Source organism: Phaseolus vulgaris, chromosome 8 (genome assembly GCF_051622355.1).
Source record: "Phaseolus vulgaris cultivar YP4 chromosome 8, ASM5162235v1, whole genome shotgun sequence".
Taxonomy (NCBI): domain Eukaryota; kingdom Viridiplantae; phylum Streptophyta; class Magnoliopsida; order Fabales; family Fabaceae; genus Phaseolus; species Phaseolus vulgaris.
The window spans coordinates 10,052,501-10,110,442 of NC_143505.1; the positions used below are offsets into that span (position 1 = coordinate 10,052,501).

The window sequence follows — 57,942 nt, forward strand, 5'->3', positions numbered from 1 at the left end:
AGGCTTCACACTATCAACAAGTAAAGACAAATACTTGCAAACGAGCATCCCTCCATTATGAAGCCAAGAAAGAAAAAACCAAATTCAAAAAACTCAAAATAAGGTTAGCCAAATCCCTAATCTAAGGACACAAATTTCTCAATTTTAGAAGGAACCGAAATTGAGTATCCGAAACAGCAACAAAAATTTAAGTTGATCATCAAATTCCACAGACCGTAATGAAATGCAATGCAACTAGCCTACCAATAATTCATTTGAAATGATACAAATTGAACACAATTCCACCACAAATTCCCAAATCCCACAAAAAAAAAAAAAAAAAACTCTTGCAACCTTGTAGGGGTCGGTGGTTTTGGCTTCCAATTTCATGCTCGCAAGGAAACAGAGAGAGGCGATGATGATGACCCGCGTGGAGGCTAAACGGGTCCTCATATCGGAATCGGAATACTTCGCCGGGGAAATTTGAAATCGAAAACGGTAACTTCATGAATAACTGAGATAACAGTGACGGTAACGGAATGAGGCCTTTATTTATAAGAAACAGAGCTCGCGGGAGAGAAAATCTAGACGCTTCGAGGTTAGAAGGAAGTTAAGAACACGTGTCATTGCGATGTGACACCACGCATGTTGGCCAATGAGAATTCAGATTTTCTACTTTGAATGTCATAGACATGTTGGCCAATTACTTATAATCTATACATGATTTTGCAATTACTTTTGTGTATTCGTCAATCTTTTAGTTTTTATTATAAAAATTTATCTCTAAAAGTTACAAATATTATATAATTATAGCAATTAATAGTTAAAATATTTTATAACTATTTTTATAGATATTTTGTTATAATTTTAAATTATTATTTTTAGTTTACATTTTTAATATCAATTTCTCTTAGTTCTATTATTTTATTCTAAAATAATTAATAATATATAACCATAAATTCCAACAAATATTTAAAATATTATAATAATTTTTATTATATATATATTATTATTATTACATTACATTATATTATATCACATTGCATTGTATTGTATTATATAGAAGCTTTAATAATATAAAATTAACCTATTTTTAGAAATAATAAGTGATTTTTATACTTAATATTTAATAAATATGTTTGTCATTTCATTTTCCAACATTATTTTTAAAAGAAATTACAATATTTTAATCATTTTAGTTTATATTTATTTGTATGTTAGCATGTAATATTTATAAAATTAACATATGGCTTTGTTGAATTAATAATATTGATAACTAATCATATTAGTTATATATTCACAAAATTATGATTTATGACATTCTAAAACTTAAAATTTCATAATTATTGTAAAAAGTAATATAGTAATTCAATATCAAATTAATATATAGTTAGATTAAATACAATGTCTATAGACTAGCCTAATATATAAAGGTCGTATGTTAAACATAAATATTAATATGTTTTATCTAATAGACGTAATTTTGTGTTCATTGTTGTTAGGATAAGTTTTAGTTTGGACGGACGTAAACGAGTATTATTTATATAGCAAATGTAAGTTTTGTACATATCATAATACACATCATCATATTTATAATTTCTCATGTTACACATAATCATATTTATAATTTCTCATGTTACGATTATATGAGGATATTCGGTTCTTCATTATTTCAATAGGATTTCATAGTGTTATGTCAACATCTAGATCCTTTGAAGAACATGCTTAAAACTACTCCACACAAATAACTTTTCTATAAAAGATAATATGTTTGCTTTGTGAAGTAAGACTATGTGCTTTGCTTAAAAGGGGGAAAGACTCTATTTATCTATGTTTGTTTATCTATATCGTGTACTAGAGGTGTTGTTAAAGATCATGCACATTCAATTCTTAAGTCAAGAGCATTTAATGTCTTTTTAAGGTCCAAAGATGGTTAGATGCAAGAAAAAGAAGTAGCAAAAGAAGATTATTAGTTTGTCTCACAACGACTCCAAAGGATCTACTAACAACTTATTTCTTCTTAGCTCTATATATAAAGAAGATCTTTGTGAAGAAGAAATGCATACTAAACTTTTGTAACAAAAACACAAATAAGTTATTATAATATTTAACAATCCTTAGCCTTTGTGATGAAGAACATTGGTAGTGTTCATAGTTATACAAAAAAGTATAATTATCTTGTATTTGTCATAAGATGTAACATCTCTCTTTAGTAAGCAACCTTGTGATATTTTAGATCACTTTCTTTGTAAACCTTTGTTGTTTTAGTCAAGAGTGTATGTCTTTCTAAGAATACTCTATTTTAACTAAGAGTCGTTCTGGTTCAAAGAATAGTCAATGATTGAGTTAAGAGTGGTTGTGTTCCGAACAATACCTAGTGATTTAGTCAATAGTGGTTGACTTCCAAATAACTTGTCTTTGTCAGGAGTGACAGTTGCCCAAATAATACTCGAGTTTTAATTAGGAGTGACGGTTGTCCAAAGAATATTTGGTAGTTTAGTCATAAGTGACTGAATTTCAAATAATACTTGGTCTTTACCAAAAGTGACTATAATCCAAATAATAGTCGTGTTTAACTAGAGGCGGTTGAATCCAAATAATACTTGTTTTTTTTTTATCTTGCAACATTAGTTTGTTACAATGAAACTTGATTGTGTTGATCAAGAATTGAAAGTAATTTAGGCTTTCAGAAAAACTAATATAAAAATAATTTGTATAAATCTCACTTAATTTTTATTTTTTTATATTATATTTACAACAAATCTTAGATACGAAAACAAATTTAAAAAAAATATTTATAACAATACATGTATGAAACTTAAAGTTGTGTTTGATGTTTTTCATCCAACACTAATGTTAACAAAATCAAACATTAATGTTAAGAAAATACCTAACCGTGAATCTTTCAAGTATAAACACCATGGATTAGCATCTATCAAATGAAGTTTGAGAAAAATCTTAAAACACAAATCAACCATTGTTTTTTTTTTGTTTTTTTTTCATATTTATATATTAAATATTAAATATAAAATTACTAAGTATTTAAGCAATATAGTAGTTTTCTTTGAATACTTTATTTATAAGCATCTTCTTTCAACTTTAAAACTAATATAGCATAGTTAAATAAATATAATAACGAACAACCTATGAGGTTTTGTTCTTTGGATATAATGATTTCTATGTTTTTCTTTCACTTTTGATAGTGTCGTTTTTTTCTTTTAAGTCCAATAATTTTTTTTGTTCAAAATAATTTTACTACTTGTAACTTATGAGAATTTTTCAAATATGTTAATCAAAATTAATCAATTAAAAATGTAAAGACTAAACTCACTCGTTTTTCAATCCGAAAGAAGATTTAAAGCAAAATAATACAAATATTAATATTTTTATTCTAGTTCATCTTCATCATTATAATTTATCAAATTTAGAGATAATATTTAATAATAGTCCTCTAACTTCAATGGAGAGAGTGTTTTAGTTGTCTCAAATTAAAATTCCAAATTATTCCTCGAAGAAGTCTTTTCAAACTTCACTTAAAACATTGCAATAAAGTTAAGGAAATTGTAATTCACGAAAAAAAAAAAAACTTCTGAAATTGACGAAGGGGAGGTGATAAAGGAGTTTTGGGGTAGTTGGGTTGTGATGCTCTGAATTAAAAATTGAAAAACTAAGTAAACATAAAAGATTAAGCTAAAAGTATTTAGTAAAATTAGTTAATTAATTAACTAAATATTGTAAGAAAACAAATAAGATGATTAATTAGAAAATTAGGTTAGGCATTACAAGTCTAGTACATTAATATTATTTATTTTGAATTCTGCAGGGACAGTAGTGAAATAAAGAGCATAAAAGAAAGTTAAAAATTTGCTCAATAAACTCAATTCATTGAGTGAAAATGTGACAGAGACAAAGAAATTAGAAAGAAAAAAATTGCCTAATAAATCTTAATTCTACCAACAAAACAATAGAAGATAGCAAACTCCATCATGTTACATATGACATTAATTATTCTTTGACGAAAGTCCAATCATAACTCAATTGTGTCAATTTTAACTGTAATTTTAAAGTAAAAATAGTTGTATTTAGACTATTAAATATAGAATTTTTTTTTCTAGTTGTAAGAGGGTATTGTGAATAAATTTTTAAAGTATTCTTACCAATTTTCTTTTAGTTTGCTTCTAAATCATTAAAAAAAATCAATATTATATACGGATTTTTATTCACGAATTTTAATCCATAGGTAAATTCAGCATTATTTACCGATGTTATCTACGGATATTATCTACAGATATGAATTCAATTCAGCATTATCTACCAACTATTACTCTACAGATTTTATTACCTACGAACATTCACTCACGAATCTTATTATTTACGAACTTTTACCCACAAATCTCTATTACTTATAAACTATTACTTAGGATTTTTATTACCTACCAACTATTATCATAATAATTATATACATAATATTAAAAATATTATAATAATATAATTAATTATAAAATCATAAAGGTTGATAAATAATAATAATCATAACTAATAAGTATAACCTATTATAAAATTAATAATATTAATATAATTAGTATTATATTAATAATATGAATAATATTAATAATAATAAAATTAGTAATATTAATAGTATTAATGATATTAATAATATAATAAATTAATAAAATTAATAATATTAGTAATAATAAAATTAATAATATAAATATTTAATAATATTAATAGTATTTAATAATATTAATAATATTTAATAATATTAATAGTATTTAATAATCATTAATAATATTAATAATATTTAATAATATTAATAATATTTAATAATATTTAATAATATTTAATAATATTTAATAATATTTAATAATATTTAATAATATTTAATAATATTTAATAATATTTAATAATATTTAATAATATTAATAATATTAATAATATTTAATAATATTAATAATATTTAATAATATTAATAATATTTAATAATATTAATAATATTAAAAATATTTAAAAATATCAATAATATTTAACAATATCAATAATATTTAATAATATCAATAATATTTAATAATATCAATAATATTAATAATATTTAATAATATTAATAATATTTAATAATATTAATAATATTTAATAATATTAATAATATTTAATAATATTAATAATATTTAATAATATTAATAATATTTAATAATATTAATAATATTTAATAATATTAATAATCTTTAATAAAATTAATAACATTTAAAAAAATTAATAATATTAATACTATTTAATAATTAATAATATTTAATAATTAATAATACTTAATAATATTAATAATAATAATAATATTTTTTACTCTGCTTTTTCATTTTCGTACACTGAAGGCGGTACAAAGTTATCTTGACACGATTGTTGATGTGGGCATCGACGGGGAGGATAAATGCGTTCTAAATATGACATTCTTGCGGAGAGATGAAAGGGGTTAGAAAATAAATATTTTCTTAAAGTTTTTTATGGAGTTTCTCGTCTTATTCTCTTTTTTTTTTCTTTTCATTATTATATTTTTCCTTTTTAGTTTTATGTTAGTAACAACCAATCAAAATTAGTGATTCACAAGAATGATGATTTAATTTCTTTAAGGTACAAATTAACTTGACATAATTGTTTATGTGAACATGAGGAGGATGAATGCATTCTGAACATTATTTTGGAGAAGAGGAAAGAGATTGAAAAATAAATATTTTTTAAAGGTTTGTTACAGAGTTTCTTATCTTATTATTCTTTTTTTTTTCATTATTATATTTCTCTTTTTTAGTTTCTATGTTAGTAACCACAAATCAAAATTAGTGATTCACCATAATGATGACGTAATTGCTTTAAGGTATAGAGTTATCTTGACTTCATTGTTGATGTGGGCATGGATGAATGCGTTTTGAATATAACATTCTTGTGGAGAGGAGGAATGGAATTAGAAAATAAATATTTTCTTAAGGTTTGTTACAAAGTTTCTCATCTTATTCTTTTTTTTTTCATTATTATATTTCTCTTTTTGAATTTTATGTTAGTAACAACAAATCAAAATGGTTATGTTTATTGTGTTACAAATTTAAATTTGTTTAATATATTTTTTACTATAACTTAATTATTAAAATAGTAGGTTGAAACTCATAAATGATGAGAAAAAATGTTTCTATCTTATTTTTACTTAGTGATATTTGATATTTAAAATATATGAATACACATAATAATATACAATACAGTAATAATAATAAAAATGCGGATGCACAGGCGCTTTAGCGCATGTGTTTCCGCTAGTATTAATAATGTTAATAATTTTTATATTATTAATATTGATAATCTTACTAATAAGTATAATAATAATCATAATGTGACAACAAAACTTGACTGATGTAACGGTTAAAGCTTTTTTGAACATTTCTCAAGGGACTTGGTTTCGAATTCCAGTTTAGTTATAACTTTAATTACAATTATCATAACATATATGGTAGCTTATTGGATTAAATATAATAATTTTACTTGCATGTATTATTTTGTGTTAATCTAAACATATTGCATCTTCTTTGTCTTTATTAGTGATTGTATTTTGGTGCTTAATACTTTTCGTAGTAGAAAAATCGAGGTTTGAACTTTCTTAAACATCACTAAGAAATGGTGTTTTTTTTTTATTATATAATTTGGATCACGTGTTGGTTGAAAGAGTAGGAATGTGGTTTCACTCCTAAGTTGTTTTATTTTGCTTTTCTTAATGCAATAAATATTAGGAAATATTAAAGAGATTAATATTATGGTAAGAGAACTTAGTATTTAATTATCGAGAAATCATAATTAATAATTTTTTATCAACTTAATCATAAAGGTAGATGAAAAAGATTAATATGAACATGAATTAAGGTAATACATTGAAAGTTGCATCCAATAAATTTTATCCTATTTAGTTTAATTATATTTTATCTACCTTAAAGTTGCATCCAAGAAATTTAATCCTATTTAGTTTAATTATATTTTATCTACCTTAATTTAACCATGTTTATAATGGCTTCTTCTTATTAACACAAAACTGAAATCCAATAGTGAATATTTTTTAATTGTACATATTTATCTTTGAATTTCAAATAGGTGTATAAGTATCATAATATCATGGTATCACAAAAGTCCATGTCACTACAAGAAATTGTTTATTTAGCTGCAAAAAAAAAGTGAAGGTCTTAGGTCGACACTAAATAGTGTCAAATAAGCCTTGGCTATTTACAAAATTCAAATAAAATGTGAGAAAGTGTGGGTTATACCCACGCAAACTTTTAAAAAAATATAAAAAAAAGTTGCGTGGGTGAAACAACCATTATTAAAAGTATACAAATAATAAAAATTTAAATGTTTGAAGGTTTAGCCCACGCTAAATATTTTAAATTAAATTTAAACAAAGAATTAAATTCTGAAGGTGTAGCCCACGCAAACAATTAATTTATATTTATTTGAAAATTTTTAATTATTAAGATTTTAAATATTTTGAAAAAAATTTAAACCCCTCTCAGAAAGTGTTGTTATTCATTGTTAAGCACGTGTAGCCTTCAGCTTCAGCAGGTTCATTCGGGAAGACAAAATAATTTTCGGAAGCAGCTTCAGCAGGTTCATTCAGCTTCAGCGTTCGTTTCGGAAGTTTTGGAAGCAGCTTCAGCAGGTTCAGCAGGTTCAGCAGGTTCATTCAGCTTCAGCGTTCGTTTCGAAAGTTTCGGAAGCAGGTTCATTGCAGCTTCAGTGTTATGTTTTTGCCCTAACATTGTGTTTTGATTTTCAGTGATTCTCTCAGTTTTGCCCTAACATTGTGTTTTGATTTTCAATGATTCTCTGTGATTTTGTATTTTGTATTCTCAATGATATTGGATTCACTAGTTTTTATTAATGTGTATTTTGTATTCTCAATGATACTGGACACTGGTTTTTAATTCATACAGATTCACTGGTTTTTATTAATGTGTATTTTGTATTCTCAATGATACTGGATTCACTGGTTTATGATTACTGCATTGTTCACCTGCCTTAGTAGTAAATTTTGAAAAATGTGGTATTCAGGGATAGAAACATTACCACATGTCTGAAAACCTGCCTTAGTTGGGAATAAGGATGATTTGCACGTGTCTTGACATAATAGTCTGTGATTTTATAGCCAAACCGTTTGTCAATCTTCTTCAAGATCTTTCTCAAACCAATAGCATTCATTTCCACAAAATTAAGAAGCCTTAAAAGATCTCGTCCCACATCTCTATATGCTTCTTGGAGTTTAGAGATGTTTGAACTATTTGACTGCTGTATAAGAGTATAGTGCTCTTTTCCAATATCTGACAGCCTGTGTGCAAGTACTCCTTGTTGTTCAAGAAGAAACAAAACAAATTTTCAATCTGAAATTCAAGATCAAGGAAAGATTATTTAGAATTTATCATACTCAGTTTGTTTTTTGAAAATTTTAAGTGACATTTTGATTTTATAACACAAAAGCTCTCTGGAACTTCTCTTTGCTTCTTGTAAAATGATTATTACCCTGAACTACAAGTTTTGTTCATAGGAAGTTAACAAAATGAAGGAATATCAGAAAGACTGTGTATGTATTCAAGTATTATACACAGTGAGGGTGTCAGTTTTGGTGTGGTTTTCTTCATGTAGTTGCTATCTGAACTTCATGGTTATTTCAATTAAAAAGGGACTATTTTAGAGTACGTACTAGTTAATTCCTATGATAAAATTTATAATCATGTCTCGTGTGCTTATCCTAATTAAAGCATCTTTTATAGCAAATGAGTTGGAATACGTTTGATAAATTCATAAAAGCAAAAAAAGATAAGATGAACTTTTTCACACAAAGTGGAATTTGTATTCAATGTTATATTTGCTAGTCATGTAAGTGACAACATTAAGTCACCTGATTGTCTAGCAGCATTGAGAAGTCTCTGAAAACATTATGGCGATTTTGAGCTCCAACCTCCAATTGTTCTACATATCTCTTGACTTTCTTCTTTATTAACTTATAGTTGATATAATATCTGAAAAAAGTTTAAACAGTTTTACCAGAATTTAAACAACCATTTCTCATTTTGGTTCAAGTATCATTACCACCATTAAAACAAAAGGGTTAAAAATATGATTACCAAATACAAAAGAAAGAATTCAACAATATCATAATTCATTAATCATGCCATAAACAAAAAAAATCAGAAAAATCTTATGAAATCATCTTTATTTATCATCATCATACTTGCTATTTAGAGTTGACTGGTGGGTCAGAGGAAGTGTATATAGATGCTTTTATAGCCTTTGTTCCTTAAAAAAAACTCTTCTATCAGAGGCTTCTTATTAACAATGATTCTGATGGCAATAGCTACCTCAGAATAACAATTTTTTCTCTTATCTTTGTATACATGTATGTAGTGCCAGTAATTGTGTAGATTAGTCAGTCCAAAATAAAGAAAAGAAAATAAAGTAATGTGATATCGATAGAACAAAGTCAAGGTGGAACAAAACATGGAAGGTGCTACACAGTATAATATAATAACATAAATATGATGTAAATGAATAAAATTCTTCAAAATTTTGATAGAACTGATCAAATGAACGTACCCTTTTCATTACCTTGGAATTCTTTAATCAAATTCCAGGGACTCCAACACACTGATTTCTTCCCTAACTGCATTACAATTCACAGAGCAGTTACTATAAATACTCACAGCAAGTACATGTAATTTATAAAATAAAAAAACTAGAGGCTTTGTACACTGATAAAAGTTGCATTTGTAAACATATACTAAAGTTAGCAAGTTTTCCCCTTCGTTGTTTGAAAGATGTCAGAATTTCATGCACTAACTCAGATTCTACATTTTCTAATGGTAATAATTACTATTTCTGTCATAATTTTTGCTGATAATCTGCACTGTTTTCATTGCTGCTGGTAGCTGCATCATGATATGTTGCTATTGTCATCTGTGTGTCGGCTTCATGCCTAGGAGAGTAATTACATGCAAGGGCCACAATGGCCAACTCATGTGTATTATAGGATATATGCTTTAGATTTTGCTTTATAACCTACTGCAAACAAAGAAATCTTTTAACGATGGCTCCACAGCTCTTGTTCTCACTATATAAGTTAAAGTTCTACTTGAGTTATGGGTACTGCTAACCATGTATGCTCAGACCAAACATTTTTTGAATTGGAGTATTATAATTTATAACATAATACAATATAATATATGATGGTACAAAAGAACATTTTAATGCAACTTTTTCACAAGATTCATAGTACCGTTTTTTTCCTAACTGATGCTTGTTTTTACGCCATGTTGCTTATTTGTTGAGCCACTCTCCAAAGGTACCTTATCTTGCAATGCATTTGCCATGTGTCTTCTGCAGCACAATTATTGTTTTTGCTGGTATCTTCATACAAAGCATGGAAAAGAACAATTGGTCATATGAGCTTTGTTAATCGTGTTATGTATCAGTCCTTGCTAATAAACCCTAAACCCTAAACCCTAAACCCTAAACTAATTGGACAGGGGTGGATAACTGCCAGTAATACGACGCATGGGCCAGTAAGCCTTTTCTAGGGGGTTGTAACACACTAATACTTGTCCAAAACCAACTAACATAAAGTCTCAATTATCAATTAATGTTGCTGATTATCACAATCTCTTCATGTGCTAGTGCTAATTCACCTCCTTTCTTTTTCTCTGTAGTTTTGGTTTGGCCGACAGAGAATGCTTCAGATTACTACCGACCTTTCACCTTCAGATTATTGTCTTTAAGCCACAAGGTAGGATGTCTACATTGCAAGGTAACAAAAGTAACTGTAGTTTGTGTGACGTTTTGAAATAGTTAATGGAAAGGAATGAAGCACAACATACTTCTGGTTTTTTAAGGCAGAAATTCCAAAGCTTCATAAAAAAATCTAGAATGAGTGTTATTTTATTAGAAACAATCTAGAATCAGGGTTGTAAAAGAGACATAATTAAGGTAAGTATTTGTAGCTAAAATGCATATTTTGCTCGTGCCTAGTTTGACTCGTGATGAGAAAGAAATTGGAACAATGAGATTTTCTTTTCTTTTTCTTCTTTTTGACTCGTGACCATAATGTTTGTTATTCTTGATTTGCAGGATATTGTAGTAGTGATCTACAAGCCTTGTGTGAAGAATCTGCAATGATGCCAATTAGAGAGTTGGGTGCAAGCCTTAGATGTGGATTGGAATAATCTGGTAAATGAGAACCTTTCTCGGGTATTCATCTCACAACACGTGATATAGTTTATTTTTCTTCTTTCTTCATTCTTCTCCTTTTTAATACATTATTCTTTCGCAAGAACTACTCCATAGATAATCCATATTTATTTCCTTAATGCTTGAAGTCTGTCTTTACTATGGTCTTTTCTAATTTGAGTTCTAAATTATGCTCATCACATGCCCTTGCTATTTTATTGCACCATGGAGAACCTGGTGTAGTCGTGGTTGCTATTCAACCTCTAATTAGAGGAAATTGGTTAATTCCTAATTCAGCCGTGGTCGTAGTTTATTGCTTTCTTAACTTCATTTTGTACCCTCTGCCTAGCATCATCCAGCATCACAATGTAATCTTTCAGCTCTTGAAGTTTCTCATTGTAACTAAAAAAGTAGCCCACATGTTGTTACAACTTTTTCCTGGATGTTACAAATGCAAAATTAAAAAAAAATGTGATTCTTAAAAGTGAAAGAATTCACGGTTTCTTTCATTTGTCTAGTGATCAATTCATTCTTGATCCAATATGTGTTTCATATTTTGGTAAAAATATCCTTAGTATCAAGTTCATTACAAACTGAATTGTGATATGGTATGATAGTTTTGTTTGATAATTCTTATATATCACTACTCATACAACGATGTTATATTGGCTAATAATTTATTTACTACTATATACATATATTATATGCAGAAAAATGGATCGAAGTTGGATGTATGAACGACTTGATCCTTCAAGGAGACTTAGCAAACAATTCATTACTGGAGTGAGTGAATTTGTTTCAAAGGCAATTGATCAAACTTTTTATACTTTAGAAGGAGGGATAAGGTGTCCTTGCATAAAGTGTGTCTGTGAGAAAATTCTTCCACCATCACATGTGAGGGCTCATTTGCTACGATATGGTTTTAAACCTAACTACACAGTTTGGGTTCAACATGGAGAAGAGATGTCAAGTGAGGACAATGTTGATTATGCATCCAGTAGCCATGGAAGAACAGAACTTGTTGATAACATTGGTTCAATGACCAATATGGTGTATGATGCATACATGCAAGAAGCAGACATAACAAGTCATTATGATCACATGGACACCGACGATGAATATGTAGAAGAGTCACCTAATGCAAAAGCCCAAAGGTTTTATGATATGTTAGAAGCTGCAAATGAACCCATTTATGATGGTGCCACCGAGTCAAAATTATCAGTAGCCATAAGACTACTAGCAGCTAGAACGAATTGGCATACACCTGAAAAATGTTTAGACCATTTCATAAAATTGTTAGTTGATGTAGCTCCCAAAGATAATTGCATACCAAAGAACTACTACGAAGCTAAAAAAATTGTGTCAAGTCTTGGATTGAAAGTCCAAAAAATTGATTGTTGTGAAGCTGGATGCATGTTATATTACAAGGATGATAACCATTTAACTGAATGCAAATTTTGTCATCTTCCTCGGTATTTTCCTCCTAAAGATGACAAGGGAAGATACAAACAAATTCCAAGGAAGAGAATTTTTTATTTGCCATCTGCTAAGCAAATGAGATGGCATTTTGAAAACAAAAGAGAAGATGGCATACTGCGACATCCATGTGATGGGGAAGCTTGGAAGCACTTTGATAAGATATATCCGAATTTTGCTATTGACCCACGGCATGTGAGACTTGGTTTATGTTCCGATGGGTTCACTCCTTATGTCCAAGCTTCAACATCCCCATATTCTTGTTGGCCTGTATTTCTTACTCCTTATAATTTGCCCCCTGAAATGTGTATGACCAAACCATACATGTTTCTTACTTGTCTCATACCTAGCCCAAGTAACCCAACTAAAAAAATAGATGTCTACTTGCAACCTCTTATTGATGATCTTAACCAATTGTGGAATGAAGGTGTAATGACATATGACATCTCTACAAGAGAAAACTTTGTCATGCGAGCTTGCTTGATGTGGACAATCAATGATTTTCCAACTTATGGCATGTTGTCAGGATGGGGGACTAAAGGGAAATTAGCATGTCCTCATTGTATGGAGGACACGAAAGATTTTACATTACCACATGGTGGTAAAAGTAGTTGGTTTGATTGTCATCGTCGATTCTTGCCTACTAATCACCCATTTAGGAGAAGCAAGAGGAGATTTACGAAAAACAGGATTGAGTTGGATGGGCCTCCTAATTTCCTAAACGGAGAGCAATTGTGGGAATTTATTCGAGACTTTCCAAAGGTGACTGATGGTCCATTTGATACTTTATTAGGGTATGGACAATGTCATAATTGGACAAAAAGATCAATCTTTTGGGATTTGCCATATTGGAAACACAATTTGCTAAGACACAATCTTGATGTCATGCACATCGAAAAAAACTTTTTTGATAATGTCTTCAATACTGTGATGGATGTCAAGGATAAAACAAAGGACAATCACAAGGCAAGAATGGATGTTGCTGAATTTTGTGCACATGGTGACTTGGAATTGGTTCAGTTACAAAATGGGAAGTTAGGAAAGCCAAAGGCAAACTACACTTTCACAAAAAAAGATGCAAAATCAATTTATAAATGGATTACAGAGTTAAAAATGCCTGATGGATATGCCTCTAACATTGCCAGGTGTGCAAACATTGATAAAGGGAGCCTGCATAATATGAAAAGTCATGATTGTCATGTCTTCATGGAGTGTTTACTACCAATTGCATTTCGTTCATTACCTGAATTTGTTTGGAATGCGATAGCTGAAATAAGTCGATTTTTCAGAGATTTATGTTGTAACTCTTTAAGGATGGATGATTTAATTCGAATGAAGGCCAATATATCTATCATTATATGTAAATTGGAAAGAATCTTCCCACCAGGTTTCTTTGATTCAATGGAACACTTGGTTATTCATCTTCCTACTGAGGCAATACTTGGTGGTCCTGTCCAATACAGATGGATGTATCCATTTGAAAGGTAATCACCCAATCCTCAGTTTTATTGTTCATAATTATTGTTCAATATTTAAAACTTGAAATGTGGTGTAGGTTGATGAGAGATGCAAAACGATTAGTGGCTAATTTAGCAAGGGTAGAAGGTTCAATATGTGCATTCTACTTACACCGTGAAATAACTTATTTTTGTTCTCATTATTTCCAACATGTAAGCTTGTTGTCAAATACAAGTTTGAGAAATGATCCTCGGACTAGTTCAAATGAGGGATTTGAATCAACATTGTTTGTTCTCAATAAATGTGGTCATCCTAGTGGATCACGTAAAGAATATTGGCTAAATGATGATGAATATCGTTCTGCCCATGTACATATCCTCATCAATTGCAATGAAGTTAAACCAATACTTGAGTAAGTTAAATATAACACAATTTGTATTGATTATGTTTAAATTGCAATGTATGACTAATTACTTATTTATTTCAAGATTGTTCTTACAAGTTAACAACAACAACAAAGAGGGTTCAGTGAATATACATAGACATTTTCCAGAATGGTTTAAAAACTACGTAAGTATTATTTAATTTAACAACTAAGTAAGTGTTACTTAATTTAACAATTATGTAACTAACTATTTCATAGGTTTATGATGAGAGGAATGTGGTGATTGACCCAAACATGAAAGCATTAGCTTGGGGACCTAATTCATCTACAACATCGTGGAACATGTACTTCGTTAATGGATACAAGTTCCATACAAAGTCATGGAGTGAAGGCAAGAAAACCACAAATTGTGGGGTGCATGTAAAAGGTGTAACAGAAGGAGGACAAGATGACTTCTTTGGCGTCATCAAACATATTTATGAATTAGAATATCTTGGTTTGAGTAAGAAGATTCCTCTTTTCTTTTGTGATTGGTTTGATCCAACCAAAAATAGAGGCACCAAAGTTCATTCAAAATATAACATTGTGGAAATCAAGATGGGTGGAAGATATATTCCATATGATCCCTTCATTCTTCCACAAAAAGTAAGACAAGTTTACTTTGTGCCTTATCCAAAGATATGTAGGAACTTGCGTGGTTGGAGCGTGGCAATCACAACAAATCCCCGAGGTCATGTTGAAGTTGATAACATACAAGATGATTTACCTTATCAGTTTGATGAAATGCCTAACGTGTTACCAATTACAATAATTGAGGAAGTAGAAGGCTTAGCTGACACATTAATTGTTGAACTCGTCAATGATGATGTTATTGAAACCGTATGTGATGATGATGATGAAGATGAGGTCAATGAATCAAGTCAAGATGATGAAGAACATGATGACAATGATATGGACAATTGGGACTTTGAAAACACTGATGACTAATGTATAATATTTTTTATTATTTGACAACTAATATGAAAATGTACCTAACTTAATTGATGATGTCATTTTTTTTTCAAGAGAAATGTCGAGGACCAGAGGAAGGGATGGTTCTGTTATCAGACATAACAATGCTAGGCGTGGAGTCCACACATCTATGCATGGTCGTCTTGCAATAGAACTAGGGTCCATCCCTTATTCTGGCCCATCAAACCAATCCCGTTTTCCTCAATCCTTCGCGCCTTCTTCCTCCACCCCTTCTTCTTCTTTGACCCCTTCTTCTTCTTCGACCCCTTCTTCCTCAACCCCGTCCTCATCCTTTCGTTCTGCAGTGCGGCAGGACAATGTTCCTCCTTCTACCTCCCGTATTATACCCGTCTTATCACCCGTGGCTCCAACAGTTCAATATTTGTCTACTCCGACACTCTTTCCCACTTGGGGTCCACCATTACAGTCCACACCTACTCCTTCATCAGTTCATTTCTCTAGTGCTCCATCCGTTCCTGTGACTCCTCAAATTCTAGTTCAGCCCACTTATACATCAGTTCAGCCCACTCATACATCAGTTCAGCCCACTCAGGCATCAGTGCAACCCTCATCTGATACGCCAGTACAACCCACGCCTACTACGCACCATGATATCCCTGATGAAGAACATGATGGTAGTGGGAGAGTCATCATTCGACCAGTGGGTAAAGGGTAAGTTTATGATCACATTGAACTTTATTATGAATTGTTTGCTATACTTCATGTTTAACATTTTGGTTTGCATGTTTTGTAGATGGGCACCTAATCATTGTGCTACTAAGGCAATTGGGCATGCAATTAGGTCACAATTTAGGGGTCCTTACTATCACTATGACGAAACACCAGAGGAAGTCCAACTTAAATGGTGGACTGAATTTAAGGTGATCATAACATAGCATTTTCAATCATTTCGATTTAAGTATTTATTATATTCATCAACTTCTATTTAAATTTGTTGTTCTTTTTATAGACTCGAGTGACTTGGGCCCCTCATGATGAATGGCAAATTAGAAAAGTGTATGAGTCAAAGGTGAGAAAGCGCCTTTCTGATATGCTTGCTAAAGCTAGGATGAAAGCGACTAGACCTAACTGGATTAGTGAACAAGCATGGATTGGTCTCTTGGACTATTGGGATTCAAAAAAGTTCAAAGAACAATCAATCCAAAATAAATTGAATAGGTCATCAACTCGAGGTGGGGCATTGCACTCTACTGGTCGTAAATCACACCTCGACATTGCATTGAGCCTAGTAAGTATCTATATTTCGTTGCATAAGCTTAAATTTAGTAGATAATATCTAATGTTGGTAACCTTTTCATTTATTTTAGGAACGAAAATTTGGTCGGCCGGTTGAACCTGATGAATTATTCATGGCCACACACACTAAGAAGGATGGACTTTGGGTAGATAGTCGTGCCAAACAGACTTACGTAAGTTATTGCTCTACTTTTCTATACATGATTTATATTCCTTAGGATTGCCCCACTAACAATTTTCACAATGAACTAGGAAGCCTACCATGAGCGATTGAAAGCCCTCCAATCAGACAACTTTGAAGGATCATCTTCCAACTGCCAACCGATCAATCCAACAACAAAACTTCAATGTTGGAAGGATGTTGCAGGAGGCAAGAGTAGAGGTCGATGTTATGGCACTGCAGAGACTTGGCTTCCAACATTTGCCATGGAGTGTCTTCCCTAACCCAACCTTCAATATTTGCTCCTTCTAGTGATTACTTTTCTCTTAATGAACAACTTCATCAACAAGTGATGCAAGCAAATGAAAGAGTCGATCAAGCAACTCAAAGAGCCGATCAAGCAACTCAAATAGCTGCTCAAGCAAATTAAAAGTGTGCAATGTTAGAGGATAAAATAAAGTTCATGGAGGAAAAATTAATCATGATGATGGAGCGGCAACAAGTTGACACCTCAACATGCACAAGTCAGGTTCACCCTCACTATGCTCGGAGCCTTGATGATCAACCCCTGCCTTGAGTTCATCATTTTGTAAGTTTTCTTAAAACATTTCTTAAGTTTGGTTTGTAGTTTCCTTGACAAGAATTTATGCAATGCAATAGAAAGACATGGAGAGGTTGAGTCATTTATGTATTACTCACATTGCATGCATGACTCTTTGCATGTTTTTATCTTCTTGGCAGTGTTGTGATGAACATGTTTTTATCTTCTTGGTAGTGTTATGATGTGCATGTTTTTATCTTCTTGGTAGTGTTGTGATGAGTGAGTGTGTTCATGCAGTAAAAGTTCGTGATATAAGCAAGGGAAAAATGATTGCAATTTTGGGTAAGTATCTTATTGGCAGTGTGTTCATGCAGTATCTCTCATTTTTCTGTTTTGGGAAAATATTGCAATTTTGTGAGGTACATAGATATATATGTTCTCTTCTCATCCTCTGTGAAGACAGACACACTAGGTTGTGACATCTATCTTTGCTTAAAACATTTGGCAAGTGTCATTGCCTTTCAATGTTCAATCACAAACTTCTTCATTTTGGTGTAATTAGATTCATTGTGGAAATCATCCAAAAATTAGAAATGGTATTGTTTTATATTTGGATTATGCATGGATCTGTTTTGTATCCTAAGCATGTTGTGTTGTGGTGTGTTATGATGAATGAATTTGAATTTGTTTGAGCATTATAGACCGAACATGTCCTGCCGCGTAGGACTGAGTGTTGTTTTTATCCCAAAATTTGAAACCCTACGCAGAATATAAGGTCATGGGATCTTCAATAGCTGATGAGCTAGTTTTCATTCAAAACAGCATAAAAGAGACGATGAATAGAAAACACCTTCTACTGGTTTATCAGCCAAGTTGCAGTCCAGCAACAAAAATGAACAACGAAGTATAGTTAAATCCTTTCTTTCTTTCAAAAATTCGCAGTACAGGTCTATCGAACACATGATTGATTGCAAGTACCGAAGCAAGGTTCCTCAGTTATTCTACCATATATCCATTTTGCATTCACACGATTCTTCGCAAGTATTTCTTATAGGGCACTACTCACATTGTACTCCTACAGGTATTGAATTCTTGTTTACTGGTATAGGAAGTGTATAAAGTCTTCAGTTTTCTTCATTGTGTTATTGGGACTGGGAGTTCTGATTCCAAATGTCTGGGTGTGGTGCATCTAGCTTGATATATGTCGAATCATAGGTGCCTTCATGGTAAATAGAGTGTGTAAAAATTAAATGAAAAATCCACATTCAAACAAAACAACTATTTATTTTCATACAATCTCATCATGTTATTCATATATATACTCATGCATGGATACTTATTAAATTCATCTATACTCAAAAATTATGTTTGGTTATGTGTATTTTTTTGAAAATGGTGCTTAAATTTATAAGATCTATAACATTTCTTTCTCTTGGTAATTTATGATATGAGTAAAAAAAGTTACAGCATCATTAAACTAATATTTTAGCAGAAGTTCAGTCATTTATGTAGATCTCCTAAATTTAAAGTTTATTCAATGAACCTATGTTGGTGATGAACCTAAATTAAATAAGTGAAAAATAAAATAAAGACAGTGTGATAATGATTGGGACAATATTGTAATGATGTTTATTAATGAATATTAGTTTGTACACAATTTTTTCCATCACTACCTACGTACTCTGATTATTCCATGTCTACGTACTCACATGGATATATCATTTTCTTTAGTTATTGAATGTCTTTTTTTTTATCAAGAATATGCATTCTCAAGATGAAATGAAGTGTCTTTTAATTTTAGTTATAAAACGTAATAAATTCTATTAAATTTTCTTATGTAATTAAGTGACCCTACCGTTTATTCTAGAGTTAATATTTAACTCAAATAAACATTTTTTACAAAAAATAATTTCAATACTATGATATCACTTTACCAAGGTGCAAAAAATTATGTGTCCACATATCTAAGGTTAAGCCCATTCTAATTTTATTGTCCCCTTATCTAAGGCTAAGCCCACGCTAATTTTATTGTCTCCCTAGCTAAGCCTAAGCCCTCACTTTCTATCCAAGGCTAAGCCCCCGCTAAAGTTAACATTTGTAATTTTTTGTGTTGGCAACTTGTAGGCAAAGCCCACGCAAGCCAACTTTTTGCGACGCCACACACCCGACAATTTTTTTGCGACAAGGATATTAGCTTCAAAGTTGTATGAAGGCAAAGCCCACGTTAATTGCATCTTTGCGTGGGCTTTTTGTGAGTAGTGTCTGCCTTTGGCCCTTGCTAATAATTTTTTTTTTTGTAGTGTGTGGATTTAACAATCCTATTTATCATTGTTTATTGCACATCTTCTTTAGAAGGCTATGTTTCAATCGTTCCACATATAACACATTCTTTATTATTATTGATCCTTTGGTTCCAACATTCATCTTCCAAGGATCCTTCCGCGGTTGTTGCCTCTGTAGGTTCCAACATTCCTCTTCCAACTTGACAACTTTTTAACATTGTTCTTTCTTCCTGAATTATATCCTATTCCATTTTTATTGAAGACAACATTTTGTGATCCTAAAAGTGTTTCAAGGTTTTCCCTACCTTTAGTGAAATTTGATAAAGTTTTGAAAAGGTATTCAACCTTCTTTTCTAAACCTTTACAATTTTCGCAGGTTTTAATAGATGCATGCAGACATTAATTCAAGGCTAACTAATTCTGTTTTGGCATCATTTAATTCATTTTCTAATGCTTTGACCTTTGGTTCAAGTCGATTATTTGTACTTCTTAGTTTATTGCATATAACAACCAACCTATTGACTTCATCATGTGTTTCTTTAAAAGCAATTAACAGGTGATCATAGCTTTCTGAATCATTTGAGTAATTACTAACCAAATCATAGCTTGATTCTCCATTGTTCACCATGAAGCACATATTTTCTTCTTCACTTTCTGTTGAAGAGTCACTTGATGAAGATACTTCATTATCTTCCCATAAAATATACGCCCCATTTCCTTTGCTTCTTTCAACCTTCTTGCTGACTTGTTTGTCTTTGCTTTGATTGTTTGGACAATCAATTTTTATATGATCTGGTTTTCCACAACCAAAGCAAGTGTGGTTAGAGGAATTAGATTCATTTGATTTATAGTACCTCCTTTTTGGTTGTGTTCTTTCCCGACTCTTCTTCTTTAGAAACCTGTTCAATCTTTTGGTGAGAAGATTTAAAGTTTCATTATTCCCTGAATTCTCTTCTTCTTCACTTAGTTCATTTTGCAAATTGTTCTTCAGAGCAATGCTTTTGGTATTCTTTTTCAATGATTCTTGCTCCTTCAATTTGTTGAGCTCTAACTCATGTTCTCTGAGTTTCCCGAACAATGCAGCAGTGGAGAGCTTTGATAAATCTCTGGACTCAAAGATTGCAGTCACCTTGGGCTGCCATCTTCTATTAAGACACTTTAGAACCTTGATATTTATCTCTTCTTTATCAAAAACTTTTTCAAGACCTATTAGATGATTTACAATATGTGTAAATCTCTTATGTACATCAGCAATGGTCTCTTATGGCTACATTCTAAATAGCTCATATTCTTGAAAGAGAGCATGCTTTCTTGTCCTCTTCACATCATTTATGCCTTCATGAGTTACTTATAATATCTCCCACATTTCTTTAGCAGAGTTGCACTGAGATACTCTGAAAAAATATCCATATTCAAGGCATAAGTGATAATATTTTTTGTTAGAGAATCATACTGTGCTTTTTTCTTTTCACTGTCACTTCATTCAGACCAAGCTTTTTTTACAGTTTCATCTTTAACAACATGCATAGGTACAAAATGTTCATTTACAACAACATCCCAAATTCCCATATCAATTGATTTCATAAAGATTTTCATTATTATTTTCCATAATGCATAATTAACACCATCAAACATAAGAGGTCTATTAATAGACACACCCTCAGCAAAATGCAACTTAAACTCAACCATATTGAAATAAATCTTGATTAAAATACAAGTCCTAACTCGGATACCAATTTTTGAGATTATGGAGTCTAAGTTCAAGAGAGAGTGAATTGTACTTAGGATAATTTTCGCAAATACACTTTTTAGGAAATCCTGACAGAAAAAGAACATATTGATTTAAAGAAAAATAGATTGATATTCTTGTTCTAGTAGCAATTTCAGAAGTACAACAGATTAGTTTTAGGATTAACAAATTTTTTTTCTGACTTAAGAATTCTATCTAATGAAGTTTATACAGAGGGAATATTAATGACAGTATCAAGGATAAAAGCTTTGAATACAACGAGTTATCAAAAATTCAATTTAGTTTTAAAATCAAGATCTTGAAAAAAAAAATCAAGTGAGATTAAAATCTTTATTTTAGAAAAAAAAACAAAAGTTTTGAAGCACACAATTCTAAAGATTTATTCAAACCATTTTCTTACAAAAGATTGTTCAAGAACAAGACAAATTTTAAACCAGTAACCACTTTCCTTTTAAAACCCGATTTCACGTGAAGAGTTCTATAATAGTTCTTAAACCAAGATTGTTTTTAGGTGACCAACTTTAAGAAAAAATCTGTCAAAGATTAAGGATTCCTTGAGTTTTAAGTTTGATTAAAGTCTTATTAAAATCTTGAAACACAGGATGTGATTCAAGCCAAAAGCAACAATAGAAAACAACTGATTCAATTATGAAACAACAAGTTTATTTCACCACAAATTTTCATATTTTATTTTTAAAGGCAATGATTAAGGAAGAAGAATGTCACACACAAATTTATACTGGTTCACTCAATAAGAGTTACATTCAGTCCCACCTTACACCAAGATGGATTCCATTAAAATAAAACAATCTTTACAAACAACTCAGTTCTTGAACCCTTCAAGAACCAAGGACACAGGCTGAAACACACTATTTTAGCAACAGACTTACTTCTAAAAACACTATCGTACATACAAAAACACTTTTACAAGGAAAAAGAATTAGGAAAGAAACACATTATTTGCAGACTAAGGAACTCAAACCCGGATCCTCATTGCTGCAGAACTTTGACAGAACTTCAACTCCCCAGCCAAAAGAAAACATCACAAGGACTCTTAAAAGTTTTTAAGAAAAACTTTCAAAAATTAAGCTCACATGAAAACCTCAATGAAATTTACTTGAAAATTGTAAGCATTTTTTAAGTGCAAGGGATAATATGAACTAAGTTAAAGCTCCCTTTTTATAGGATTCAAATTAAAATAGTTTTCTCAAAACAGTTTTGAAAACTGTTATAAAACAACAAATTAAAACTTGAAAGAACAATATATTTTGAAAAAAACACTTTGGTGGTAACATAACTACCCTTTGATTTGGTTAAAATTGAATATGTGAGCAAAACTGATTTTTGGAGACAAAACAGAATTTTGAAAATATGAAAACAATTTTGATGCAATGCAAATGAATCAATTGTTTTATCAAACAACAAATTAAATTTTTAGTGTAGTAAAACAGTTTTAAAACTTGAGCATATTTTTAAAACTCGTTTTAAAAGATATATCCTTGTGCTTAAGTTCATCACCGTGGCTATGAGATATGAGGTTGAATCAAAGTGCAAAAGACTACTTAAACAACTCTGACCTAACTAAGACCATGATATACACTTTTTATACACCTTCAAACATTTTTTCTTCATCAAACACTTCTTCATAAAAGCTGAGCAGAATCTTCATTTATCCTCAACAATTAGACCATAATTAGAACAATTTCTTAAATATGTTTTTTAAATACATTTTGCTCTTATCTTGATCTTGACCATTTACAAATATTGTAAACTTTATTAATGATAACTCAAATAAAGAATTACAACATGTTGAAGTATGGAAAGTCTCATTGAAGAAGACTATATGGTCTCCCTATAACGTCTAATATTGGAAAAGTTGCTATGAATAGAAAATTTTGAATTTGGTTATCCTTTGTAAAGATGTTGAAGATTTTCCAGTGAAGAATTTTGTCACTTTGAAGTAGGGATGACAATGCGGGCTAATTTTACTAGTCTGCCCCGCATAAGGGTTGACCCGCTTAAGAAATACTTTTTTTTAAATAATTAATAAAAAAATTAAATAGATTTTTTGAAAAAAAATTATTCTTTTTTTTATTTAGATGCACTGCATAAATGATCTCATAATATTATTTTCACGACACGTGTAATAAGATGTGAGCAAAAGTTTCATAATGTGAAGTATGAGGTTGCATGAAAAAAATATGAGGGTGCAAAAACAAATTTTAGATTTTTAAGTATACGGGCAAGCCCGCCCTTCCCTACACCTGGCCCACCTGGACTACGGTTTATACGGGGCGTGCCTAAGCGGGTTTAGGGTTGGAATAGACAACTTGTCTCGTGTTTTTCTAAGCAGGTTGCGGGGCGGCCCACATGGTTCGTTTTACTTTTCCATCCCTACTTTGAAGGTTGGAAAACTTGGTTATGGAAAGAATAAACACTCCATGTGTTTAAAGTCATTAGATAATATTCTCAAAACGTCTACTAATGGATGCTTCATTATGGAAAGGAAGATATTGATTCAATTATTCTATTACATTCAAAGGAAGCAAGAACTGAAACCAATGCGAGGAAATTCTCTTAAATTCTACAATAAAAAAACTCCTTTAAAAAACGTGTATAAAATAAGCAAATATCCTTCCAAGATATTATTCACAAAAATCTTCTACAATATCTCTCAGAGCAGCACAAAGTTTAATTACAATCAATGCACAAAATTGAATCAACTTTGGAAAAATACATTTGGAAGAGAAATGAAAATGAGATTTGGGATTGACTGGGAAAGAAGATACATGCTTCACAACTTAGACAAATTTTGAATTCATTTTATGCCAAGAAAGGAATATTATAAAAGAGACTTCAGAGGAAGAACATAAGCATGAAGTTCCATAGCCAAATAACGCTCTTAAACCTAAATTTAATTTTCTTTTACTTTTGTCTTCCTCATGGAAGGTTAAACCTTTTGGGTTGATTCCGTTGTGATTTCCCATTGTATTCAAAGGTTTTGTTCAATAAAAATTTTCTCTTCAATTTTCTGTAACAATTGGTTTTAACCCTCATATTTTTTTGAATTCGAGTTTCTGTCAAAGGAATTGTGTTTGAACTCTTGTTGAGAATTCATTTTTTTTTATTTAATTAGATTTTTTTGGTTAGTTCACTTAGTTCTAATCAATCTCTTCTTCGCTTAGTTCAAGAGGTAGAAGAAAAACATCTCACGAGTATACGCTTGGAGATGAGTGAGATACTAAATGCATCATTATATTCTTGTCTTACTGATAAAATTTTGTTGAATTTGATTGACGCTTGTATGATTAAGTATAAAATTTGTGACTGAAGAATGATAATCTTGGAATAAACAATAAGGAATTTGTGTTGAATAAACTTGAGAGTTAACATGTTTCCTCTACTGTTTGTTATCATCTACTTTAATTTTTTGCACAACAAATTAAAATCCCCCTTTTACTTTATTGTTATTATTAATCTTACTATTTTGCAGCTATGTTTTGAACATTGTTTGACTGAATTTACTATTGGATTTGTTGGAAGACGATTTGGGGTCATTTGACCTTATCTATATTATTATGTTTTTAGTATTAGACAGTCTAGTTCTGTGTTAGATAATATTCGCTGAAATAATTTTAATTTGACTGCTAAATGACAATATGTCTAGTTCAACATTAAGTACAATGATTTGTGATTAACAAAGATATCCTAACTTAATTGAGTGCCTAAATAATGTATATTAAGACCTTATGTATGAGAAGTTGAGAGATTTTGTTGCACAATTATAACACACACATGCATCTAGATATTAGATATGTTAAACTACTTTAATGTATAATTTTGTGATCTAGTTGCAGATCAAAGTCTTAGATTTGCTCAAGTGTTAATATATGGTAGGACATAATTAATACTATTTTTTTGAAAAACATAAATCAATATTCTTTATTACATATCAATTTGATACTTAAATAAATGTATTGATTTATAGTTATTAAAATGGAGTACATAATGGATTGTAGTTTTGTTTATAATAATATGCATATGTCTTGTTGATGATATTGATTTATGTATACTTATCTTGTGTTTAGTAATTTACCTTTCTCTTTTTGATTACTTGGAGTTTGCTATGATTGTACTTAATACATGTGTAGATAAGATTGTAAATTCACATGTTGAACTTGAAAGGAATTAGTATATTTTATAGATATTTTTCTTTTTGGATGAATGTACACTAACACACATATATATTATGTATGCGTCTTCTTTTGAAATACTTTTAGTTATGTGAACCATATGTTAAGCACCACTACAACATAGTGTGTGTATGCATTTAAAGTATAAAACTACTCTCTTAACTTTATTTTTTACCACTTTCCTTGCTCATCAAACTTGTTTTTCTAAACTCACTTGGTTCTTATGATGCCTTTTCCTCTTAGCTAAGAAATTAGGATCCAAACATTATTCTTGTGAATTGTGAAAGTGCCAGATTTTAGTAATATTTCATATTAAATACAAGTACTTATGGATATTAATTGATAAAATAACCCCTAATTTATAAATGTATACATTTGTACATATTTTGTGATTTTAATAAGAATGATTTATTCCCATATTTGTGTTAATTTTAGGATTCTAGGGAAGAATGAAGATGATTGGGCAAAAGAAGAATATACAAAGCTAAAAAGGGAAAGCTGGAATGCACCAAATACTCACCAAAGCTCGCCCAAAACTCACCTAAGCCAGACGCTCCCAAAGGATCTCGCTCAAACAAGCTCAATCTCGCCCAAGCGAGATTGCTCCAGTGACGTTAGACCTTTTTTTGTGCTTCTCGCCCAAGCGAGCCCAATAACGCCCAAGCGAGCCCAATAACGCCCAAGCGAGAAGTCACTTAGCCCAAGTCAATTAGGTTAAATAGGTGGGTTGAGGCACAACCCTAGACACACAAGATTGAGAGGAAAACACCATTGAGTGAATTGTAATCCAATTGGGAGAATAAAAGGTGTTAGAAACCCTAGAGGAGGCAGTCGTAAAGGAGAAACATCCATAATATTTTTTTCTTGCTCTCCTTGTTTGTAATAGGCATCATGTGTTGCTAATTCTACCCTTTGGAATTGGGAGTAATTTGTTCAAACTCTTATGTCTTTAGGTGATATCTAAACATAATATTTTGTTCTTGATTGATGATTGGTATTGTCGTTTTGTTTCTAATGCTTGGTTTACCATGATCTCGAAATTTAGAATTGACTAGAAAATACTTCTAAGTTTTTGACCCAAATGATAATGCTTAACATAATTTAATGCTAAGAATAAATTTAAAATATTAATTGCTATCAACGTCTGATCTTAATGGTAATAAGTTTTTATAAATATTTGAGGATTCGATATTTAGAAGACATCTTAATAGTTTTATATGCGAGGAATCAATATAAATGATTTTTATACAGACATCAATATTAATCAAATGACACAATATTGTTATGCTAATAAAAATACAAAAGAGTGAGAAAGATGAACCCCAATTCCTATTTTTCCAATTGAAGCAACAAACTCTTTGACTTGTTTTCTTATTAATCATTGCAACAAACTTTATTATTATGTTTTCTATTTAGTGAATCTTTTACTTGATTATTCATCTATTTCTTATGGGTTCGATATTTGTCCTTGCGAAAAAATTATTACTTTTGACAACATGATGTACTTGCCGTAAAAAGTCATCAAATTGATTGATTTATTCTTTCATTGTTATAATGTAGTTATCATCTAACAATGTTTGATCTATACTTTTGGGTTTTGGGTTCAATATTTGAGATACATGAATATATAACTTGATAGAATGAGTTGATATTTAGTTCTTTAGCATTGCCTCATGTGCTTTTCTCTTGAGGGTGAAATGTCACATAGTTTTAGTCTTTCATTAGCCATTGTGGCTTCAAAACAATGTCTAAAATATTCAAAGAACTTCGTTTGAAGGTTGTTCTACATTTGTGTTTACTTCATTTGAACCTCCAAATTACACAAACATCTTGTACTTTTGATATTTTTTCTATTAGTTTGATCTAGTATAGTTTGAAGAATGAATTATTCTTTGAAATCTAACATTTGTTTCTCTAAGTTTTTTATTTTTCATTTTTTTAATTTTATTTGTGTTTGATGTTGCTTAGAGATTGTGCTACAATTTTGAAAAAAATTCATATATGTAATTTATTTATTTTCTTTTTAAGTGTATAATAGTCCAAATATCATAATTTGTTGTGACTTTATCCACTCTATATCTGCCACGAACAATTGATGTATCCTACAACATATGTTTACTAAGGGACAAAGGTTGTCATGCTTCTCATTTGGTGGGGTTTTGCAAGAACTAGGGGAACTCGAACCTATCAAGCGGATTAGCTCTATGTCACCCAACAATGTCGCTTTTCAACATCATCAGACTCATTCGATAGCCCCAAAGACAAACTACTAGCAAAGGAGAAGGAAGACATGATTTACCTTGAAGAAAGAATCTCTCAAATATTTCGGACCGATGGTTACCCAGACAACATCAAAGTAGGAGTGTTGAGACCACTATTTATAGTCAGGAATAGGCGAGAAAAAGTGAATCGTCGGGATCCCCCAACTGTTAAAACACTTCCCCTTCAATGACCACAATCTCACGACCTTTCACATCCCTAAAATGCGCGACTCCCTAAAAGTGAAAACGAACTGACACGACCCTTTAACCTTAAAATCATTTCCCCTTCAGCGGTCACATTCTCATCACGCTTCACATCTTTGGCATGTGCGACTCTTAATGTAGGTAAACCTCCTAGACTCTCTGTACGTTTTCACATACTCTATAGCCTAGGGACTAATATACTATATGGTATTGATAAGATCTCGATATGAGTCTGGGAGCAATGTATTGTATGAGCCTAGATGATCATGGAATTCTAAAATACTCTCAACAACATGAATTAAATGACATAATCCTAGAATTAACGACGATTGTCACACTCTCGATATACAAAATGACGCATAATTAAATGATACTTAGGTATATGTACATATATAAATCCATTTATAGTAGGATAGTATAATTAGGAGAGTGCTCCAAAGTAAGACAATGTAGAATTTATATAGCTTGAATGGGAAATTGATTTCCCTCCAAATTTTGAGTAACTTAAAGAAACGAAAACTAGAACACTGACTAGCAAAGAGTGAAAACAACAACAACAAAAATTATCCGATTAAGAACATATGATTTTAAAGAAATAATCTCACTATGGTAAAATCAATTGTTATCTTTTTAATCTTCAAGTTCCACATCCTTACGTGAGAGTTTGGATAACACGCCCTTGTAATTACCACCAAATTATTTATCTATCTTTAAAGATGTTATCATAAAACTAAAAGACATATCTTCTAATTACGTACTCCATGTTTAATATTTTTCAAGAATTGATTCGTTCAAGTGAGTAAAGTCATGTTTATGTTAAAAATCCATGTAAGCAGGTATGTAAATAAAGTATGAGATCTGTGCATTTCATCACAGGTGTGGTACATAATTACAACGTATAAATGAATCACCCCACCACACTCCGGAATATGGGCCGAAGAAAACAAGAAAGAAAAAGCAATAATCCGAGTTGGCAGAAAAAAAAGGGGTAAATGGCTGGCGCAGCCACGCTGCTTGGTCTGAATCTGAAATGAAATGCTTATGACGACGCCGTGGGTCCCAATTAGCCTTCACACTCCCGTTTTTTTTGTTCTCTGCCAAACGTTCTCTCTACTCTCACAACCCTCTCTTCAACGATCTCTCTCTCTCTCTCTGACATTAACACAAACACTTTCTCCTCATTCTCCTTCCTCTGCTCTCTCTATATAAATATCTCTTTCGTTTGCAGTCACTACAATACACAACAAAACAAAACAAATTTTACTTTCACTTAACACCGATTTCACTCTCTCACTCACTCACACTTCAAATCAAATCTTACGCAGACAAAGGATTTTCTTTGACGCCGATGGCGCTTTCGGCCTCCGACGTGCCGGCGATGTACTCGCTGCTCGCGAATTCCATGAGCGCCGATCACCGCCTACGCTCTCCGGCGGAGGACGCCCTTGCGCAATCGGAGTCCAGGCCTGGCTTCTGCTCGTGCCTCCTCGTAACATTCTATTTCTCTCTCCTAGGGTTCTAGTGAAGTTTGCATTGTGCTTTCTGTTTCGTTTTGAGGTTTTGGTTTTGGCGAATGGAACTGCAGGAAGTGATTACCGCGAAAGATTTGGCGTCGCAAACGGATGTACGCATGATGGCCACCGTGTATTTTAAGAACAGCGTCAACCGCTACTGGCGCCACCGCCGCGATTCCTCGTAAACGCTTCTGAGTTTTTGTTGTTAGGAGTGTTTGTTTCTTTTGCTTTATTTGCTCATAAATAAGGGGGGAAATGTATTCAAAATGCTGATAAGAGGTTGTTTTTTGGATTTAGTTTTGATAGTGGGGCGGTGAAGCCGTGTTTCGTGTGAAAATCAAGCTGAACCTTACATGCAACAATGTGTGAATGATAATGTGACATTTTTAATGTGTTTTTGTTCAGCGGAATTAGCAATGAAGAGAAAATGCACCTGAGGCAGAAGTTGTTGATGTACGTGAGAGAGGAGAATGATCAGGTGTTTTGATTTTAGTGGATGTTTTGTAAGTCTGTGATAGTGCTTGCTATTTGATTTGGTTTTTGCGGAGACGAACATTGTGCATGTTTGTGTTTAGAGTGTTGGCTTGTTACTGTTACTACTAACTGAATGCTTTCATTAGTTACTTCGGTTCAAGAAATGTTCATTCTTGTCAGTGATGGTTGAGATTTATATTGTTCAATTTGCATGGGTTCTAACTTCTAGGTTGTTACCTCTCCACTGCAACATATTTTCCGAATTAGATACTTTGTGAACGGTAAATTGTAGTCATCCTTTGCCCTACATTGCTTTTCGGAGGCATTCTAGTATTTTTTTTATTGGTTATGTTTGTGAACCTATGATGGGATTTAGATATTTACTTCTCCTAATTCCTCCATTTTAAAAATGCAGATAGCTCTGATGCTGGCAGTGCTCATCTCCAAAATCGCTCGTATTGATTATCCCAAAGAATGGTACTTTCTAATATTTATTTCTTTGGTATTCAAGAATATTTACAGTGTCTACAATACTGCAATGGAAATTTCATCCGCTCCCTCCTTTTATTTCTCTCTTCCATTGTTCTTTTTGTTTCATTGTCTATCTTAATGAACTCCCATGCATGACGATAGGCTTTATCTAATGGTTTTTTATTTCCTAAGCAAGTCCTATCTTCCACAATGATTTGTCTTAGTTGTCTTTTATTACAGTTTTAATATTTATACTAAAGAAGCGTTATAGATTTTTAGTTTTCTTTGAGAGGCATTATCAACATGCATGGTTTTTTGCTGCATACATGTCATAATCTATCTTAATGCTTGGCTTGTATTGTATGCATTTTTATGATTTTAACATTCTTCTTAAAGCAGTCCTATATATTGATATGCTAATTTAATGACTCCTCAGGCCAGACATCTTTTTGGTTTTATCACAACAACTTCAATCAGCAGATGTTCTAGCTTCCCATCGAATCTTTTTAATTCTATTTAGGACATTAAAGGAGCTGTCCACTAAACGCCTTACATCAGATCAACGCAACTTTGCAGAGGTGCAATTCCTTCTGTTATTCTTTTTTCTGTTCTCTCATGCTTTCAGCTGTCTAAATCCTTGCCTTTATGCTGTACATTGAAAATTTACAAAATGTCTACAGTCATTATTGAAATGACATGCAAACCTCAATAATAATCTTACCTTTCTTTTTATTTAGAAAAGAAAAATCTTCTATATAAAAACCTTGTTTACATATTTGCTGTCAGCATATTGAAGAGATCTTGGATACAGATATACATATCCTAAATCACACAACTATGCACAACTTTTTTCATAATATGTTTTAACTTGTTCTTACAAGGGTAGCAAGGAGGTCCTATTGGTGAGTTGTTGGAAACTTGGATGTAGGTATTTGAAGGCTCTATGGCTCGATACATTAAACTTTTGAGGAGGCAGTATCGCCACTCTCCCTTGAAAGGTTGTCCCAACTATCTAGTAGTTAAGGTCTATAGGAGTAGCTTAATTTGTTTTTTCGTTCTGGACGGGATGTGTATCACTAAACCTAGTGTGTTCTTCAATTTTAGGCATATCTGCATGGGAGTGTGACTCTTGCCTCTAGAGGGTCATTTTCATTAAATTGATTATTTTGAGTTGACTTTGGTATACTAAGAGGATCTTTTAATAAGTCTAATATCATCCTGTTAAGAGGGTGATAAACTTAATTTATAAAGAGCAATATCCGTAAACGACATGTATTGTTGAGTAGAGCCAGGTTCTGGAGTCCAATTTATGGATATGTATTGTATGTCTTAGGTGGGATAAGAACATTCGATCCTGCAGGCAACTTAAGTTTGTCATTGCTCAATACTAACATAACCAAAGATAACTGTTCTTTCACAATGATAGAGCCAGAATGAAAGGTGGGGATGTGTGCGCTTTAAGTTTTATTTAACTCCAGTATTTTTTTATGTTTATTACTTCATCCTTAATTATTTTAAACACAAATAGTGGCAATTATCTAGCCTTACGTAGTACATATGGTCTATCCTATAGGTTCTGTTGGGGTTTATGTTGTATTCTGTTTTATTGTTTCCCCTATTTTCTGCATCTGATTACATAGTTCTTATAGAATAAGATTACTGTTTAGTACATTTTATTCAAATATACAATCATTTTGTCTGGCAGATATCGTCTCATTTCTTTGATTATAGTTGGCGCCTTTGGCAAAGTGATGTGCAAACAATACTTCATGGTTTCTCTTCTCTTTCTCAAAGCTCTAGTTTAAATGCTGAAGATCAACCTCACGAACTGTATCTTACATGTGAGAGATGGTTGTTATGTTCAAAGATTGTGAGGCAGTTAATTGTTTCAGGATTTCAAAGTGATTCAAAGTGTTTTCAGGTAAATTATCTATCCATCCCCTGTTTAATTCCCCATGATGAGTGCGTGTTTTGAGAGTTGAGCACTCTTTGATATTTTTTTTCTGGTAATTAGTTTGTAAGTTAAGGTATTCAGCCTTATATTTCTACTTATATTTTGTAGGAGGTTCGGCCAGTCAAGGAAGTCGCACCTGTATTCTTGAGTGCCATTCAATCACTCCTTCCATACTGTGAGGCTTCTATTTTTGGTGTATATATTTTCATCCTCATGTCGACTTTAGGAGAAATAACTATATTATAAACATTTTTAGAATGGATTAAAAATAGTTTGGTTCCTAGAGAAGAGTTGTGCCTTCAGTGTGCTACACAAAAGCATGTCAAGTTACAGTTTTGAAGAATGATAATGTGGAAATGGGATTTTGATGATCCAACATTGTGTGGATAGATTTTCTTTGAATTGGTATACAAACTTTTGGAGATGTAAGGGAAGATCTTTACTGTATGCGAACTCTATCTCCACAATCTTTAACTTATGATTGAATGTGCTTAGGCACAATTAGATGTTTTGTTCGTCGGAGTAGCAAGCCCAGACATGATGTTTAATGTATTTTTTTTGCCAGAGGTTGGATGATATAATTTAGTTGGTGAGCCAGTAGAAGTATGTTCTAAACTTGAGCTGGAAGAGAATGATGTTGCAAAGAATAGTCATGCTGGCTGGATGAAATGGATAAGAAATTGGGCACACTTTTTTTTATTGGAAAATGCCAGTCAAATTCAAAGGAAAATTCACCTTGACAGCTGACCAGCAATACTCTGGTAGTTGATATTGCATGGTTAAGAGTCAACAAAAAACAGAAAATAAATAAATAGTGGAGAAAAAAATTTAAATACCAAGATAGATAGTGGATTTATAGGAAAAGATAAAATAAGGAGTGAATGATCCTCAAAGTGATTTTTATGTAAAGCACAACGAGAAAATACACTGACTACCATTTCTTGAATCTTTGTAGACTTGGATATTTAACATATATCATTGTCACCATGTTTATGTATCTTAATCTATCTTTATTTGTCAGTATCCTCTAAAGTTGTATATTAGTTTTTGTTTTCTCTTTACTTTTGCAAGTGGATGTTGTGTTAAAAAAAAAAAAAACCTTTAAATGCTAATATTGCCTCCCCTCGTAAAAACTGTATTATAAACTCGTAAGATAAGAAATTCCCAAAGGGGCAAAAGAACTTCGTTGTATTACTCTTGCAATGTTGTATTACTCTTGCAATGTACAGAAAGTTACACATACAACTCTAGCACTAGAGGGTCCAGAACCTCCTACTAATAATGCAATCCTTTTCTCTCTACTTTCCCCCCAAAATTCACAAGCACTTATATACAAAACTTCCTAACATAGCACCCACAAAACCACTAACAAACTCTTCAGCTACTTGAATTAAATCAAATAGTTGTATTTCTCTCTCCCTTATTTCCCTTTTCATAGACCTTAATAGGAGGGTATGTCCTAAATAATATCTGACCTATCAAGATTCACCTTGTCCTCAAGGTGGAATTCAACCATTATAAAAACTTCCTCCAAACTACTCTAAAATTTTGGTAATTGCTTCCATTTGACTTTAATTCTTAGTGTCCTCCCTTATTGACTCAGTAATCCAACACGACTTCTAGCGGCAAAGTCAACTCAAGTTTGTCCGTTAATCCTTCAGGGCGGGGTTGAGATTTCTGTGTAGGATATATAACCTTCTCTAAAAGAACCATATGAAAAACTGAATGAATCTTAGAACATAGTTGCAGTTCCATTTGGCATGCCATAACTCCAATCTTAGCGAGAATTTTGTGGGGACCGTAATAATGGGGACTTAACTTTTCATTCACCTTTTTAGCTAAGGATCTCATTCTACATGGTTGCAACTTGAGATATCCGATTCACCCACTTTTAGTTGAACATCCCGACGATGAATATCAACATACCTTTTGATTTGATTTGGGCATTTTGCAAGTTCTCCCATAACTCTTTCAGTGAAGAGTCTTGTTGGAAAGTGAGATAATTTATTTCTTCAACTCGAGAAGGAACAATAGTCCCTCTTGACAAAGGGGGAGGGTTTTGACCATAAAGAGCTTTAAAAGGGGACATTTGAGCAATGTTGTCAAGATAGCGAGTTTACTTGTATGCTCGCAGAAGTCAACAAGTTTGGAGGGCCAAGCGAGGTGACTCGGCTGACGGATCGGGATCAAAGTGAGGTGCCGTGTAGCTCAGTGGATCGGCAGAGGTTGTCAATCCTTGATCATGACTCGTGTGCGGCCATTTTTGGCCAAAAAAATGGAACTTGGTTGCTCTAATTAAAACTCACATGTCGTTAGTGAAAAAGGCAGAGAAAATGAGGTTTTCAGCGGCGTGCAAGGTTCAATGATCTTGTGCGGTGACGACATGCGCTCCGTTGAGGCTGTGACGATGGCAGAAAATGAAGAAATTAGATGGGATGTTGGGTGTCGTGTTCGGCACATGAAAGTGAAGGAGGTGCTGCCCATAAATAAAACCCTAATTTCAAAAAAACCTAATTCAAACATTTGGGTCTTACTTGGCCCATTTTTAATATCCAGCCCATTGTAACCGTAACTATTCAAATTAAGTCATTGGAGAAGTGTTCTACAGGAGGGCGTGAACAACAATATAAATTTAAAACCCTAATTAAATAAGGTTTATTTGGGCCTTTCTTGGCTGATTTAAAATATTATTAGTGTTGCACCCTAATAATTCTAATTCACACCGACTTTTAATCTTTTCTTTAAGTTATCTATACGTATATATTGTATTTCTTTTGACCGCAATGCTTCCATCATAACCCATTATGGTTTGCATTATAACTTCTTAACAGGTTTTTGGGGTCTCTGATATTTTCCGTTATCCGATATCGATAACACTGTTAGTAACTCTTACGAGTCGAGTTACGATCTTTTATCTCCTTTTTGATCCTCTTACGATTATGAGTTTGACAACATTGCATTTGAGTATAGACATTGTAGTTTGTGTTGAACCAAAACTTAGCCCAAGGCAAGTGCGAAGCAAATCATGCTTCCAATTTGCATCCATACGAGACAGTCTTGCCTCCTATTTTTCTTCAAAGCCTTCAGGTAATGTTAACCCAACGGCTAAACTTCCCTCCAAAGCTTCTCTTTTTAATTCCATCATTTTTGTATAACTAACACCCACAAAGCCTAGAGCGCGCTCTTGTACCAGTTTATAGAAACTGGATTAGAAAACTCGAAAGATAAGAAACTCCCTAAAGGAGCAAAAGATTTTGTTGTATTACACTTGCAATGTACAGAAAGTTTACACATATAACTCTGGCACTTCGAGAGTCCAGAACCTTCTACTAAAAACACAAATCTTTTTCTCTCTACCTTCCTCCCAAAACCCGCAACACTTATATACACAGCTTCCCAACATAACAGCCATAAAACCACTAACAAAATCAAATAGCTGTATTTCTCTCTCCCTTATTTCTCCTGTCATGGACCTTAATTGGAGGGTGTGCCCTAACACCTCCTCACAGTACAATCTGCAATGGCTGCTTTCTGTGCCTTTTATTGTGCATAAAATGTTACTTTGTTTTTAATCTTACAAGACATTTATGTTTGCAGATTCTTCTTTTCCAAAGCAGTATCCTAAATTTTGGGACTTCGTAAAGAGGGCATGCACCAAATTGATGAAAATTTTAGTTGCCTTTCAGGGAAGACATCCTTACTCATTTGGTGATAAATTTGTGCTTTCTTCTGTCATGGACTTCTGTTTGAATAGGATAACAGATCCTGAGCCATATCTATTGTCGTTTGAGCAATTTCTCATTCAGTGTATGGTGATGATTAAAAATATTCTGGAATGTAAGGAGTACAAGCCAAGTCTTACAGGTAGGGTGATGGATGAAAATGGAGTTACTATGGAGCTGATGAAGAAAAGTATGTCCAGTGCAGTTGGTGGTATTTTAACTTCCCTTCTCCCCACTGAAAGGATAGTCCACTTGTGTAATGTATTGATATCAAGGTATTCACTTTCCAACCACTTCTTGGCTTGCTTAGTTTACTTGTATTTGTTTTGTTTTCTCAGCTGAGTGAGACATAAGGATATGCTATGTGTTTATAAATGTTACGTTTTATGCAAATTAGAGTTAAATTAAAGGAAAATAGTTGTTCAGTGCCTTTTGGTTTCTCCAAAACAGTCAAAAGTGATACCTTGTTTAGTAGTCATTCTTTTTCACAGATTGCATATTTTTGTCTACATTGAGTGGTATTGTGCCTTAATTGCACGGTGTCCAGTCGACAAAGCTAAACATATTTAGGAAATCAGCTGTGGTTCTAAGTTACAGAAGGGCTTTTAGGATAAAATTTCTCAAATTAAGTATGAGAGATCATATAAGCATTATATTAAATATACTCAAATAAAACATTTGAAATCTACTGAAACTGTATTTATACCCTACTGCTTCCTAGAATGTTTATATTGAGGCATAAAAGTGGTAATTTGCATTGCAAAAACAAAGTTGTTGCTTTTGAACTTCAAGTTATGAAAAATCTGTGATAGCAAGTAAGATAATGGATTTTTCTGTGTCATTTGTGTATATACTCATGGCTGTCTGTTTGTACGCCTTTGACTGACGTGTATAGCTGTCAACACGAGCTAGTCTGGCCCGTGGACTTGACCCATCTTGTAAACAGAATCTGAAAAAGGCCCGGTTCAGACGTTATGGGTTAAATGGATCAGTCTAACCTATTTTTTAATAATTATTTAAAACAAAAATTAAACAATTCTCTTATTTTAATGTTTTATATATTTAACAAAACTGTTTTATATATTTAACAAAACATTATACATGAAAATTAAAACTTCATAATTAAGAATTAAAGATTGCATATAATACATAAACATAATGAATAAAAAAAATGTAACTCCACCTCACTCCTTAGTCCTCCTTAACTTCATGTTTTCCTAGTTTTAACATTACTTGTCTCTCAAATTCAAGTTTTCCAAGTTCTCACATGATACATGGTGAATTAAAGAATTAAAGTTATAATTTAACATTATATTGTAATTAGGTAATGTTTTTAGGTGGGTTGGTGGGTCATCCCGGGTTGTAGGTGGACTTGGTCCAAATTTTTGACCCATTGTAAAATATTAGCATTTCTGGCCTGAACCTGTGGTGGGCCAGGTTGACCCACAGGCTTGAACCTGTTTTGACGCCTTTCTGTGGGTGATATCTTAAGTGGTTAATAAATATAGGTTTTGATATTCTATTAGAACTTATGAGAGAGAAAATTTAACTTCTCTATTTTTAAATTTTTTTTTTGGAGGTGATAAGCTACTGTTATTGGCTTTATAATTGTATTTGTTTGAGTAAAAGTGATATTTCTCATTATGATCATTAATTCTATTGCCAGCCTAAACAGCGCCTTTATCTTCGAACAGGTATTTTGTTCTGACAGCAAGTGATATGGAAGAGTGGTATCGTAACCCTGAGTCTTTTCACCATGAGCAGGATATGGTTCAGTGGACAGAAAAATTGAGGCCATGCGCTGAAGCATTGTACATTGTATTGTTTGAAACTAATAGCCAAGTAGGTGCCAATTATGCATCACAGGTTATCTTGTATTTTCTGTTGTTGAAATATTTCAATCATTGGCTATGTTGACTATAGATTAACGTTGATGTTGTGACTGTTACTTTTAGTTGCTGGGTCCTGTTGTAGTTTCTCTTCTACGAGAGAGTATGAATAATTGTCCAACTTCTGTGACGGAAATTACTCCTGCTTTGCTTCTCAAAGATGCTGCTTATGGTGCTACTGCTTATGTTTATTATGAACTCTCAAACTACCTGAGCTTTAAAGACTGGTAAGTTCAAAGCTACTATACTTTATTTACTAAGTTATCCTTAGGTCAATCTTATTCCTAAAATATTGAAGATCATTAGGGTTGTTGTGTCTAGAATTTTTGCTAATACAAATTTCTACTCAAGAAATCATGGAGCCACCCATTACTGGTGATGGAACTTTGCACAAAGTTTCCTCCTGTGATGGGTTACTATTCATTGATTTTGCTTATACTACATCAAACACCTAGGAGCATTTTCCAACCGAAATGCGTATTACTACTTAAATTGCATTGTATATACGGTCAGAGGGCAAACACAAAACAAAGAGGAAAAATAGAGACAAAAAGTTGGTCAGTGTTGGAGAGCTTTTGGGCCTTTGTTTGGAATGCAATTCTGCTAAAATGTCCATTTGCTAAACACCATGAAAACAGTTATATCCCATAACAAAATCAGAGGTGCAGATATGCCCTTGAAGATGTGGCCATTCCTTTTGAACTGATACTGGAAGGTGTGATATAGAGCGCATTGCCACAACTGGTTATTTCCCATTTCAAAGCCTTGATGACATATTTGTAGAAACTAATCAAACAAATTAGGATATACCAATCTCATTCTCACTAAAAGCAAGTTTGTTCCTAGATAATCTCAGCTGCACGGTGGAAAGATAAATAAGCCAGTGTCAATCAGATCTAAGCATAACACAAGGAGTGCTATGAGGCACTGTAACCTGCCAAGAGTTATTAGAGTTAGTTATCTTATTTGATGGTTCACATTTCTGTTTCTTCAATGACACAGCGTATTTCAAAGTCTATTTAAACAATTTTTTATGTTAGACCCTTCTTTTGGTAGGATGTCACTGGATTTAAAAGTACTCTGTCTTTTCCTTCTAAACCATTTGTTTGCAGGTTTAATGGTGCTTTATCACTTGAGCTCTCAAATGAACATCCAAATCAGCGTATCATTCATCGTAAAGTTGCTATAATTTTGGGGCAGTGGGTTTCTGAGGTATACAATTTATTGAGTTAATTTGTTGATGAACTAAGTTTCCATTGTAAATTTACTCAAAAGATTTGATGAGAAGCTTTCTTAGTTTCTTTCGTGTTCCAACTGTTGTGAAATTCAAAACCTAGACAGGTTAAATAATTTCTATGTTGGTATAGTAAGGTTTTATGATAGTAAAATAACTCATTATCTTAATCCATCTAAACCTTCAATTTAGGAAAAGTCATTTGTATTCACTTTCTTATGTATTTTCTATCCTTCACAGATCAAAGATGATACGAAAAGGCCTGTATACTGTGCTTTAATCAGATTGTTGCAGGGTAAAGATTTGTCGGTCCAGGTATGTTAGGCAGACACGTATTCCTACTGCCATAACTAATGTTTCCCTGTTAGTTGAGCATATATATATATATATATATACACATATATGTTTCTCTTCTATCTTGTTTCAAACTAACCATGTGCATATAATTTTTTAGCTGGCAGCATGTCGATCCCTATGCTTACATATTGAGGATGCAAACTTTTCAGAAAGGGAGTTTGTGGATCTTCTCCCTATCTGTTGGGACTCGTGTTTTAAGTTGTTTGAGGAAGTTCAGGAATTTGATTCAAAGGTAAAAACTACTTCTAGGCAACTTCTTCCTTTTTGATGGAAAAAAATTCTTAGTCACTGTTTGAAAAGGTGAAATGCAGGGTGGTACCGAAGGGAATAATTCTCCTTGGTTGGGAGTTTAAAATTCATGGACCTAGCCTGTAATGTGACACCACCCAAATAACCTGCAGTGTAATCTGACAAGCAATTTTCAAGGACGTTTGAGGTGGAAGGAGAGGGTTGTGTAGTATAATAAATCTCTTACTATCTAAGGTTGTAAAACCTCAGCAACAGTGAGGAATTGGGTCTATTGGGATTACAGTTGTGTGCTAAGTGCCTATTTCCTTAAAATGTGCATTAATAATAGCGAACTTTCTTTGCCTTGCCCTTGGATGGATGTAGTAACTCATAGTTCAATTTAGGGTAAATCACATTAAGTTTGTTCCATTTCTCTTTAGCTTGTTTTCTGGTAGTCCTTGTTATACCAAACTAGATATTAGTTTTGCTAAAAAATGGTTTTTTGGTTGATCCCAATGACATCACTCGATCCATGCATCTGGCACAGATGTTTTTGTTGATTAGCCAGCAGGGATAAAACATCAGTTGGCCCCCTTTAACATCTTAATTGACAAGTTAGATAGATGGGCTTTTTGGATCTTTATGTTATTGGTTTGTTGCTAAAAGCTAGCATCTTGTCTAATGCAGCTGAGATGTGTGCCTCACTAAAGGGCATCACCTCAACCTCTATAAGTGCCTTTGACTACACAGGCCCATTACATTTTCTTTCAGTTTACTCAAATTTATCTGCATTACAAGAGGAAACACGTACTGTGTAAATTATAATCTGAGACTATATTTGGTACTATGAGTGAATTGTTGCTCATGTTCCGTAAATATTTCTTCAGGTTCAGGTTCTGAATTTGATCTCTATACTTATCGGACATGTTAGTGAAGTCATTCCATTTGCAAATAAGTTGGTGCAATTTTTTCAGAAGGTAAGATTAGAAATATCATGTCTATTATTTGTCTACTAAGCTCTGTATTTTAAATATCCTGTCTATTAATTCTTTTTCAGTAAGTTGTGAATCAGTTTCTTTACTAGAAAATTGGTGTGGCATGAGTAAATACACAACTCATTATTTTGGTGCTCAGGTTATAGCACATCTTGAATCAATAAATTCTTGGTCAATGATAAAATATAGCATATGTTTTTCACTTAACGAAACAAAACATCACAGATGTCCTGGACATTAGCATTTGAAAGTCAAATAACACAAGACATAATTGGACTACACATGCACAGCCTACTACACAACACTCAGAATACTGGCATGACAAGCACAGCACTCTAACAAATCACTGCAGCAGAGAGAGGACCAGCACTAGGGTGGAAGGCATTGGGCTGGGGGTGGGTTGGGTATCAGAACCAGGTAAAAGGGGTGGTAGAGCAAACATCTGGACACACTTTCATTAAAAAAAAAATAGAAAAAAAAGAATATAAGATTGGTCTTTCTTTTAAAGAGGCAGACTTTGTGTGGTCATTTCCCTTTGACTTTTTAGAAGAGTTAATGCAATAAAATAAAAATAGGGATTTTGAAACAGGATACAGACTGAGGTAGATAACCTGGCCATGCAAAAATTGTGTGCTTTGTGCGAATGAAATATGATTACATCTCCGAGTTGAAGCGACTCTGGTCTCCATGGATTGCAATCTGTATTAGTAGTAACTTGATAAATAAGATCAATCATGGTTGACATAGAACCCAAGCAAATTTGATCTCAATGGATTTAATTATCAGTTTACATAGCTATTTTTTTCTTAGGTTTTACCCTGCAAGTGTCAAGTGACATAACAGAGTAGCTGTAGTTAAATCCCAGACTAATCAAAACTGGATCTGTCTTCTTTCTATTGCTTTTGTTGTGGCAAGGTTTGGGAGGAATCTTCTGGTGAAAGTCTGCTGCAGATACAGCTTCTGGTTGCTTTGAGAAACTTTGTGGTTGCACTTGGTTACCAGTCACCTATTTGCTACTGTATACTGCTGCCAATTCTGGAGAATGGAATTGATATTAATAGTCCAGACGAACTTAATCTCCTAGAAGATAGCATGCTGGTAATACTTTTGTTTTTCTGTTTTACTAACTAGATGGTACTTTTGTTGTGAGAATATATCATGAAATTCAACTGCAAACCTTTCAGTTGTGGGAGGCCACACTTTCTCACGCACCATCAATGGTCCCTCAATTGTTACAATATTTTTCACGCCTTGTGGAGATTATTGAAAGAAATTTTGACCATTTACAGGTTAGAACTAGCTTCATACTCTAATAATTTTTTTATTTACTATCTACTCCTGTTCTCTGAATTCAAGAGAAAGATAGTGATTGTGTTAGTAGCTCTAGAAGTAGTCTTGTAAAATTTTCAGGGAGCATGATTGCTGGATTGTGACAACTATGTTATGTGTACTTGTGTTTCTATGACTTACATAATAATATTTGAATTAATGATAATAAGTTCCTTTTATTTAAGTCCCTAGACTGCCTCCGTCTTACCTTCTAAAATTTTTAGATCATTGATTCTTGTGTACAAATTTGTCAGATAAGATAGTCGAGTCTGTTACATTGGGAACTATGTCTGTAAGATTAGAGATACTAACTGGAAAACTATTCGGGGATATGTACTAGATAATAAAGGTACTTACAGCGTAGTCTAATATCTATTATATATGGAAGGAAAATCTATGTAATATTCATTCAGCTGGTTTCCAGTAAGTTGATAACTATCAAGTTTGTGCAGCACAATTTTAAGAAAGTGTAATCATTCAGTTTTTAATTTGATGGAAGTATACAAATTTCAGCCAATGACATCCCACTGCTTTGTGTTGTATTTCTAAAAAATGATAACTATTTGGGCTTATGATCATTATTACTTTTACGTATTCATGCTGGTTTAGTTAGTGTCCACCCCTAACACGCAGTCAGTGACTGTATTTTAATATCTTTGTTTAATTTTTATGTTCATACTCTTTATCTTAAGTACAGGTTGCTGTGAACATAATTGAGGATTACATAATTTTGGGTGGAAATGACTTTCTGAGCATGCATGCAACAAATATTGCTAAAATTCTTGATTTAGTTATTGGAAATGTCAATGACAAAGGGCTTCTTTCAGTTCTTCCTGTGGTTGATATCTTAATACAGGTATGCCATTCCATATCATGCCAATTTTCAAACTTAACAATTATGAATAAGAACTACCGAGACTTTTGGTATATGATGATGCCTCTTGTTTAGAGTTACAGGTTTAGTAAACAATGATAGCATTGATATTATTGATATTTGATATCTTGTAATGTAACAGAATAATGCTTTGAGTTCAATGTATCTGAATTTGGATTAGGTTCTTTCATAGGTCCTATCTTCATTAGCATCTTTTGGTTAACTCATTGAGCTTCCATGACCTTAGGCATTTTTATGTTTTGGGTCATTATCATAATGTAGGATGCTTACCAATAATTTATTTTTAATCACATAGACATGGATCTATTACCAATTTGTTTAAGTTTTTTTTTTTAATTTCAAAAAAGAATTCCAATTGATTTTTTAAATATATATCTAACTTCTAAAAATCATATAAGAAAATATCATTCCAACATTTTTTTAAGAATATATTTTTTTTGGTAAAAAAGTTTCTTTATGTTAGTGCCACCTTTCTCGGCTTTTAGAAATAAACCCCATCCAAGTGTGCTGTATAGCTTAACTTAACAAAAGTTTTGGTAACTAAGGCCAACTGTCATAACTTTTGATAGAGAAGTCGGATTGAGACGCATATAAAAAAAAGTTGCTCGTAATTAGGTTTTGAGATGTAATCTTCAAAAAACAAAACGTATTCAACAAGAGTGGAGTTTGAAATGATCTTTTACTCCATTTCAAAACACTTTTACATTCATTTCAAAACCAGGAAAAAAGGATTTTGTAAATTTGATTTTTAGTTTAAAAAAAAGTACTTTTGTTATCTTTGGTAACCCATCCCATTGTTTCCCTATCATCACCACCGTTGCCATCACAACCATTTTCTCTACCGTCAGGCCTACTACTACGACTGGCGTCATACATAGTTGTTACCACCATCATTATTGTCTATAGCACCACTACTATCATTGTCGCCACCACCATACAAACATGCCTTTAAACTAACTTTAACTTCATAGGAAATTCTGTCAACTAATTTATTTTTGAAACCATGAATTAGGAGAAAAAAAACTAACTTTTAAAACCAAGCCACCAAAACTAAATCTAGCTGTAGTTAAATTTTTTGAAACTCAACTAGAATATCCTATTTAAGAATTATAATTTCTACTGCTTGTGAATAAATTTTGAATTTTCTGTGAACTTTTTTTGGCCTTATTATAAGTTGGATGATGGTTTTCCTTTCTTGTCTTATATATTTTAAAAAATCCTTGTAAGCAGTATTTAAATTTAATTTTTCCTCTTTACAGTGTTTCCCCATGGAAGTGCCGCCACTTATTAGCAGCACTTTACAAGTAAGTATTCTATAAGCATGTCTGTTATAAGCTTGTACGATATCATAAATAAAACTATGTGCTAATCAACTTATGCTTCATAGTCCATATCATAATCTGGAGAATGTTTCAAGCCTTTGAATTTTTGTTTTTTTTTTCTACAGAAGTTAATTGTGATATGTTTGAGTGGAGGAGATGATCACGATCCTTCTAAAACATCTGTTAAAGCATCTTCTGCTGCCATCCTTGCTAGGCTTTTAGTGATGAATACAAATTCTCTTGCCCAATTAGCATCAGATCCATCAACTTCTCTACTGCTTCAGACAGCATCCATCCCAGTTCAAGAAAATATACTTCTTTGTCTGGTTGACATTTGGGTTGATAAGGTTGGTGTGGTTATGCTCAAGAGACTGTGTTTGGTTCTAAATATATTGCATATTTGTGTCTTGTATGTACTTAGACAAACCTGTGAGTTGCATTACTTAATAAATACACAACTTTAAAATGATTTATATTTATTAGACTTTTGATGTATGTTTATCCACTAGAAGATATTATCTATTTGTTGGGTTACGAGGTGGTATATTCAGTTGTTGTAATTATTCTAGCAAGATGCTGTAGGGATAGATACTAAGAGTCACTTTTAATTGTAATTATTTCTGGGGTGGTAGAGTGCCTATATATACCCTCTTGTACTGCTTCAGTATAAGCGAATTGAATCAGTTTTTCCAAAGTATTTTATTTTCAAGTATGTATGTATCAGTATCTGAAGTATATTTGAATCTCATTGTCTCTATCATGGCCTAGTTTAGGTTCATTACTCTGCTGCATTTGATACGTTTACTTTTTTAACTTACCACAATGTGAAGGGGGTGGGTAGGGGCAAAGTGTTTGCACATGGTTTGAAGAAGTTGTGTCCCTCTTAAATATGCTGTAGGATATCACATTTCTTAAAATCAATATCTGATTAAATTTGTATTCAGTATTTAGTTTTATGTGTAAGTGTCATTTTGGTCTATTTATGTTGTATCCTCTGTTTTCAATTTATGCATATAATTTTTCCAGGTAGATAATGTTTCTTCCATCCAGAAGAAGACAATTGGTTTAGCCCTCTCAATAATTCTGACATTAAGACTTCCTCAAGTACTTGACAAACTGGATCAAATTTTGAGGTACTAACCTTTAAATAGTATTCATTGTTTGCAAATATTGAGTAACTGACCCCATGTTTTGATATACAGTGTTTGCACTAGTGTGATTCTGGGCAGAAATGAAGACTTAACTGAGGAAGAGTCCAGGTATATATTTTTTATGCTACGGATGTAATATAAATACCATGCATGTATTTTTTTGTTAATAGCTGAAGCTTTGTTAGGGGCAAGTCTCTTATATGTCAATAACCAATGATTGCAAAAGCTTAGTTCTGAAAGTAAACTCAGTTTTTAAAATTAAAAAGGGGGTCATTCCTGGTTTTAATGAAAGGGCATTCAGTCATGTTTTGAAAACACAGTTCTTCATGTCTGTTGTCAATAACAGTGGTGACATGAGCTCCAGCGCATCTCCTGATGAGGGCACTATTCCTAGTAAAGAATTCAGAAAAAGACAGGTTAGAGAACTGCAAAAACTAGATGAAATTTCCATTTCGAAAGATGTACATTGTGAGAGTAACAAAGAAAGTAATGCATTTATTTATGTTGTCACTAGATCAAATTTTCCGACAGGATCAATCAGCTATCTCTTGAGGACTGTGTGAAAGAAAACCTACAAACATGTGCTGCTATTCATGGAGAATTATTTAGTGCTGCAATGAGCAGTATGCATCCATCTGCATTTGCACAATTGAAGCAGGCGTTAAAGATGCCATAATTGGGTCTGACATTTACTTCTTATGATCTGGCGGTGCTATGTGCAGGCTCAGTTTTTGTGTTCATAGACTGATACTTCTTATAGGGTATACATTTCCTTTCTACTAATTTTATTTTATTTGCCCTAGCTACCAATTCCCTAATGTTTTAGGTTTTTTTAACAAAACAGTAATAAATTTATGGACGGTAAATCATATTAGACTGGGAAGGGAAGCATTTAGTTGTGCATTCATGACGATGATAATAGTAATAAACAATTTGAAAAGGTGCTTTATCTTAATGAACTGGTTGGTTGCCCATTGTAGTTTATCTGAACCAAGACATTTCAGTGAGCAATCAAAATGAAAATCACTATGCCCATTCATGCTTGAAATTATGTTAATTGAAATTACTGTGATTATGGATTGTAATTCATGGCTTCTGTAGTTGAATCTGACGTTAACAATCTCTTTTTTTTCCAGGATGATATTGAAGCTTTGTTGGTGGTTTTTGACACTTATTTATAATTGTTTCCATGTCATGGTTTTCCCCCTGATTATAATCATTTTCATTTGTCTATGCCTGTTGGCAGCGTGAAACTCTGTAAATAGGATGCTGTTCCTTTATTATATATAGAAAGGGGCAGCATTGAGTCCATAGTGTTCATTTACTTTACTCAGAATGACAGGAAATGTGATGTTTGTAGATGTTGTTTTGGACACATCCGGATGTGTAGTGCAATTTTTACCGAAAGTTATTTGAATTGCAGGTTTTACCCTGGCTAATGTCATACACACACACTGTGTTGCGTTAAATCGAATGATAAGTGAAGTTCGGGATATCTGAACAATAGTATAAAATCGCTACGACGCTCGAGGTTATTTAGATTCGGCAAACGAAGAGTCAACCGTTTAGATTTTCCACATTGAAGTTAGAGATTGTAGGATTTACTAATGATTATTAGATTGTTCAAAAGTGATGACAAAATATGTATTCTTGCTTTAAAAGTGAGTTTGGGTTTATGAAATGTTTATAAGGTGATATATAAAATCCTCGTAAACGGTCACTAGAGTAGAGCATGTTAACATTGATTGTATGTGCCTGTTCATCTCATCCAACTGTGTGTATCTTCAATAAAGACCCTTCACAGTCCATTGTTCATTTGTTGCAACTGCGATGTATGCATGATCGACAATAAATTATGCATAACCAGTGACAGATATTTCACAGATGGTTACTGTTCATTTTTTGTGACTGATACGTGTCTAATGAATAGTAACCATCTAAAGCTCGTAGTGTGATTGATACGTGCGTTCGTTTCACTGATGGTTAACTGTGTGTTCGTAGTGCACTATCAAAATGATAGATACTCCACAGTAGGCATCATCAATGGGTTGTGATGGACTTAGATATACCACTAGCTGGTTTGTGATGGAATCTGTCAATCTTGGTTTCCGTTGCGACTCAACCAACCCTTTCATAATAAAAAGCTTTTAGAAAAAAAAAAGTTAAATTTAAAGATAATTGTTAAATAAAGAGCGATTGGCTTCTCATATTTCAGATAAAAGATATGCAAAAAATCCCTAATAAATTAATTTTTTTAACATAACTATTTTTTATCAATTTCAAAGCTATTTAAGATAATTTGATATCATAATTAATTTTTGACCCAAAATAAGTATGTGGAAGTAGGTCACATTCTTTAAGTCTATTACTGCATGACATAAAATTTTAATAATTATACCTGTAAATTTAATTTTTATCGAACCTTTAAACCCTATTTATTCCTCTAAGCGAAACTCATTTTGTTCTTGGATTTTTCATCTGAATGGATCACTTCTAGTACTTCAATTGGATTTTTTCATCTGAATGGATCACTTCTAGTACTTCAATTGCTATCTAAAGCTAAGTTTGTTCCTTTTAGTTACATAAATATAATATATGTTAAATTAGAACCAAATAAGATTTCTTGAAAGTACTTTTAAATTATAATTAAATTAAATACAATAAAAACATGGAAATTACAAGGGAGATTCAAAAAAACATGCTCATTCTTTTCTTAATGGAGGAGACTAGTTCGTTATCAAAACCATTAGATTTTCTATTTTCAATCGAGTAAAACATTGAAACACTCATCTAAAAAGCTGCAACTTTGGAACACTCAAATAAAAAACAATTTCTCAAACAAAAAGATTCAAAACTGGACTGATTTTAGAAATCAGCTCGAAACATTCATTTCAAACCGGTTCAGAAACAGTCCCACACCTATAACTAGAATGTCCACATGAAAAATTACTGTTAGTATCAATGTCAGAAGTCTACACTAAGATTCATACCCAAGCAATACAATTTGGTGAACAATGTACCAAAATTGAAAGAGGAGGTCGAAAATGAAAATCTTCTTTCATTGTTTCCGAAGAGGATTTGGGTTAACTTAATCTTGCGGAGTAGCCCCATTCGTTGAGTCCATCGGCTCAGCTTCAACTGACTCATCTACCTTGTCGCCTTTCTTACCTGTGCAAACAACCAAGCATTGTTATTTGTTGAGCCATTCAATAACATAAAAGCAGGACGCAAAACACGGTATAACAGAACATCAACAAGCTCTTCCCCCTACCTTTTTTCTTCTTTCCACCACCTTTCTTTTTTGTTTTTGTGCCCAATGCTAACCAGGCCTTGATATCAGGATCATCAATTGCTTTTGTAGGCTGCAATTCTTGAAGTGGATGAGATGTGACTCGATCCGACCCATTTGGCATTAACAAGACTGTGAATTTGATGTGTGCTACATAATCACCTGAAAAACAAACAAAATAATGCATGAAGAGGCTTAAAATAAATGACCACTTGGTTATCTAGTTATGCTACTTGCCAAAGGAATGTTACCAGGCTTTTCGTGCAGAACGGGATATGGCTGCAAGAGCTCATGGTTAACACATTCCACTAAACCCAGACGAGCTCTTTTCTCTTCCAAAGCCCTATTAAAAAACAAATTAACTTTTAATGAAGAGAATCAGAATTAGAACACCAACAGAGACAGTATTAAAACATGAAAGTAGTCAGGTTACCTAGCAGAGAATGGCATGATTGGAAATTTTTGACTTATGTCACTAAAAATAAACCTAGAAGCTTTCATCTTCAGATGATAACTCTTGTCAACAGCCCTCTTGTAAATAGTTGTCTGCTTCTCATCCAACAACTTAGGCTGCAAGAGAACAAAAATTCACTTTATCATGCATTTGATTTATCATACAAGCTAATATGTTCATATAATTATCCTACCTTGCCATCCCCTGTGCTTGTTACTATATCTATAGCATAAACTTCATTCTCCTCAAACTCTGCTTCGTCAACCCTAGTCTCCGGATTAGACAAACTAAGCACAACTTTATTCCCATCAATAACAAACTGCTTCATTTGGTGACTAAGAACACCCTCAACAATTTTACAGTCATAGGCAGCAGCAACTTTTTGAATTGCTTCAGAAACATCCTTGTTCTGTAAAAAAAAATGAAGGTCATTGATGTATTCACATTAATATCAATACTATGCTAGTTAAAATAGCCAAGCATGCTGACAATAATAGGAAAGCAGTATTCCAAGCTTATTTTTCCTTAGTTATTAATCATTGAAGCAAAGTTTTCCTTAATCTAAAGGTTTTATAAAAAAAAGTATGCATTGCATGAAAAATAATTGAACTAAACTAATGGTTTGAATATGGTAATGTTTACCACTTTTCTAGTTCTACCAATATAAGTGATAAGTAATGGTTTAAAAAAAGAGAATTATGTTTGGCTATACTAGACAAGTGAACTGACTTGTTAAATCAGCACAACTGTGAAATCTTTTTTAGCCAAGTCTAGTATAGGCAACAGGGAAAAGAGGAAACCAATATAGTACTGATTACCTCGGCAAAGTTGCCTTTAGTATAGCTTTACATACTTACTACAAATATACACATAAAAGACTACAAAGAGAGGCAAGCAATAGTAGCATTAAAATGCATGCTACGGATTATACACAGGTAACGGTTTTAACAGAATTATGTTGGCTACACTAAGTGTACTGACTATATAAATCAGCACAACTAAAAACTATTTTCAACCAATTCTAGTATCGGCAACAGGGAAAAGAGGAAACCAATATGGTATGACCACCTCGGCAAAGTAGCTTAATTATAGCTTTTAACATTTGATACAAATATCAGAATCAATGCATATACTGGCAAGGCTAAAAAGAGAGGCAATCTACAGTAACATTATAATCTAGATAAACACTAATAAAGCTAACAAGAGAGGCAAACTAGAATAACATTAGAATCTAGATAAACACTAATAAAGCTAAGAGAGGCGAACTACATTAACATCAGAACAACCATGAAAAAAATTTCAGCCAATTCTAGACAAGTGCATTGACGGTATTGACAAGGGATTATCAGACAGGTAAAGGATAAGTAATGGATTTAATACATAGTATGTTGGCTATACAAGACAAGTGCATTGACGGTATAGATCAGCACAACCATGAAACAATTTTAAGCCAATTCTAGTATCATTAACAGGGAAAAGAGGAAACCAATATGGTACTGATCACTTTGGGAAAGTTGCCTTAATTATAATTAATTTGCTACAAATGTTTTATCTTGATATATACATTCATGAAGCCTAAACAAGAGACAATTACAGTAATATAAAAAGTATATGAAGAGATTATGAGGTAAAGGATACCATAAACCCTTAATATACAATCATAGTCAACATCTAAAAATGCCCAAAATAACTTGAGAAAGCATATGATGAAACAACCTTGATTGAACATTTTATTTCCTTGTGGACTAGGCATTCAAAATGCAAATAGTGATAATCAATCGGGCATATATAGAACAGAGGACGAACTATTCTCTCTATCAGTGTAACTATGACAGAAACAGGCATCATTGGAGTTAATCCATAGCCTATTATTTTTTTCATCAAATAGAGATCCGTTCATATCTTCAAAATCCAATATTATTATGGATCATAACAAGATAGTTGTACAAGGGGATTTGAAAAGAAAAACGAAATCAAATTTATAATTTTTCCAAAATTTCATCAGAATAAAAATTAATTTAAAAAGCACACAAGTATTTGCTGAAAGTGCATGATAAGATTCAACATGCAGGTAAAATAACGTAACAATGGATAAAAAATCAACAATTCTCTATCAGTGTAACTATGACAAAAACAAGCTTCATTGGAGTTCATCCATAGCCTATTATTTCTTCATCATACAGAGAAAATTTGATCAAACTACCACAAAAAAAACCAAGTTAGGATAGTTTTGAGAGAGCATGTAAAACTTGACAGAAATCAGAGAGATATAAAGCAGAACTTTTTAAGCAACATTTTCTATCAGAACAAAAATCAAGTCTTTGATGCAAGTCCAAGATAGAATTAATCATGCAGAATACACAACACAGTACAGCCAAGAGGAGTTTCAAAGATGAGCAATGTAATCAATTGGCAAGACCACAGAAGATTAACCCTAAATGACCTCTATCAGTGTAACTATGACAATTAAGCTTCATCGGAGTTTATCCATAGCTCATAATAGTTTGCATCATTTAGAGATCAAAATCAACAGGCCACACATTAGAGGAATAAAATCGCTTCAAATAATACACATGAACCAAACTAATTTCTCTCCAATTTTACTATGCCGCTTCAAATAATACACATGAACCAAACTAATTTCTCTCCAATTTTACTATGCTGAAATGCTTACATGTCACTTGATTTACAGCTATCAACAAAAGGTACACTCAAGAAAGGTAACATTTAGTAAAATCCAAATCAACCCATTACAAAAATGCAACTAAAGTAAAAACCAGTTACAATTGACTACCTTCTTTCCTGGTCTGACAAGCCTCAAGGCCACCTCTGCAGCAGTATTTGCAGCAGCAATGACATCTGCTGCCCTACCTGTGATAGGACCTTCCTGAAGTACATGGGTGTGAGCCACAGCAGCAATGAAACCATCTATATGACAAGCCATATCACTGCAAAACCAAACAAAGGAACAACCATCAACTTCCAAGTAAATGCAAAAACCACAGACTCCATTCTCCCACCACAGATAACATATTCATGCACTGAAAATCTTACATTTTCAATATATCACCTTCTTCCAACACTGCCTCATCACTGGCTAGTGGAGAGAAATGGCAAATCACGTTGTTTACTGATAAACATGTAGGAAAAGCAATGCCTCTCTCAATCTTTCTCTTCACATTCTTGTAAACATTTCCAGTTTGTCAATAAAGACACGAAACAAACCCTATTAGCAAAATTCTAAAAAGCAAAAAAGAAGTCATTACATGTACACATGTTAAAAATCAGAAACAATTCTCCATTGTATAAACATAAAAACAAGCTTACTCTCTAATATATGAATCCCCTTTCTCACAAATGTCCACAACCTTAGCCTTAGGTTTACATTCAGAAATAACAAGCTTCAAGGCCTCTGTAAATCAAAGACAATCACACAAAACATCAAAATTTACTATAAACCAGATATGTAAATATAAAACAATTTGAGGTTCAGCCCAGTTCCCAAAAGAAAAATTGTATCCAATCTATGAAATACCAAAATCCTAGATAGAATTTATAACCCAAAGACATTAAGAGAGTCAAGAACACACTGTAGAGGAGAGTGTGTCCAATGTAGAAAAAAAACAAGAACCCAGAAAGAACTTGAGACAACAAAAGACATCGAGAGAGTGAGAAACACACTGTTAACAATCTCAGCAGCAGTCTTGTATTTGGTTACCACTTCGGCAGAAGAAAGATCCAACTCCTTCTCCTCCCTTTCGTCGTCCGACATGGCAGCACAACCCTTTAGTCCCTCTGTCTGTAATCTCTGAAAGATACAAATGAAACGGGACAAAACGATGAAAAGAAACAAAAGGCAAACATACATCCAATTAGGCCGTGAAAGAGAAAAGAAAGACCCAGATGAAAAGTTCAGAAATTGATGGAGTTTGAAGTACCTCACAGTGAGAAGGTTTGAAGATGATGCAGTTCAGAAGAATGGGTGAAAAATGAAAGGGTTTTAGAAATGGAAATGGAAAAAGGAAAATGAAGAATGAGGCAAGAGTGTGGCTTAGTGAATCTAGGGTTACTACCAGAAGTTGCTTTGGCTTAAATAGGATTTTACATTTTCATTGTAAGAACAAAACCATTGAAAAGGGTTATTACAGTCCATTTCTTCCTCTTATTTATTTATTTATTTACCTGTAATCATTAACAACAGATAAGATACACTTTGGTACTTATTTATTTCATTTATATATTTTCTTACAAATTTATCTCTAAAATTATGATAACTTATTTATTATTCTATAACAATTAATAAAAATATTTATTTAATAAAATAATACTTAGCAAATCTCTCTATTTTAAAATAGTTAAATAACTTCTTTACATAGAAAACAATACTTAAAAAAATACATTTTTCTTAACTTATTTTAATATTATTTTTTAATTAAACCATTTTATACTTTAATAACTAAAAAAATATTTTTTAATAAAATAAGTAATTAAGTAATGTTTCTTTATTTTAAAATAACTAAATAACTTTTCTTATCACACAAATATTATATATATATATATATTAACTTTATTTTTTAACATTTTTAATATGTTTTTACGAAAATATATATTTATATTTTTTTAATACAATAAAAATATGAATACATATTTAGAAATATATGTGTCTTTTTGGTAGTAATAATATAAGTGATACATTTTTATTTTTTATTTACACTTTTATTCTTACTTATGATTAAAATAAATGTTCTTATTTATTAAATTAAACAACTAAATAATAATACTTATTAATAACTAGTGGAAACTTACTTCACTTTTTTATGATAAAAAATTATTTTAATTGTGATTATTATAAAATATATAATTATTATAAAAAGTTATATTTACAAAAAATTATTAAATAAATAATTTTTATAATTTTATTATAAATAGTTAATTGACTTAGAAAAACAATTATAAAACTTAAAAATAAAATAATAAAATAAGTTATATTAATAAGAATAAAATTAATAGTCAATTATATACACCAAAAATAGTAACAAAACAACATCTTCTTTATTGATAAATATAAATAATTTAAATATTGTTACAAGTAATTATAAAAATTAAACTCTTATTTTACCTAGCACTATGTATGTATATTTGTTTAAAACATACAAATAAGAAAATGACATACAATTTTTTTTAGTTTGATAAATAATTTTTTGTTAGCAAATTATTATTTTCTTATCTTATTTTATTATAATTTTATTTTTATATTTTATTAATTTTTTTTACTGCAATAATAGATATATAAAAGAATAATTGTATTCATTATATTTTATTATCATAAAAAAGTTGTAGAGGTTGTTTCCATTGAGTTTCTGTCTCTTGATAATGTACTAATATACTATTAGTGACCCCTGCCACTTAAGTGGATTTTAACAAATCTCAATTTTAAATTATAATATTATCAAAAATATAAAAAATTATAATTTTGGTATTATAAAACACAGTACAAGTTCTAGAATGATTAATAATTTAAAACATTAAGAAGAAAATCAAAATTACATGAAAGAACAGTAACTGAAATTAATAACTATGAAATTGATAAAATTTTGAAAAATGGTATGTTACAAAAGATAAAGCAGTATAAAATTTATAAAAATAAATATTTATTATATGTGAATAAAATAAACTAAATATAATAAAAATAAGATAAAGAAATCATAAATATTAAGCGTAAACATAAATTATTCCGGTTTCAACAACTGAGACCGAAATTTAAGAAAATTATTGTTTAAATTTCAACAAAATGATACAAAAATTAAGAAAAGTAAGAAATAATAATCTAAAAATCATTCCTCATAAAAGAGAATAACTCGAATTTAGTTATTTGGTTCGTTGACTCATACATAGATATTGTTTCATCAATCTCCAAATTTTGTTGATTTATTTATCCATTTTCTTTCACTATTTTACACTTTTCAAATTTGAGATGGTCATGGAGGTTAATAAATTTCAAATTTCAACTGCATATATAAGTCGGATATGGAGGATGCAAATCCTATAAGGTAAAATTAACGTAATTTAGATCGAATATAATTTTTAAAAAAAAAATCTTAAATAAAAAATAAATAAAGGGGAAATCACCAAATGAGTTGATTGAAAAGTTTAGAGGAGCTAGTGTTACTTCAAAATGATGGTATGGACCATCGAAAACAGGTTCATTCCTCTTTAGACTATTTATGTATGTTGTGATTGTAGATGGTGCGGAGTGTCTTTTAAACGAAGTAATATAAAAATAAGAGTTGGCTACATATCGAAAAAGAATATGATGGTTTCCTTTGAAATCATAAAATTTTTGTAAGTCAGACCATCCATGGGTAATCCATGGTTTAAGAAGGTCCATATTATAGTTGACTGAATGTACATTACCTTTATGGTTTTCTAAAAACCATTTGTGATTAAGGTGATATTGTGAATGCAAGACAAGATTTTGCAAATGGTAGGGGTTGGCCAAGGGGGACAAATACTATGTTTATATTATTGATCCCTAATGTGAATAACCCTAAGAACTTAAATGATTTTAGGCCAATTTCTCTTGTCGGTTCCATGTATAAAATAGTTTCGAAGACTTTATCAAATAGGATAAAAAAAAGGTGCTTATAAAGTAATTGATTATAGAGAATCAACTTTCTTAGGGGATAGAGGGCTTTTGGACAATGTTTTAGTGGCTAGTGAAGTTATTGATGAATTGAAGAGAAAACGACTAAGTGGTGTCTTTTTTATTGAACATAGGCTTTGATGTCTCCAAATCCATGAAGATTGGTTGAAGATTTTGTTGTTGCTTGTGTGTGTGGGTTATTGAATTTGTAATCCAATCATAGATTTAATCTAAGGTTGTTTGATTTTAATTCTTTTTGAAAAAGATGTGTTTTCAAAGAGAAGTGGAAAATTAACATGTTGAATTGTCGTTTCAACTAGTTGTTTTATAGAGGTTTTTGAAAAGGATTTGAAACTGTTTAACTTTAGTTGACTTTGATGTCAAACCATTGGATTAAAGAATCAAGTCTCAAAGGGAAAGATCATAATTGGATTCTGGAGTACAACTCTTAATTGCACACTGTTTTTTAGAGTCAAGTGATTTTTTTTTAACTCATGTATTATGGCTCTTTAATTGAAAACATTCTCAAAAGCTATGAACTCACTTCTTTAATTTTGTGCACTTTAAATAAACTCTCTTTTTCATCTCCATACAAAAATATGTGTGTTTTGCATTCTACATTTTCATCTCTGTCAAAGCTTTTGGTTTATGAAAAATCCAAATTGCTATCACAAAAAAACAACTGATTGTTTTCACGAAACAACCGATTGTTTTACCTCTGACAATTTTGTATTAATGTTGTTTTAAATCTCTGTGCATTGGTGCAACTGTTTCTTTTCTTTCAAAACTGTTATGGGTCAAAATTGCACTTATTACAACTTTGAATACAATATGTTTGGAAGATATTTTGGTCATTCCATAACTTCTTAGAAAATTAAGGGATTTTATGGTTAGTCAAATTTGCATGTGTTGTGACTAGGCAATATGTTTAGGGGGCTGTCGTATTACAATATTCTTTCTAAACAAATTCTTTTTCCTCTAGAAAACAACCCATTAAATGCCAAGTTTGTTGAATGCCTTTATTGCATATATACATGTGTTTGTTTAGTTGTTTTTCTTCACATAAACAACTCATTATTCTTTCTACTTGTTGCATTTTGCATATGTTGGGCTCTTTCTCTCTTTTCTGGAATTTCATTCTTGCTCCATGGAATCAACACCTCCTTCCTCTAAAAGAATGAAGACCCGAGGAGTAAAAAGGGGTGGACGTTTGGAAAAATGGTTTGTAGGGGAGGATGAGAAAATTGAGAAGTACCTACATGAAACCAGTAGGAAGGCAATTAACAATCCAAAAAGCTCATCATTTTCAACTAGTTGAAAAAGCAGAAGCTCACTGAAGTAAGAAGTCTTTTGAAAGAACAATTGTTGAAGAGGTTCCTAGAAATGTCTGGGAATATTTGTCCTGACCTTGTAAGAGTTTTCTATACCAACCTCTAAATAATTGGTGATAACATTTGCTCACATGTGAAAGGGGTTGATATGGAAATAACTCATGAAGTTTGGTTTGTTGTTGCTGGATTAACAATAAATAAGGGGAACATTAGAGTTGTTGAGGAATTCAACAAAATGTAGTTCTATAGAAGTTGTCTAAAGAATCCTCAATCCAAGGTGAGGAATTTTTTAGTGGGAGACTTGAGACTCAATGAAAGGCTTATTGCTTTCGTAGTTTCATGGATGTTAACACCAAGAGGAAGCAACCACTCTATGTTGACTAAGGAAGATCTTATCCTCATTTACTGCATTATGAACAAGATCAAGATCAACTAGATTCATATCATCAAGGAACATATGCAAAAATCCAAGAGGTTAAGTGACTATCACTATCC

At 32.0% G+C, this 57,942-nt stretch overlaps 4 protein-coding genes across 13 annotated transcripts in view; 2 read left to right on the top strand and 2 right to left on the bottom strand.

Annotated features, from left to right (window-relative positions):
* The window catches only part of ATERDJ3A (DNAJ heat shock N-terminal domain-containing protein), a 3,305-nt gene extending 2,741 nt beyond the window's left edge, over positions 1-564 (bottom strand). Inside the window, exon 1 of one of the 2 annotated variants that reach the window (XR_016515086.1) lies at positions 334-530. Coding sequence is in view for 1 of the 2 variants with exons in the window: in XM_068631495.1 (XP_068487596.1) it covers positions 334-432 (99 nt within the window). In the remaining variant the exon portion in view is untranslated. Of the gene's footprint in view, positions 1-333 lie in introns of both variants that reach the window. The other variant, XM_068631495.1, reaches the window with a different exon arrangement.
* A 6,961-nt stretch (positions 565-7,525) lies between these two features.
* LOC137825765 (uncharacterized) lies at positions 7,526-18,676 on the top strand. Of its 3 annotated transcripts, none has more exons than XM_090294422.1 (11): positions 7,526-7,721; positions 10,701-10,777; positions 11,119-11,238; positions 11,928-14,177; positions 15,602-16,219; positions 16,302-16,428; positions 16,518-16,796; positions 16,876-16,977; positions 17,057-17,553; positions 17,803-17,847; positions 18,448-18,676. In XM_090294422.1, the coding sequence occupies exons 3-9, from the start codon at positions 11,222-11,224 to the stop codon at positions 17,246-17,248; spliced, it is 3,585 nt and encodes a 1,194-aa protein (XP_090150548.1). In that variant the 5' UTR covers positions 7,526-7,721; positions 10,701-10,777; positions 11,119-11,221; the 3' UTR covers positions 17,249-17,553; positions 17,803-17,847; positions 18,448-18,676. The 3 variants fall into 3 exon arrangements, with proteins under 3 accessions (XP_090150548.1, XP_090150549.1, XP_090150550.1); XM_090294423.1 differs by having other exon boundaries at positions 17,061-17,553; positions 18,273-18,676; XM_090294424.1 differs by lacking the exons at positions 16,302-16,428; positions 16,518-16,796; positions 16,876-16,977; ... (1 more) ...; positions 17,803-17,847; positions 18,448-18,676 and having other exon boundaries at positions 14,249-15,742.
* Positions 18,677-29,129: 10,453 nt separating this feature from the next.
* Positions 29,130-47,371, top strand: LOC137823735 (ARM repeat superfamily protein). Of its 7 annotated transcripts, none has more exons than XM_068628979.2 (25): positions 29,130-29,247; positions 29,521-29,684; positions 29,781-29,890; positions 30,115-30,187; positions 30,599-30,660; positions 31,091-31,232; positions 32,360-32,575; positions 32,717-32,783; positions 36,206-36,605; positions 38,025-38,172; positions 38,286-38,446; positions 39,332-39,431; positions 39,694-39,768; positions 39,908-40,042; positions 40,926-41,015; positions 41,949-42,131; positions 42,218-42,322; positions 43,060-43,218; positions 44,517-44,561; positions 44,705-44,926; positions 45,606-45,712; positions 45,782-45,838; positions 46,077-46,146; positions 46,245-46,491; positions 46,867-47,147. In XM_068628979.2, the coding sequence occupies exons 2-24, from the start codon at positions 29,544-29,546 to the stop codon at positions 46,404-46,406; spliced, it is 3,030 nt and encodes a 1,009-aa protein (XP_068485080.1). In that variant the 5' UTR covers positions 29,130-29,247; positions 29,521-29,543; the 3' UTR covers positions 46,407-46,491; positions 46,867-47,147. The 7 variants fall into 7 exon arrangements, with proteins under 7 accessions (XP_068485080.1, XP_068485081.1, XP_090149836.1 ...); XM_068628980.2 differs by having other exon boundaries at positions 29,133-29,183; XM_090293710.1 differs by lacking the exons at positions 29,130-29,247; positions 46,867-47,147 and adding an exon at positions 47,154-47,371 and having other exon boundaries at positions 29,261-29,684.
* Positions 47,372-48,577: 1,206 nt separating this feature from the next.
* LOC137825996 (ERBB-3 BINDING PROTEIN 1) lies at positions 48,578-53,571 on the bottom strand. Its single transcript, XM_068631831.2, has 10 exons — positions 53,412-53,571; positions 53,155-53,281; positions 52,801-52,885; positions 52,528-52,677; positions 52,268-52,421; positions 49,667-49,882; positions 49,453-49,589; positions 49,271-49,362; positions 49,002-49,181; positions 48,578-48,898 (listed from the first exon to the last, which is right to left on the bottom strand). Exons 2-10 carry the CDS (start codon positions 53,243-53,245, stop codon positions 48,819-48,821), a joined length of 1,185 nt encoding a protein of 394 aa, XP_068487932.1. The 5' UTR covers positions 53,246-53,281; positions 53,412-53,571; the 3' UTR covers positions 48,578-48,818.
* Between the last annotated feature and the right edge of the window lie 4,371 nt (positions 53,572-57,942).

Coding starts and splice junctions, on each gene's coding strand:
- LOC137825996 (XM_068631831.2), bottom strand. CDS start 53,245: ATGTCGGACGACGAAAGGGAGGAGAAGGAGTTGGATCTTTCTTCTGCC. Junction 52,886..53,154: donor TGCTGCTGAGATTGTTAACA/GTGTGTTTCTCA, acceptor TTTGATTTACAG/AGGCCTTGAAGCTTGTTATT. Junction 49,363..49,452: donor ATCATGCCATTCTCTGCTAG/GTAACCTGACTA, acceptor GTTTTTTAATAG/GGCTTTGGAAGAGAAAAGAG.
- LOC137825765 (XM_090294422.1), top strand. Junction 16,797..16,875: donor TCGACATTGCATTGAGCCTA/GTAAGTATCTAT, acceptor CATTTATTTTAG/GAACGAAAATTTGGTCGGCC. Junction 16,978..17,056: donor GTCGTGCCAAACAGACTTAC/GTAAGTTATTGC, acceptor ACAATGAACTAG/GAAGCCTACCATGAGCGATT.
- LOC137823735 (XM_068628979.2), top strand. CDS start 29,544: ATGGCGCTTTCGGCCTCCGACGTGCCGGCGATGTACTCGCTGCTCGCG. Junction 41,016..41,948: donor TGGTGCAATTTTTTCAGAAG/GTAAGATTAGAA, acceptor TGTTGTGGCAAG/GTTTGGGAGGAATCTTCTGG. Junction 42,323..43,059: donor GAAATTTTGACCATTTACAG/GTTAGAACTAGC, acceptor TCTTAAGTACAG/GTTGCTGTGAACATAATTGA.